The sequence below is a fragment of the Nycticebus coucang genome, chromosome 2 (genome assembly GCF_027406575.1).
Source record: "Nycticebus coucang isolate mNycCou1 chromosome 2, mNycCou1.pri, whole genome shotgun sequence".
Taxonomy (NCBI): domain Eukaryota; kingdom Metazoa; phylum Chordata; class Mammalia; order Primates; family Lorisidae; genus Nycticebus; species Nycticebus coucang.
This window is the reverse complement of record NC_069781.1, coordinates 23,105,250-23,177,338: the sequence shown is the minus strand read 5'-3', so window position 1 is coordinate 23,177,338 and position 72,089 is coordinate 23,105,250. Positions and strand designations below refer to the sequence as shown.

Below are 72,089 nucleotides of genomic sequence, written 5' to 3'. Positions count from 1 at the left end.
ACTCTACTACAAAACTCTTAGAAGTGATCAAGGAATACAGCAGCGTCTCAGGTTACAAAATCAACATTCATAAATTGGTAGCCTTTATATATACCAACAATAGTCAAGTTGAAAAAACAGTTAAGGACTCTATCCTCTGATCATTTCTTAAGATTTTATTTTTGATTTTCATCTTTAGCATTTTAACTATGATCTTCATAGATGCATTTAAAAATATTTATTTGTCTAAAATTAAATGAGCTTTGGGATCTGGGGGTTGATAGTTGCCAGTTTTAAAAAATTCTTAGTCATTATCTCTTCAAACATTACTGATACCCTTTTGTCTCTCTCTCCTCTCTCTGACTATGATTATACATATTTTATACATGTGGTCTGAATCCAACACTCTGTACATATTTATCTTATACTGTGTTCTCTTTTTCTTTTGTTTTGTTCTTATTCTCTATGCTTAGGTCAGGTATTTTCTATAATATGTTTTCTATTTTGCTATTTTTCCTGTCTTTGCTGTGTCTAGTTTGCTCTTAAACCATTCAATATATTCTTAATTTCAGAATATTTTTTAGTTATAGAATATTCATTTGATTCTCTTCCATAGAAAGCAATTCTCTGTTAATATCTTCCTCTTTTTAACTGCTTTGCATATCTGTCTTTATTTTTTTTCAACTGCTTTGTCTACCTCTATCTTTGTTTTCTTCAACTATCACTTACAGCCATTTCGAGTTCCTACCTGATATTATCAATATCTACTTCCATTGTTTTTGTCTTGATTATCAATCATCTTTTGCAGCATTTAGAAACTTTTGTAATTTTAATTGTGTGACATAGAGGTGTCCCATGGGGACTCCAGATGATATCTTTCTCCAGATGGGGTTTCCTATTTTCTCTGTTAGATAGTTAGGGGAAGGATCATACTTCAACCTCATCAATGGTTGGGCAGGGTTGGTGTAGGGTTTCAGTTTTAGTAAAACCCAATTAATCTATAATTCATTCCTGTTCCTTAGTTGTGGCTTTTTTTTTTTTTTTTTGAGAAAGAGTCTCACTATGTCACCCTGGGTAGAGTGCCGTGGCATCACAGCTCACAGCTACCTCAAACTCTTAGGCTTAAGTGATTTTCTTGCCTCAGACTGCCATGTAGCTGGGACTACAGGTTCCCGCCACAACTCCCAGATATTTTTCTGTTGCAGTTGTCATTGTTGCTTAGCTGACCCGGGCTGAGTTTGAATCCACCAGCCTTGTGGTGTATGTGGCCGGTGCTGTAACCACTGTCCTACAGGTGCCGTGCTGGCTGTTTTGTTTTTGATTGAAAGCTTGGTCAATCTCTCCTGTGAGACTGTGGGGGTTTCAGTATTGTAGTTTGTTGGTTTGGGTTTTAGTTCATTAGCTTCACATTACCCATAACTTCAAACATTGGCAAATATCTTGATGACTTGTGCCTGAGGCAGCCTCCTTCCTTCTAATGAAACTTCTGCATACTATGATATTATGAGAGCTTTTCTCTGCTCTTTGGAAACCCCAGCCTAACTCTTCTGTCTTCTGCACTGCCTCAGAACTTAACACATTTTTCTTAGGGAATTCTGGGTACATTAAGGGCTACTTAAGTTTCCTATATGTATGATATACATGGTATAGATATACCTAAAATCAAGCTATGCATTGTGTTCTGCAATTTGCTTTTCTCAGTTTCACAACATATTATAGATATCTTTCTAGATCAATATCTATGGCTCTATCATATTTAAAAGAATAACTGCTTATAGTCTCTCTCTTTCTCTCTTCACACATGTAATAATTTTTACATTGATGAAACATTAGAGAATTTCACATTATCCACCATTATAGTACCATAAAGTGTATAACTCTGTAAATTCTTGAATGTTTATTTTTAACATAAACAATTAAAAATTTTTTTGAAAGTATTTACTCAGCACTGGTCATTGTACTAAGAGGTTTTACACATGTTGGATCATTTAATCCTCACAACATATCTATACAATAGCTGCTACCATCATCTCATTTTACAGATGAGAAAGACAGTGTAAGATAGGCTGAACAACTTGTCACACCACACACTTAGTGGCTGGCAGAATCTTATTTGAATTCAGATTATGTCTGTCTCTGGAACCAGAAAGCGTAAATGTTCTGCAATTTAAAATATGACAGAAATTTGAAGTATTCAAGATATGCACATTCTTACATACTCACAAATTGCTTTTCCAGTTGGCTTTTGACATGAGTGAGATGGTTAATCTTCTAGTAAAAGCCACCCAAAAGGAACATGTATTTTATTCCCTTGGCTTCTTGGACTCCCCCATACTAGTCATTAGTGATGCTTGTCAATTTTTCCAGATTTTTGCTTTCTTGGTATATAGTAGAATTGTATTTCAGCCAACTTTGAGTTCAGGGTGATGATATTATTTTCTTTGGCCAAAAATAATAGAACTAGAGGTGATGTACGTCAAACCCTGGGGACTCACACTGAACATGTAGTGTGAACCAGAGATAAACTCTGGTTGTGTTAAGCCATTGGGGTTTTGGTTCTGTTTTGTTAATGCAATGCAGACTGCAATGCAGTCTACTTTATCCTCTTGAGTACAGCTCAGTCTACATTCTCAATATGTTGTCTTGTAATTCTTTTCACTACACTGTTACTGTATTCAGTTTCCATAAGAATAAATATTATATCCTCCATTTTCTGGTCTTTTTCATTGCCACACTTCTGTCTTTTACATTCTTACTTATTTGTTATTGTTATGGTAAAGTTTTACTTCCTTCAGGAAACCTCTCCAGACTACCCAAATCTAAAGGTAAAATGTGTAATACAGGAGCTTTGAATGAGGCAGATCTAAATTTAAATCTCTTCTCTGACACTAGTGGATTGACTCTGGCTTGATAATTCGATGTCTTTGAAGTCTGTTACAATTGTTCAAGAATGTTAGATAAAGGAATGAATAAACCCCTACATTTTGGTGGCTTATCACAATAGAATTTCATTTCTCACAATGTGGTGGTGGTGAACATTCTGCTCTCACAATGGGAATCAGACGTAAAGAGTTTCTGTCAACTTGAACATGTGGCTTCCAGGCATCTCCTGAGTATGTCATAGAGAGAAGAGGGAATAAAGAATCACATTGAGTTTTTATGGGCAAGGTCTGGAAGTGACCCATGCCAGCTTCTTTTGGGCAGGACTCATACCTATTGTTATACCTAATTGCAAAGAAGTTTGGGAAACATCTGCTTGTATGAGCAGGAAGAAGACAATATGAGTTTTTTGAAGGCTTGCTAGTCTTTGCTACATGAAATTTCTTCTCTCTGCATATACAATATGTGGAGCATAAGTTCTATCTTGTGGGTGGTTGTGAGGATTGAATGAGAAGGTACATGGAAAGTATTAATGCAGTGCCTGGGATAGAGTAGGTGTTCAAAAATATTTAGTTTCACTATATTTTTAAATTTGGGCCTTTAATTTGAGTCTGATACACCAACTGCCTTTGTTTATAATGTGACTTTATCATGAGTTTTTCATGGAGCAGGGTGTGATGGCACACAAATAGTAGGTGTTTGTTACCTACTATTTGGTGGTTGATTGTCTTTGCTGAAACAAACAAAGGGTGTGGCCCACACTTTCTCCAAAAGTGCAGAAGCAATAGACATCAGATAGCTTATGCTAGTCCCAGTTCTGAGTAGAGAGAAGTGGTTTATTCTGAGCAGAATAATTATGGTGACATGTTAATTCTTTTTTGTATGATTGCTTGAAAAGAGCAGTGGATATTGCTCAAACTCCAAGACCACAGCAGCTGAGGAACGATGGGTGTGTGAGTTGAGGCTAGGGAGTAGGTGGGGACAATTTTCCCACAAGAGGAAATGCTACTCTTTGTTTAATGTTACCTCCCTACACACAGGAACCATTTCAACCATGAGTGAAGGGCTGGCAATTTGTTCAGTGGAGATAAAGGAAGTCCAGGCCCCAGCTCTCTTTGGTGGGGAATTTGAGATGCACAGAAATGACTATGGGTGATATCTCTTGGATTTTCTTCCTTTGTTTTCTTAAACAGGAAGCGAGAGCTTCCAGGGTGATATCAATGATGGTCAGCCCCATATTGGTCTTGAAAATTTGACCTCTTGTTCCTAGGTGGTCTGTAGACAAAAGGGGTTCTCTCTCTGCTCCACTTATTCCTGACCCTTTACCTCATTTATAGGATGGGAAGAGTGTTATCTCTCTTATAGCATTGTTGTAAGAGGCACATAAATAACATATTATATTAAGGGTACTGGCTTTCTACCCCTTGGACCAAGCTTGCTTACTCCCCTAGGGTCCCCTAGCTTTGAGAATACCATTACCTTGCACTCAATTGCTCAAGCAAGGATGCAAAGGAGAAGGCTCCTGGGTCAGAGGGAGCCTGATTCATGGACTACCCACCCTTCCCCCTCTTGCCTTCTCCAGTGAGGGATATTTGGCTTGTCTTTCTCTTTCCTAAAAGCCCAACTCCTATCTTCTTCCCCTCACCAAAATGTTGGAGAGGGCTGACTATCTCATTTCTGAAGAACCTGAGACCCAGAGGTGGCCAGTCCTGGTTGTGGGACAAGGCCAGGTGAGAACAAGCAGAAGTGAGAGAGGAAGTGTGAGTAAGCTAGGCTCTCAGGGAATGGCAGGGGAATCTCCCGTGGGTGCAGTGGGCTCTGTGAAGGTTCCCAGGATGTAAAGCTTCTTGCTGAGTCCTCTAAATGGACCACTTACTTGGAGAAGGGGTTTGTGTAGGCAGAGGCTGCAGGATGGACAACCCGGGAATGAAAGGATTGACAGAAGAGGAAGAAGTCAAGCCTCAGCCAGGACTGGATAGAAGCAGAGTCCCCAGAGGCCACTCCAAAGAGCCCCAAAGTGCCTGCATGTGAGCATAATCTCTCTAGAGGGAAACAATCAGCCCTCCCAGAGGTAGATTGAGAAGCAGAAGGGGACTCAATATCACCCTAACACATCTCGGTGGGTTTGCTCACAGAAGGGAGCAGCCACACTCCTTACCAATAAGTGCCAACAAACATCAGTTCCTTCCCCCTTCCTTTCCACCCTAATATCACAGGAATGCAACCAGGGATGAACAAGGGGCCACTGGGTGGAGAGTGCACCACATTCAGCTCCCTCTACCCAAACCTGCTGCAGCCAGAAGCACAACCTGGGCTCAGAGGTGAGGGGACAGAACTTTATGAGATGAGAATTAAAAACTAGATTGACAAAGTTACATCAATAGAAATGAGACTGAGCATTTAAACTAACTGAGAGGTAGTAGAATTGGACTAAGCCATATTCAGGGGTCTCATTACCCAGCAGCAAAGAAAGGTGAGACTGAGCATTAAAGTACCATGAATTTGAACAACAGTCATTTGTGGTTTATATACCAAGTCCAGAATTTATTAATCCTCCCAACTGTCCTGCAGATAGGTTGGAAATTAGGAAATTATTTTCAATTCCAAATGAAGAAATTGAGTCATTTGAGTGACTAAAGATTTCCCAGTTAGTGTGATAGCAGCACAGGCTTGAAAAAGCATAGAAATAGTAAAAAGGAGGGTGAATTGCTTTTATTTTCACCTCAGTCAATGACAACAAGTCACCCAAGTGCTAAGGCCTCCCAGCGGATTGGGTGTTAATGTTAGACACTCTTCCCCTTGACCTCCACAGTTCAATCCAGTATTAAGTCACGTGGGATCTATTTGCAAAACATACTCCACAATAATCCTTTCTCTTCAATCTACGTATTTAGACCACATCCCCATTTTCTCTTGCTTTGGATCATCCAAACAATCCTCCAACTAGTTTCCTTCTTTTTTTGCATCTCTTTATTCTTTTCAGTTCCTTTTGAGATAAAGATAAGGAAAATGCTATTATAAAGGAAAAACACAAGTAAGCCTCCAGGGCAGGAAGCACACTAGAAGAAAGCAAAATCCCAGGAGTGCCATCTTGCTTAACAATGGACTCTTATTACCCTCATAATGAAGCCCTAACTCAGGGAGTCTACAACCCAGCTCCACCTGCTGCCCTAGTCTTGCCTGCCATTGCTGTTCTATGCAGTCTCTCTCCCCAGGAAACTCATCTTCTTCCCTAAATATCCAACTACTCTCCTCGTTCCTGCATTTTTCAGTGTTCCCACAACTGGAATGCCTTCTTTTTTGTCTCAATAAAGCCTTCAAAATTCACCCTACACCCACCTGCATAGGTTTGCACACCTGTGCTGAGTTCTTACTGTAAGTCAGGTTGGTATAGTCATGTGACCTCAAGCAGCCCTTTTGCAAGGTGGCAGGGCAGGCAGTCTACACACATCTTACAGATGGCCCTGAGCTTGATTTCTAGACAGGTGAAGAAAGTCAGGGGAGGCTGCACTAGGACAAGGGAAGCTCTTGAGAGTTTCTCCCACATCATTGAATACATCGGCTTTGTTTTTACATGGTGGAAGCCCACCCTAACCAGGATGAATTTTGAAAGTCAGCCTGAGAAAACCCCTTTGAAGGGCTCAGCTCAGAGAGAGACTCATGGGCAGTACAGCATAACTCAGGAGCTGCTGTTTCTTTAGGTGAGCAACTTTGTCCTCCACTGGCTAGGTGTGTTGTATGGACAATGCATATCTATGCCTTTAAATGATGGAACCAGCTTACTTTTCACATGGCATCTTGGATTTAAGGTCAACTCATACATTCCTGGCAATAATAATCAAATGGAAAAAAAAAAGCCTCTTTTTTCTCCCTCAGGTGGTCTGAATTTGTATCAGTGTGTGGTTGTAGAATTCCCAAGCCTCTATGCCTTGTAGATTTCATTTCCTTTAAGGGCTGAGGTATCTCCATCACCTCTAAGAGAAATTAAGGTATTCATCCAAAAGTCCTTTAAAATTTTTAGCTTCTGTAGTGCCACTTTTTAAACCTTTTCAGGAGGGAAGAAGTGGGGTGGCTGAGTTCCCAAAGCCACATACAACCCTGAAATAGAGTTTCACTCTTCTTCCTGAGTCTGCACCAGGTAAAGAACATCTTTTGCTTGGTTCTCAAAGTTGACATTGCTAACTGTGAGACTCTTCTCTTATGAGCTAAATAAACCAGGGGTTCAAAGCTGCTTGTCTAATAATGTTTCCTTGATTTTTAAATGTAGTCCCTTCTAGAGTCTTGGTTTTGTCTACATGAAAAATTCTACGGCTATTTAGCCAGGCTGGGCCGCTTGCTCCTTTTAGGTTACTTTCAAAGACCTGGCCCTGGAGGCTCATCTACTCATGGCCTCTAGGGCCTGCTGCCTGCCTCTCCGCTCCTGCTCTCTGTTCTTCCGTCCTTACTCCAGCCCCAGGCCTAGCCACACTGTCCTCTTTGCTGTTCCTGTAACTTGCTGAGCTTCTTACCCCTTCAGGGCATTTGTACTTGTTCCCTCTGATTGGAATGCTCTCCCCTGCTCTCCCTAGGGCTGACTCCTTCCTTTCATTCAGTTCACCTTTCCCAAATACCTCCCCTGCCCAGTGGATCCCAAAGATGTTGCTCTCCCAGTATTCTTTATCACATTATCTTACTTTTTGTTCTTCATGGATGTTAGTAGAATCTTCATAGTTGACCACCTGCCTACATTGACTACCTCCTTAAGTTGGCCAGATTTTCATAGACTGGACATGCACCATAGGTACATACCAGTATAGTAGGCCTAGTACCTTATGTTGACCACCTACATACATTGACCAGTTTGCTATAACCTTTTGTGTGGTCAACTGTTTTATTATCCAAAATTATTTTGATTATCTCTTGATGGTTTCCTTTTTTGAGCTAAGACTTAAGCTCCACGAGGGCTAGGATTTTGCCTTCCTTGTGTCCTGCTAATATCATCAATGCCTTGGACAGTGTTAGCCTCAGTAAATGGTTATTGAATAAATGAACTTAATCCATTTTTTCAGACTGTTTCCTGCCTCCCCAGGAGTGTAAACATGTTCCTTATCAAATATTAGACACAATGTCAAAATACAAAGTCAGAGCAAGTTGCCCCAACTGAGGCAGTGACAGAGCACTCTTTCTAGTTAGGGCAGTGTCCCGTCACTCCACAGAGGCTGAAAAAATATTCTGTGGCCACCCAGAGCCCTGTGTAACTCAGTCTGAGAACCATTGTTCTATTCCAACACTTTAATTATACAGCTAGGAAGGCTAAGACTCAGACTAGGATGGAACATGTCCAGATCCAAACAGTGAACCTGGGACACAGAGAAACCTGGAACCCCATTTCCCTTACTCCTGTAGGTTGGGGATTTCAGTAGGGCTTCTCACTTCCTAGCAGTGTTATTTCCTGCATTCATTCATATACCCTTTAAGTAACTACTTATTAAATACATTTCAGGTTCTAGGCATCAAAAAGGGGGTTAATTATTTAAGCTTTAACCCAAAGGGTTATCTTTAGACAATGCCACTTAGTGTTTCTGGGTTTCTAGCCTTGACTTCTCATGTCTTCAGTCTGAATGTATCAGAACATGACCATCAGAGAGTGGCCACACATCTTCCCATTTGTTGTCTATATCTGCGAGTAACAGAAGATGTATATTCCTAAGTGTGCAATGAGTGCCTGTCATGGGACAGACATAGGACCAGCTTAGCCCCTGTGCTCAGAGACCTCATGGTCCAGAGAGTGAGGCCCATGTAAATGGCTCAGAGTGGATCAGCAGGCCTGCTGGGGAGCCAGAAAGAGAGACCAACCTGGCTGGCACATGTGCAGTCAGAAAAAAAATAATGAAAGAGGGAGCATTTCATCTGAGTCCTAAACAATGAGTAGGTCAGGGAAGGCTAGGGAGGGGAGGGGGCTGAAGAATGGGAAGAGCTGTGTGGATCATTGGAACATCCCATGGAAAGGGACTAAGTTATGCAATGATATTTTGAGGAAGATTCAAGTGGTTCGGAGTGGTCAGATGTTCTGGGAATACAGTACGGGGTCTGTGGAAGGAGGGCTCATGTGCTCTCACTCTAGTGCTGGGTTTTATCATATGGGAATTGGGATAGTTGAGGACAAAGATTCTTAGATCCAGTTTCCAAGTCAGTTTTATTCCTCTACTTGATTAACATCATACCTTGAGCCCCCAAAGCAAGGGCAAAAGCAGTGAGACTGCTCCATCCCCAAATGTGTAGGACTATGAGGCCACTGTGTGTGGGAAGAGCAAAGGAGTCATCAGTTGCTCTGTGTGCGTGTGTGTGTGCATGTATGTGTGTGCATACATGAATGTGTGTGGGTGTGGGGGTGGATCCACATGTGTGTATATACCTGCCTGGAGGATGTTGTAGAGTGAATGTTTGTATCCTCCCAAAATTTACAAATTGAGCTTAACCCCAAAATGATCAGATTAAGACATGGGGGTCTTTGGGAGGTGATTAGGTCATGGGGATAAACTCCCCATGAATGGGTTTACTGCCCTTTTAAAAGAGACCCCAGGGATCTCCCTTGCCTCTTCCACCACATGAGGACAACAGGGGAAAGAGGGTTATCTGTGAGCTGGAAAGTAGGCCTTTGCTAGAAACCCAATCTGCTGGCATTTGAATCTTAGACTTCCCAGCCTTCAGAACTGTGAAGAATAAATTTCTGTTATTTTTAAGCCACCCAAGCTATGGATGTCTGTTACAACAGCCTGCAGGGACTCAGACTCTCTACTAGCCCCTGAGGTCCTGGAGAGCAAGGGTCTTGTCTGTCTGTCCACTGCTGGCTCCCAAGCACCTAGGATAGTGCTGGGTATACGACATGCATGCAAAAGATTGTTTGGATGAATGCCTCATATTTAGTTTCTATTTGGAATTAGTGATTAATCTTAACAAAAAGCACCTGGCATATCATTGATCCACAGCGACAAAAGAGCTGCTGGCAATGGGAACAGAGGTATAGGGATGTCCATAGACTTCTGGTAACTTTCCTTTCCATCAGCATCTCGGAAAGAGCACTAATTTTTTTTTTTTATTAAATCATAGCTGTGTACATTGATACAATCATGGGGCATCATTCACTAGCTTCACAGACCATTAAAAGCACTGATTTTGGATCAGACACATCTGACCTCAAAGTCTGCACCTTCCACTCACTTTCTGGGTAAATCTGAGCGAGTTGTTCCCCTTCCCTCAGCTTTGAGTTTCCATTTGTAGTTTGTTATTGCAGCCTGAACAGACTAAAGCAGGGGCGGATATGAGTTTGTGTCCGTGGAGAGTGAATGTGTGTGTTTAGAGTGATTGTGTGTGTGTCTCTGTGTGCATGTGTGTATTGTGAGTCTGCAGTTGAAATGAGACAAGAGGAGGGCTGGCAGCCAATCCAGTGATGCAAGGAACACCTTTTCTGAGGTCCCACTTTGTTCTAGGACCTAGGGGTTTAATACTGATTTCATAAAACTAGCATCTTTGGCTGGAGAAGCACCTGGCAGCTTATCTCACTCTTTCTCCAGGATTTTTGCTTCACCCTTGTAGTAAAGTTTAAATTAACTTGCTTTGATGATTTTGAGTCCACATTGCAGGCTACACAAGATAGAAAGTGTGCTCACCATTAGCAGAAAAGAAAAACAAAAAAGTATATATAGACTCACCGACAAGAGCTGACTCAACCCATTTGTGAGCTGATACTCCCTAACAGAACTTTGACTTTCCTTCAAGACTCAGGCTCTCAGCAGGTGCCCCTGGCCATGCAGGTGGTGGAGCTGGGAGGCCTTAAGTTGCTTTCTACAGTTACTCAGCAGGTAAAGAGAAGACTGAAGAGCAGAACCCCAGTAGTTTGACCTCATATCCTTTGTTGAACTTTCCTTAAGGTTTACCGTCATAGTGGGGCTTCATTTGGAAAGATGCTCACTGCTTTGCTTTTTAATGGATTAGAGTGAAAATCTTTCTCTAAAAAAAAAAAAAAAATCTCCAAGGTCCCACATTTTCCTGAGATTCAGGTTTTAAAATGGTGTATGAAATCAAGTACTTGGAATGGTTTCTGTGTTGGAACTGGAAGATTCTGGGATTCTTAGGAAATTCAAGGTGCTTGAGTTCCAGCTCCCACTTCAAGAGAAAGACCAGTTGGTCTTCACTGGTTCATTCATTCACCAACTCCTAATTCTGGTTATGCTTCTTGCACCTGGGACTCATTGGGAGGCTGAGCTCTGGCCTCCTCATTATAAGACTGGGTCTTCTTGAGTTACTGGCCCTATTCACCTTCTGATTGCCAGAGCACCCACTATGTGCCATTGTTGAGCTACAAATAAAGAAGAAAATGACAAATCGCCTGCCTTCCTGGAATTTACACTATAGTGGGGAGTGATAGTTATAGATACTAAACATTTGACCACAATATGGCTACATAAAACAATAGGGAGGTATTAGTATATGCTCAGAAAAGGCCTCTAACCTAGTGGGTGGGTGGGGGATGGGGGTATCAGAAAATGCTGTAAATATCTCATCTGAGAACTAAATTAAGAGGAGTTGGCTAGGTGAAGAGGGTGTGTGTGTATTTAAGCATTAAAAACAGGGAAATATATATAAAATCAGAGCTAAGTGACTCTAGTGGACTGCAGGACAGTTGGCAAAGGGAGAATGGTGGGAGGTGAGGCCTGGGTGGGGAGGTGAGGCATAGGTGTGCATGAGCTGAATCACTCAGGGCCACACCTGGGAAGAGATGGAATTTATCCTAAGGGCAATGGGAGGTGTGCTACTGGAATAGTTCTGTTTCAGCCCAATCCCTAACTGCAGTGTGGGGGCCTCCTCAGAGGGGTCAGACTGCAGGGTAGAGATCTCTTTAAGAGGCCATTGTGGAGGCCGAACCTCAACTAGTATGGAGGCCACGGTGTTGCACTTGAAGCAGAATGGAGAGATAGTAAGAAGGGATTCCATTCAGACTCTGAAAAAATTTGCAGATTAGACTGCGAGTCTCTCCATGACAATGTCAAAGTCTTTTTCTTTTGTTAAACTGAAGCATAAATTATACAGATTTTAAGAAGTGCACTTGGTGAGTTTTGATAAATACATACATCTATGTGAGACATATCCCTATCAAGATAGAGAATATTTCTCTCATTCCAGAAAGGTCCCTAGAATTCCCCCCATCTCTTCAGCCACCCTCTGGCTCTCCCCTGCCCAGAGGAGACCACTATTCAAATTTTTATCATTGTGATGTCTGTCACTGTAGATTAGTTTAGCCTATTTTACAGCTTCACATATGGGGGATAATACAGTGTGCATTCTTTTGTGTCTTGCTTTTTCAGTCAACATTATGTTTTCCAGATTCATACATGTGATTGCATGCTATGTGGTCACCTGCTATGTGAATATACTGCAGTTTGTTTATCTGTTCTCTTGTTGATGGACATTTGGGTTGTTTCCAGCTTTCGGCTATTATGAATGTCTTTTCTATACGTTCTTTTTAGGGATACATATTTCAATTTCTCTTGAATACCCAGGAGTGGAATTACTGAGTCATAGGTAGATACATAAGGATAATTATAAGATACTAGCAACAGTTCTTTAATATGAATGTACCATATTACATTCCCTCTAGCAGTGTCTGAGAGTTCCAAATGCTCCTTGTCTTGGCCAACATTTGGTATTGTCAAGGCTTTTAATATTAGACACTCTAGTGGGTGTGCTGCGGTTTCTCATTGTGGTTTTATTTGCATTATCCTAATGACTAATGACCTTAAGTACTTTTTAGTGCGCTTGTCGGACATTTATATATCATGCTTGGTGACACATAGGTTTTGAGTCTCTGCCCATGTGTGTATTGGTTTGTCTGACTTTGCAGCTGAGTTGTAGGGGTTCTTTATATATTCTGCTGTCTAACTTAGTATTTTTTCTTTTATGGTTAGTGTTTCCTGTGTCCTGTCCAAAAGATCTTTGCCTATCTCAAGGTTGGGAAGATATGTTCTTTTACTTTTAGTTTTTATATTTGTGTCTATAATCCATTTCATATATCTATATATATATATATGATGTGACTTAGTGTTTTTGATATATATATCCAGTTACTCTTGTCCCATTTGTAGAAAGACCTTCCTTTCCCCTTTGAATTATTTATCCTTTTATCAAAAATCAATAGAAGATATAAATATAGGCGTATTCTTGGACTCTCTGTTTTATTCCACTGAAATATTTATCTATCCTGTGTCACTACCAAACTATCTCAATTGCCATAACTTTACCAAAGTCTTGAAATCAGGCAAAGTAAATTCTCCAACTATATTTTTCTTTCACAAGATTGTGTTGGCTATTCTAACTTCTTTGCAATTCATTACGCAGTCTGGAATCAACCCATTGATTTCTTTTAAAAAATTCTACAGGGATTTAGATGGTAATATACTTACTAATCAATAATAGGGAGAAATGACATTTTTTCTTACTTTAATTTTTTATTTTATTTTTTTCTTTTTTTATTGTTAAATCATAGCTGTGTACATTAGTGCAATCAAGGGGTACAATGTGCTGGTTTCATATACAATCTGATATATTCTCATCAAACTGTTCAATGTAGCCTTCATGGCAATTTCTTAGTTTTTGTATGTAGACATTTGTATTCTGCCTTTAGTAAGTTTCGCCTGTACCCATTCTAAGATGCACCGTAGGTGTGGTCCCACCCATTACTCTCCCTCCACCTGACCTCCCCACTCCCTTCCCCTTCCTTGCCTCTTTCCTCATAGTCTTGTGCTATAGTTGGGTTATAGTCTTCATGTGAAAGCTATAATTTAGCTTCATAGTAGGGCTGAGTACATTGGATACTTTTTCTTCCATTCCTGAGATACTTTGCTAAGAAGAATATGTTCCAGCTCCATCCATGTAAACATGAAAGAGGTAAAGTCTCCATCTTTCTTTAAGGCTGCATAATATTCCATGGTGTACACGTTCCATCATTTGCTAGTCCATTCGTGGGTCGATGGGCACTGAGGCTTCTTCCATGACTTAGCGATTATGAATTGGGCTGCAATAAACATTCTGGTACAGATGTCTTTGTTATATTGTGATTTTTGGTCTTCTGGGTATAAACCTAGTAAAGGAATTATAGGATCAAATGGCAGGTCTATTTTTAGGTCCCTAAGTATTCTCCAAACATCCTTCCAAGAGGAACATATTAGTGTGCATTCCCACCAGCAGTGTAGAAGTGTGCCCTTTCCTCCACATCCACGCCAACATCTCTGGTTTTGGGATTTTGTTATGTGGGCTACTCTTACTGGGGTTAGGTGATATCTCAAAGTAGTTTTGATTTGCATTTCTCTGATCATTAAGGATGATGAGCTTTTTTTCACGTGTTTGTAGATCATGTGTCTGTCTTCTTTAGAGAAGTTTCTCTTCAAGTCCCTTGCCCACCCTGAGATGGGATCACGTGTTCTTTTCTTGCTAATACGTTTGAGTTCTCTGTGATTCTGGTTATTAGACTTTTATCAGAGGTATAACCTGCAAATATTTTCTCCCATTCTGAGGGCTGTCTGCTTGTTTTACTTACTATGTTCTTGGCTATGCAGAGGCTTTTTAGTTTGATCAGGTCCCAGTAGTGTATTTTTGATACTGCTTCAATTGCCTGAGGAGTCGTCCTCATAAAATATTCACCCAGGCCGATTCCTTCAAGAGTTTTCCCAGCACTTTCTTGAAGTATTTTTATAGTTTCATGTCTTAATTTTAAATCTTTTATCCAGTGAGAGTCTATCTTAGTTAATGGTGAAAGGTGTGGGTCTAGTTTCAATCTTCTACAGGTTGCCAGCCAGTTCACCCAGCACCATTTGTTAAATGGGGAATCTTTTCCCCACTGAATGTTTTTTATTGGATTGTCAAAGATCAAATAATGGTAAGTAGCTGGATTCATATCTTGGTTCTCTATTCTGTTCCAGACATCTACTTCTCTGTTTTTGTGCCAATACCATGCTGTTTTGATCACTATCAATTTATAGTACAGTCTCAGGTCTGGTAGTGTGATTCCTCCTACTGTGTTTTTATTTCTGAGTAATGTTTTGGCTATTCGAGGTTTTTTCTGATTCCATATAAAATGAAGTATTATTTTTTTCAAGATCTTTAAAATATGACAATGGAGCTTTAATAGGGATTGCATTAAAATTATATATTGCTTTGGGTAGTATAGACATTTTAACAATGTTGATTCTTTCCAGCCATGAGCATGGTATATTTTTCCATTTGTTAACATCTTCAGCTATTTCTTTTCTTAAAGTTTCATAGTTCTCTTTGTAGAGATCTTTCACGTCCTTTGTTAGGTATACTCCCAAATAGTTCATCTTCTTTGGCACTACTGTGAAAGGAATAGAGTCCTTGACTGTTTTTTCGGCTTGGCTGTTGTTGGTATATATAAAGGGTAGAGATTTATTGGTGTTGATTTTGTAACCTAGACATTGCTGTATTCCTTGATCACTTCCAAAAGTTTTGTAGTAGAATCCCTAGTGTTTTCCAGATATACGATCATATCATCTGCAAAGAGTGAAAGTTTGATCTCTTCTGACCCTATGTGGACTTGGTCGCCTTTTCTTCCCTAATTGCAATGGCTAAAACTTCCATTACAATGTTAAAGAGCAGTGGCGACAATGGGCACTGGTTCCTGATCTAAGTGGAAATGATTTCAATTTAACTCCATTCAATACAATATTGGCTGTGGGTTTGCCATAGATGGACTCTATTAGTTTAAGAAATGTCCCTTCTATACCAATTTTCTTAAGTGTTCTGATCATGAAGGGATGCTGAATATTATCAAAAGCTTTTTCTGCATCAATTGAAAGAATCATATGGTCCTTATTTATTAGTTTGTTTATGTGCTGAATTACATTTATAGATTTATGTATGTTGAACCAGCCTTGGGACTGGGATAAATCCCACTTGGTTGTGTTGTATAATTTTCTTGATGTATTGTTGGATTCTGTTTCTTAGGATCTTGTTGAGTATTTTAGCATCAATATTCATTAGTGATATTAGTCTATAATTTCCTTTTCTTGTTGAGTCATTCCCTGGTTTGGGGATCAAGGTGATGTTTGTTTTGGAGAATGTGTTGGGTAATATTCCTTCTTTTCCTATATTTTGGAAGAGGTTTAGTAATATAAGTACTAGTTCTTCTTTAAAGGTTTGGTAGAATTCTGACATAAAGCCATCTGGTCCTGGGCTTTTCTATCTAGGGAGGTTTTGAATAGTTGATGCTATTTCAGAACTTGATATAGGCCAGTCCAACATTTCCACTTCATTCTGGCTAAGTCTTGGTAGGTGGCATACTTCCAGGTATTGGTGGATTTCTTTCAAATTTTCGTGTTTCTGAGAGTAGAGTTTCTTGTAGTATTCGTTAAGGATTTTTTGAATTTCTGAGGCGTCTGTTCTTATTTCATCATTACCATTTCTGATTGATGAAATTAGAGATTTTACTCTTTTTTTCCTGGTTAGGTTGGCCAAAGGTTTAGCTATTTTATTGATCTTTCGAAAAAACCAACTTTTGGATTTATTGATCTATTGTGTAATTCTTTTGTTTTCAATTTAATTTAATTCTGCTCTGATTTTGGTTATTTCTTTTCTTCTGCTGGGTTTGGGGTTGAGTGTTCTTCCTTTTCCAGTTGCTTGAGATGTCCCATTAAGTTATTAACTCCCTCTCTTTTCATTTTCTTGAGGAAGGCTTGCAGTGCTATAAATTTCCCTCTTAGGACTTCCTTTGCAATATTCCAGAGGTTCTTCTAATTCATGTCTTGATTGTTGTTTTGTTCCAAAAATTTGGTGATTTCCTTCTTAATCTTGTCTATAACCCATCTATCCTTCAGCATGAGGTTGTTTAGCTTCCATGTTTTTGTATGGGCATGCAGGTTCCTGTTGTCATTCAGTTCAACTTTTACTCTATGATGGTCTGAGAAGATGCAAGGAATAAGTTCTATTTTTTAAAATTTGCTGAGGTTAGATTTGTGGCCTAGGATGTGGTCAATTTTGGAGTGTGTTCTGTGGGTTGATGAGAAGAATGTGTATTCAGTTTTGTTGGGATGAAATGTTCTGTAGCTGTCTGTTAAATCCAGATGTTGAATGGTTAAGTTTAAATCTAAAATTTATTTGCTTAGCTTCTTTTTGGAGGATCTATACAGCACTGCTAAAGGGGTGTTAAAATCTCTAACTATCATGGTACTGGAGGAAATCAAGTTCTCATGTCTGTTAGAGTTTCTCTTATAAATTGAGGTGCATTCTGGTTGGGTGCATAAATATTAATAATTGAAATCTTATCATATTGAGTATTACCTTTACCAAATATGAAGTGTCCATTCTTATCCTTCCTTATTTTGGTTCATTTAAAGCCTATTGCATCTGTGAATAGGATTGCAATGCCTGCTTTTTTCTGCTTTCCATTTGCCTGGAGTATAGATGACCATCTCTTTACCTTGAGTCTATATTTGTCTTTTAATGTAAGATGCGGTTCTTGTGTGCAGCAGATATCTGGCTTGAGTTTTTGTATCCAGTCTGCCAACCTGTGCCTCTTTAGAGGACAATTTAAACCATTCACATTAATTGAGAATATTGATAGGCCTTTCAAGAGTCCGGTGGACATTTTTAATCCTTTTGTGACTGTGGAAGTTGGAATTTGATCAAAATTTTCTGGGTGGGTTTACTTCTGTGGTAGGGGATTACGCTGGTCTTTATGGAGGATAGGTCTGAGAATATCCTGGAGAGTGGTTTAGTTATGGCAAATTTGTTCAACATGTGAATGTCATTGAAGTATTTAATTTCTCCGTCATAAATGAAACTCAGTTTAGCTGGGTACAGGATCCTGGGTTGAAAGTTATTTTGTTTTAGGAGATTAAAAGTTGATGACCATCCTCCTTTAGCTTGAAAGGTTTCAGCAGAGAGATCTGCAGTTATTCTAATATTCTTTCCCTTGTAGGTGATGGTGTTCTTTCATCTGGCTGCTTTCAGAATTTTCTCCTTCATATTAACTTTAGTGAAATTGATTATGATGTGTCTGGGGGATGTCTTATTTGGGTTGAGTTGTGCTGGAGTTCTGAAACTGTCTGCTATCTGAATTTCAGAATCTCTTGGCATGTCTGGAAAGTTCTCCTTCATAATCTCATGGAGAAGAGACTCTGTTCCTTGTGAAGCCACTTCATCACTTTTGCGGATCCCTATAAGGTGAATATTAGTTTTCTTTGAATTATCCCAGAGCTCTCTGAGAGAGTGATATGTTTTTGTCCTCCATTTGTCTTCCTCTTTGAGAGTTTGAGAGTATTCAAAAGCTTTGTTTTCAATGTCATAAATCCTTTCTTCTGCTTGCTCCATTCTGTTACTGAGGGATTCTACTGTGTTTCTCAGATCTTTGAGGGCTGCAACTTCTTGTCTCAATGGATCAAAATCTTTGGTCATTTGGTCTTTGAATTTGTTGAGTTCTTGAAATATCTTTTGGGTTACTGGTTGGAATTCTAATTCGATCTTATTTGCTATCCAGATTCTGAATTCGATTTCTGACCTCTCAGCTATTTGTTTATGCATGGAATCTTGTGCTGTGTCTGCCCCATTGATCCTTGGTGGAGTAGATCTACTCTGATTATTCATATTGCCAGAGTTTTTCTGTTGATTTTGCCTCATGATTGTTTTTCACCTTTGCCTCTGGCTGTCCTCAGAGTTGGGGAGGTGTCTCTCCAAGATTAGACACCAGCGGGATCACTCTATTGTTGCTGGATGTTTGTAGGGAGTGACCCTGTGTAGTTCCTGTGGGGCTGCCCCAGCCAGGGAGTTCTGGTTGTGGAAGCAGCTCCGGAGTATGACACATCCAGATACAGCAACAGGGCGGGAGGTGATGCGTATGGTTCTGTGACTTTGGCACAGAGAGCCCAATGCTCCAGCAGTCTCTGGCCAGAGAAGGGCTCTGTGCAGAGGCAGGGAGGGCTCCAGAGTGCATGCGGCTACCAGAGTCCCTTGCTAGACTAGCAGGCTGGTGTGGAGGCAGGGAGGCTACAGGAGATAGGATGCAGGGTTGCACGGCTCCCACAGTTCCTGGTCAGGGCATGAGGAGGCCCGGCAGGCATGGGTCATGGGTCGCGGGTAAGGGGTCATGACGCAGCTCTTATGGAGGTCTGGGCAGCCCCAAGCCCAGGCGTTTGAGGTTGCTATGAGATGTCACGCCATGGCACTCTACCCAGGACAACAGCCCGAGGCTCCAGTATGCCAAAACTGGTCTCACTCTGTCCCTGAGGGTTAAGGCTGTAAGGAAGCTCAGTTCCCACCTTTAGGCTGCTCAGTCAGTAGGTTACTAGCTCCTGCCCTATCCTTGCTCTGCTACCCTAAGGGCAGATCTTGATGGGGCAGTTCTCTCAGAATGGATCCCTGCAGCCCACAGCTGAACACTATTAGCTCTGCTGGCTCAGAGGCTCAGTCTGGGGCCCTAGATAATACCCAAAGTTCTCCACACTCCTGCTCAAGCTCTCCCCAAGGCAGTTCAACTGAGTGCCAAGTCCACAAACACAGAAACAGTTCACAGGTAAGGGCTTTTAGGTTTGCAGTCTCACTGCTGCTTGTACTTACAGCTGCCAGCGGGATCAGGTGGATTGAACATATGCAACCACTTGCCAGTTTTCCAGTGTTTTTGTCCTCCTCTTGGGGTCCAGAAGTCCCTTGCTGACTCCCTGTATCCTCAGAGGGATGATTATAGGCAGATATCACCAGCCAGAGATGCCTGGAGTCTTATCTCCCCAGACTCACTGTGCCCTGTTGCAGGGAAGCTGTTGATCTGCCACCATGTTGGATTGTTCTGCTCGAGAAATGACATCTTAATAATATTGTGTTTATGGCAACCTAACCAAAAATAGAAAATTAAAGTCCCTAATATCATCAATCAGAAATGACAAAAGCAAAATAACAATAGACACCTCAGAAATGCAAAGAATCCTTAGTGAATACTACAAAAAACTTTATTCTCAGAAATATGAAAATCTGAAAGAATGACCGATACTTGGAAGCATGCCAACTTCCTAGACTTAATCAGAAAGAATTCGAAATGCTGAATAGACCTATATCAAGTCCTGAAATAGAATCAAGTATATGAAATCTCCCCCCCCAAAAAAGAGTCTGGGACCAGATGGCTTCTCATCAGAATTCTACCAAATCTTTAAAGAGGAACTAGTACCTACATTACTTAATATTTTCCAAAACATCAAAAAGGAAGGAATACTTCCAGTACATTCTATGAAGCATATATCACCCTGATCCCCAAACCAGGAAAACACCCAGTAAGAAAAGAAAATTATAGACAAATATCTTTAATGAACATAGATTCAAAAATATTCAATAAGATCCTAGCAAACAGAATCCAGCAACACATCAAATGAATTATACCTCATGACCAAGTGGGTTTCATCCCAGAGTCTCAAGGTTGGTTCAATATATGTAACTCTATAAATATAGTACATTGCATAAACAAACTAAAAAACAAAGACCATATGATTCTCTCAATTGATGTAGAAAAAGCTTTTGACAATGTCCAGCATCCTTTCATGATCAGAACACTTAAGAATAGAAGGGACTTTTCTTAAACTAATAGATATTACGGACTTTTCTTAAACTAATCTACAACAAACCCACAGCCAATATCATATTGAATGGAGTAAAATTGAAAACATTTCCACTCAAATCAGGAACCAGGCAAGGTTGCCCATTGTCTCCACTGCTTTTTAACATTGTAATGGAAGTCTTAGCCATTGCAATCAGGCAAGAGAAGGCGATCAAGGGCATACAAATAGGGTCAGAGGTGGTCAAACTTTCACTCTTCACAGATGATTTGATTTTATACCTGGAAAAGTCCAGGGATTCAACCACAAAACTCTTACACGTGATCAAGGTATACAGTAGCGTCTCAGGATACAAAATCAATACCCATAAATCAGTAGCTTTTATATATACCAATAATAGTCAAGCTGAAAAAACAGTCAAGGACTCAATTCCCTTTACAGTTGTGCCAAAGAAGATGAAATATTTGGGAATTTACCTAAATTTACCTAATGATGCGAAAGATCTCTATAAAAAGAATTATGAAACTCTGAGAAAGGAAATAGCTGAAGATGTTAACAAATGGAAAAACATACCATACTCATGGCTGGGAAGAATCAACGTTATTAAAATGTCTGTATTACTCAAAGCAATTTACAAATTTAATGCAATCCCTATCAAAGCACCACTGTCATACTTTAAAGATCTGGAAAAAATAGTACTTCGTTTTATATAGAACCAGAAAAAACCTTGAATAACCAAGAAATTACTCAGAAATAAAAACAAATCAGGAGGAATCATGCTACCAGACTTTAAACTATACTGTAAATCTATAGTGATCAAAACATCATGGTACTGGCACAAACATAGAGAGGTAGATGTATGAAACAGAATTGAGAACCAAGAGATGAACCCAGACACTTGTCATTTGATCTTTGATAAGCCCATCAAAAATACTAATTGGGGGAAGATTCCCTATTTAACAAATGGTGCTGGGAGAACTGGCTGGCGACTTGTAGAAGACTAAAACTGGACCCACACCTTTCACCATTAACAAAAATTGACTCTCACAGGATAAAAAATTTAAACTTAAGACATGAAACTATAATGATTCTTGGAGAGAGTGCAGGAGAAACACTTGAAGAAATTGGCCTGGGAGAATACTTTATGAGCAGGACCCCCCCAGGCAATTGAAGCAACACCAAAACTACATTACTGGGATCTGATCAAACTAAAAAGCTTCTGCACAGCCAAGAACACAGTGAGTAAAGCAAGCAGACAGCCCTCAGAATGGGAGAGGATATTTGCAGGTTATGTTTCTGACAAAGGTTTGATAACCAGAATCCACAGAGAACTCAAACTTATTAATAAGAAAAGAACAAGTAATCTCATTTCATTGTGGACAAGGGAACAGAAGCCTCTCTGAAGAAGATAGGTGCATGGCCTACAGACACATGAAAAAATGGTCATCATCTTTAAACATCAGAGAAATGCAAATCAAAACCACTTTGAGATATCATTTAACTCCAGTGAGAGTGGCTCACATAACAAAATCTTCAAATTACAGATGTTGGTGTGGATGTGGAGACAAGGGAACACTTCTGCACTGCTGATGGGAGTGTAAGCTAATACATCCTTTTTGGAAAGAAGTATGGAGAATACTCAGGGATCTAAAAGTAGACCTGCTGTTTGATCCTGCAATTCCTCTACTAAGTGTATATCCAAAACACCAAAAATCACGTTATAACAAAGATATTTGCACCAGATTGTTCACTGCAGCTCAATTCATAATAGCCAAGTCGTGGAAGAATCCCAAGTGCCCATTGACCCCTGAATGGATTAAAAAATTGTGGTATATGTATACCATGGAATATTATGCATCCTTAAAAAAGATGGAGACTTTACCTCTTTTACATTTACATGGATGGAGCTGGAACATGTTTCTGACATGTTCTACTTAGAAAAGTATCTCAGGAATGGAAGAAAAAATATCCAATGTACTCAGTACTATTATGAAACCAATTTACAATCACTCACACTTTCATATGAACAATAGATCATAACTATGGCCCAGGAAGAAGGAGGGAGGAGGGGAGGATGGGAGGTGAGGGGAGAGGTCAGATTGAGGGTGAACAGTGAGATCACACCTCAATCACACCTATGGTGTGTAATGCAAGGGTACATGTTGGATCTATTAAGTATAGAGTATAAATGTCTTAACCCAATAATTAAGTAAACAAGATGAGGTATATATTAACTGGTGTGATGTAAGTGTTCCTAATTCTATATGAAATCAGCCCATTATACCCCATAAATGCATTAATGTATACATGAATATGTATTTATGTTTTAATAAAAAAAAGAAAAAAATTATATTGAGTTTAGCAATCCAAGAAGCAGTAGATTGATTTATTCTTTTATGTTTTCTTTAAGTTCTTCAAACATGGTTTAGTAAGTGTCAGTGTAGAGCAGCAGTTGGAAAACATTTTTTGGTAAAGGTCTAGTTAGTAAATATTTTAGGCTTCATGGCCAAGAAACAAAATCAAAGTTATTAGATTCTCATGTAACAAAAGAGAAAAAATTTTTCCACAATTTTTTATTGACAAATTTCAAAATATTGAGAACATTTTTTGGGTCTCCTTCTATTATCCTCTCTCTCAGTTCTCCACATCTTCACTAAATCTTTATTAAAGCTAAGGTTTACTTTCATCCCCAATCATTGTAACCCTCTGCTCTCAATTTAACTCTTTTTTCTAAGTATCACCCAATTGAAATTACTGAGTTAGAAGATAATTAAAATTCTTAAGTTCACCAAAATAAAAAATACACATGTATAGAGGAAGAAAAACTGTCGATGTACTTGGCTTTAAAAACATTGTTATTTTGAAATGGGCTGTAAGATACAATATATTTTAACATATTTTATTGCTTTAGTATATCTCAGGAACAGAATTAACATCTTTCACACAATATTTTTATTTATAGGTTTCAATTTTAACTTAAAATTTAAGACATTAATTTTTTTTCAAAGACTCACTATAGTCAAAAACTGTCAAGCAACTCAATGCACACAGTTACAGATGTATAATATCTGAATTTCTTCCTTTCAGGAGGCTGTTTTCTGATTGAGTATTCCTTCACTAAGCACATTTTCATTGTGTGCCTACACTATGCAAGACCTTAGGCAAAGGTGCTGGGATTCTGCAGTTAGAAGGCAAATGCAGTCCCTGCCTTATAAACACATTTAAAGAAACCCAAACTGATTCAAGGTAATATGAAAGAAGCAAAAAGAGACGCAGGGTTCAATGTAGCCAGGTCTGGGAAAGTCACCCTATGGAGATAATTAAGGAATTGGCTGACTTTGAATAACTATTGGGAACAGCATGGATAAGAGGGATGGTCTCAATAAGACATCTGAGACAGCAACATTTGTCATTTCAGGTAGTTTTGTGGCAATATGGGATCGAATTTCCTTTCATTCAATCTTAGAAGAGCTTCTGTATGTACCTGCTGAGCTGGAACTAATGCACATTGTGGCTGTTGAGCTGCATTAACTGCTGAACTGTCAGAACTGCTGCCTGAAATTGCGGGCAGAAGGGCCTGCGGTAAGTAGCTTTTGAAGATCTCCTGGGACCCAAATACTGTGACAGCCACACTGTAAGGAATTCAGACCAACTTGTTCTAAGGAGTTCAGATTCAGAGTTTCAGGACCCTAAACTTCTCTAACTAGAGGCTCATACATGAGCTGTAGAATTAGGAAGAGACCCCAGTTCATCTGGGGGATTGGTACTGGCCCTCAGCTCTCAACTACTTCATTTGGAGAGGCATGACACTCCAAATTCTAGGAGTACAGTGAAATCTTTCCAATCAATCTCCATTTCGGTTAATAGTCCTTTTTTTCATTTATTTTGGAATCATCATCCTCTCCCCGTTTAAGACCGCCATTATTTTTCATTCCTCAAATAAAGAAATCTTGCTTTTTTGATCTCTTTTCTCCTTTCCATTTGTTTCAGCATCTATTATGCCAAAAGTTCCCTTCTAAGATTGAGAATCCAGTTTATCAGAAAGGGAATATACACTCACACCAAGCCCTCTACTTTCTGTATCACGTTTACTTCACTCTTTCCATGAAAATCCTGCCCCGATTTTCTCTGTTCACAATAGACTGGGACGTAGCATGATGAGAACCTTCCCATGCAGTCTTTCCCCATTCGTCATCCCTCGAACTAGGCCTTTTTGTCTAATGTTTCTTAAAATTCTAAAACTTGTTGGTAGGCAAAACCCGTTTCTGACTGAACAGCTAGAAGAGATTGCCCTTTTGATGGTGGGTCAGTAAGATCATCAAGAGCTCTCATTTGCCGAGATTTTAATGTGAGATCATTAAAGTCCTCTTTTATTTCATCTACAGACAAATTTAGACTAATGCAAACCTCTCATGTCTCCATTCTGACACCTAGCATCTATTTCGCCTTCATTTTTGAAGAATAGTCTTACTCAAAAAAGAATTCTGTGTTGGTTTATTCTTTTCCTTTAGCAGTTTCAAGATGTTATTCTATTGTCTTTCTGTTGTGAAGGTAAAAGTTATTCCTATCACTCTTTTCCTGAATGTCACTATTTTTTTCTCTGTTGGCTTTTAAGATTTTACTCTTCATTCATTTGAGTAGGATGTGCTTTTGTTTAGTTTTCTTTCTTTTAAAAAGGTGAAAGATTTATACGATCTGCAGAGAAACCAGAGTATTGGTTTTCTTTGTTGACATGTGAAACTCAGTAAATGTAGAATATAACTGTCTTAACACAATAACTAAGAAAATGCCAGGAAGGCTATATTAACCAGTGTGATGAAAATGTGTCAGACTGTTTATAAAACCAATGTATGGTGCCCCATGATCACATTCATCTACACAGCTATGATTTAAAATTAATTAAAAAAATTTTATTCTCCTTGTAGCTTACTGTGTTTCATTTTTTTTTTTTTTAAATCAGAATTGAAAAATTTTGGCCATTATTTCTTTACATAATTATTTTCTGCTTTAATTTCTTTTTTGTCTCTTTCTGGAACCTTTTTAAACATTATGTTGAACTTGACATTGCCTCAGTTCACTGAGGCCCTTTCTGTTTCTTTCTTTTTGCCTTAGTCCAAGTAGTTTCTGTTAATCTGTTTCAAGGTTACCAATCATATTTTTGTCTGCATTGTACATTATGCTGTTTTGCCTGTCCAGTTTATTTTAAAAGTTTTCATATGGTATTTTTCATTGCTAGATTTTCTTTTGATAGTCTTTAGAGTTTCCAGGTATTTGCTAGGAGCCCCCAGATGTTCGCTTCTATCCATCTTTTATTTAAAACTGTAGACTTATTTAAAATAGCTACTGAAAAGTTTTTGTTTTCTAATTCCAACAGCTCTTCCATCTTTGGCTATGTTTCTGTTGATTTTTTTCTTCCTGTTATGTGTCCGATTTCTTGATTCTTTCTATGTGAATTCTTTCTAGTGATTTTTCTTTTTTTTCATTTTTTTCCTACTAAATCATAGCTGTGTACATTAATGCAATCATGGGGTACAATGTGCTGGTTTTACATACACTTTGAAATGCTTTCATCAAACTGGTCAGCATAGCCTTCACGGCATTTTCTTAGTTGTTGTGTTAAGACATTTATATTCTACACCTAGTAAATTGCACATGTACCCATGTAAGATGCACCATAGGTGTGCTCTAGTGATTTTTTTTTTTTTGTAGAGACAGAGTCTCACTTTATGGCCCTCGGCAGAGTGCCGTGGCCTCACGCAGCTCACAGCAACCTCCAACTCCTGGGCTTAAGCGATTCTCCTGCCTCAGCCTCCCGAGCAGCTGGGACCACAGGCGCCCGCCACAACGCCCGGCTATTTTTTGGTTGCAGTCTGGCCGGGGCCGGGTTTGAACCCGCCACCCTTGGCATATGGGGCCGGCGCCTTACCGACTGAGCCACAGGGGCCGCCCAACTGCTCTAGTGATTTTTTAATCACGTGTTGGATATTGTGGAAGCTGTGCTGTTGAGAGACTTGAATTTTTGTTGTTTTCTTTTGGAAAATATTGTTGTTGTTTTTTTTCCCCTGGAAGGCTTAATTCTATGAAGGCTTGTTTTTAGGTGCTAGTTGAGATGGGACTAATGCAGTGTAGTTCAGCCTACTCCTAAACATGAGTCCCCTGTTTCTAGCTTCTTAGCTAGATGCTTGGGGTTACAATGCTCTGGTTGTATTTTGGATAGTCATAATTCTGTCTTATCCCAGCAGTATATGACATCTGTTTTCTCCATTCTTAGCCCTCCTGAAGCTGTTTTCCTTAATGTCCTGCACATGTTTAGCATTCAACCAATGGGACCTGCAGAAGACTTCTGCAGCTTCTCTGCACAGCATCCTTCTTTCCTGTATCCTTTTCCATGAATTGTAGATATCTCAACAGTCCCCCAAGCCTGATACATGTTCCTTCTACTTTGTAAGTCTGCTGCTGTATCTTTGGGCTCCACTTTCCTGGGCCACAGTCTGGTAATTGTACAGGCAGAAAACTGAGGCAATATGGAATACATCATATCCATTCCTCTCCTCTGACAGTTCATAACCCTATGTTGTCTGTTTTCAATGACCAAACCAGTTGAATCATATATTTTGTCCAGTTTTATAGCTCTTACAACAGTTCTTTAGCAGTTGCTCTGTCATGACTATAATGGGCAGTCTCAATGCCTTCTTTTCCTTTTTTCTCAGAAGTTAGCCTAGAACCATGCATCTGAGATTAGTTGAATGAATCCACAATAATTTTGTTTTATGTTAGAGCAAAACATAGTTCCGGGGTTTCTGGCCACTTGGCATGGACTTTTCTCTACTGTCTCATGTGGAGCTTTATTTTCTTTTTCTTGTGCTTCTGAATTCAAGAGAAATTCATGCAACATACGCCTTTGCAGAAAGAAGTCTTAAATTTCCCATGAATGACTTTTTCTTCCCTCCTTTATGAAATTTACACCCACACTTGCAATGCAACCACATTTAACCTTTTGGAATTCACTTGGGGGTACTGTGGGGGAAGCACAGGGAAATGTCCACAGTTTTTCAGTATTATCTTCTTAGCTTCCTTCTTCCTTTAACAAATCCACAGAATACTTTCCAGAGCATCTATCTGGTAAAGTCAGGAGTTACTTTCCTGTTTTCTTGACTAATCCTAATGATTAGCCTGGTCCTCTTGGAGCAACTGTTGAGTGGCCTACATTCTGTTAAACTGATGATGAAATAATGATTTCTATTTAAGCCACTTCCTGGGAGTTGCTGCAAGGGGAAGTGGGGCTAGAAGATTGTGTTGAGGTCAGAAATATGAACCATGACAGGAAGGAGGACTCTGAAAGCTGAAATCTATTGCATGTGATATGTGCAGCATCAGTGAATTTCCTCAAGCTCCCTGAGCCTCACTTTCTTTATGTGTAAAATGGGAATAATAATACCTATCTTCTAGGTAGTTAAATGAATCCACAAGGGTAGAGTAACTGGCATTGTACTTGACCCCAGGGAAGTTTTCAATAATGATGAATATCCTTTCCTTTTCTTTTCTCTTCATTTTGCCTTTTCCCGTTCCCCCTTCTCACTCTCCTTTTTCTCCAGTGGAGAAAGAATTAGTGCAAGGTGTCCCAACATTGCCTTCCATAAGGAAAATGGGAAATTGCAGCCAAATGTACCTTTATTTACAAAATGTTCATTACAAAATTTTTTAAAGAGGTGACAAATTTTGTAAATTTGAGAATATTTTGTGAAATCTCATAATGAATATTTTGTAAATAAAGGTACACTTGGCAACAGTTTCCCGTTTTCCCTATGGATGGTGACTTTGTGACACTGTATATTTTATCATAGTGGTTAAGAGCACAGCTTTTGCAATCAGTCAAACCTTGGTTCAAATCTTGGCTCCACCTCTTTACCTTTGGGACTTTGGTGGAGTCACAGCACCCTTGCAGGCCCCTGTTTATTCATCTGTAAAAGGGAGGTGTCAGTTACTGACTGATGACATCACTGTGAGAATTGAATACAGGAAGAACAGCCCCCTAAGCCTGTTCGGTGCAGACCCTCAGGGCTCTCTGTCTCAGGGTCTCTGGAGGCATCCCAGACACGCTCCAGCAATGGCCACTTGGTCAGTCTGGTTTCCTTCCTCCCACTCCAAGCTCCTCTCTTCCTTCTTGTTGGGGAGGGTTGGTCTGGGGTGGAGATGTAGTGGAATCTGGATTTGTATGTTTCTGCAAAGACATAAATGATTAGAATGTGCTTTAGGGATTCAGGTTGGAGCTTCTCCTTCCGGTTTCCCCAACCTGTTTCCAGCCCCCACTAGAAGCCCATTTTGGCTCTGGGAGAGATCCCCAGGGGTAGGTAGGATTGGGAACTGGAAGACACACAGGGAGAGCATCCAGATATGGAACTCTGTTCCATAGTGTGTCCCACCACATTTATCAGAGTCAGCTTGATGCCCATTCCCAAGAGTGACTAAGACACTGTCTAAGGGAGGAAAGGCAGACAAAGAAAACAAGCCTGCTATGAGCAGTGGGGGGGTCTATGGGACCCATGCACGGGGCATTCAGGGAAGGGATCCTACACCAAAGACAAAAGAATAGCAGCTCACCCAGAGTGAAAAGTAGGCCTGTAAGTGTGAAATAATCATGGCTTGAATCAGCAATGCTGAGTGCAGTGTTTACTGGCTTTCAAGAAGGGAATGTTAGTTTGCAGTCCGACCAGTAGTGTAGAAGTGTTCCCTTCTCTCCACCTCCATGCCAGCATCTGCAGTAATGGGACTTTGTGATATGGGCTAATCTTATTGGAGTTAGGTGATATCATGAAGGGGTTTTGATTTGCATTTCTCTGATGATTAAAGACACATTCTTCTCAGTAAGGTATCTCAAAAATGGAAAAAGAAGTATCCAATGTACTCAGTACCATTATGAAACCAATATATAAACACTTCCCCACTTAATACAAATGATAAAACACAAATATAGTCTAGCATGGGTGGGGAGAGGACGGAGAGAGGTGGGAAGGCGGGGAGGGTGATTGGTGGGAGGACGGAGGATATTTGGTGGGGTCTCACCTAATGTAGACAATGCAAGGGTATATTTCAAAATTACTAAGAGAAACTTTTAAATGTTTTACTACAGAAAATAAGTGCGGTAATGGCTATATTAATCATTTTGATTTAAGCATTCCATACTGTATATCAAATAATTACATTTATTATTTTAATTAAAAATTACTAAAAAATAAAAAAAATTTTAAAAAAGAAGGGAATGCTAACAGCTTAAGAATTTTGTGAGCTGGTCAGTAAACACAGCCACAATAAAAATTAAATTACATAAATGTACATTTCTATAAATTATATTAAAACAGGTAGTGAATATTCAAAACTTACAACTTCCTAATTATCACTACATTTTACTATTATCTGTCCTCTTGAAGTTGTAAATTTCTCTTATGTCCACATGGCAGAAATACTATTTAATGGTGTGCTGCCACACATCTCTTAACTCCCCATTTAGTGACAACACATTGGTTCCTTGCAATTGGTTCATGGTAGAAATATTTACACCACAGGTATTGGCAAATGGTACAAATCTTTTGAGCTTGTTGTTAAACATTTATTAACATCTCACTGCCTATAGTGTGAGGGGTTGGGACACAGGACACCAGATGTAGCAGAGAGGTGGGTAGGGGCCGAATCAAGAAGGGATTGGGATGCTACATGCAAGGATTGATAGGTGATAGGAAGCACCTCTGGAATTTGAAAGCAAAAGACTATAATACCTTTCTTCTTCTTCTTCTTCTTATTTTTTTTTTTTAATAGAAACACCCTCTGGCTGCTGTCTAGCAGATAGACTGGGTTGGGCTTCACTGGAGGAAGGGAGATCAGTGAGGAGGCTATTGTCATAAAGAAGAAAAGAAGGGGTCTGATTTGAGACTCAGGAGTTGGCCTTAGTGATTAAATGTGAGGGAGGAGGGAGAGTAGCCAGTCTAAGATGACCCTGGGTTCTGTCTTGGAACACTTGGTGGAAGATGGTGATGCCTCTGAAGTGTGAATACCTATTAGCAGACGGATGGGCATGAGGGTGTCCTGCAGATCCCAAAGCATTAGGACCTTATTCCCTAATTCTTGCCTTGCATTAAATCCACAAACACATTTATTTTTTCTGCATATAATCCCAGGTTGGGGTCTCTTTGATCCTTTTGCCCATGGACTATACCTCTCAAGAAAGGTGTGGTGGGTCTGCAAACATAGTACTGGGATTGGACAGATCTGGCTGAGTACCTTATGATGGTTTCCTGCCTGAGCCTCAGTTTATCTTTCTGTAAAATGGGCATTCTCATTCAGATCCTGTTCTCTTCTCCAGGGAGTTCTTGGAAGAAGGGACACATGCTGGTGATTTTCCGTATCCTTTATGATGTGAGATTGTATTTACTAGTTCAAGGGCAACAACCAAGAGAGCTTCCTGGCACACAGGAAAGCAAAGTCTAGTTGGGTGTCATTCTTGAAAAATAAGAGGGAGTGCCAAGGGGAATGTTGGGTCTCCATGCAGTGGCTGCAGGAGGAAGGTTTCCGGGCTGAGAGCCTGGATGGAGCTGCAGGGACTAGGGGAGTAGTCATCAGCTCTGCCCACAGGGCCCCAGTCACCTCTTTGCTTTGGCTCAGAATCAGCTGGCAGGTGGCCAGTGCTCAGCCACCTTGTTCTTTGACCCTGAAGGTCCTTGTAATTAGCAATACCTGCTGAGTGAGTCACACCTGCTATCAGCCAGTAATTGTGCTGTGGAGTCACAAGTACATTTGTTAACTAAATCAAACACACCATGCAGAGTGGCCTCAGAGAGACCCTCCCTGAATCACTCATTTAGAAAGCAGCTCTTGTTTTTGTTCTCTATCTTCTCACCATGTTTGTTTCCTTTAGATCGCTTATCACAACATGTTATCGCATAGTAATGCCTTGATTGTACCACATAAGCCCTGGCCCCCAACTTCAATCCAGCATCCTAAAGGCTCAGCAAAACCAAAAGCCATGTTTATTTCACTCACAGCGCCCAGCATTGAAGGTGCTTACTAAGTATCCGTTGGGTGAATGAATAACCACATCTCCCGCCTATCATTTACTATTGCTTTAGCGTTGCTTCCTTAAATGTAGAAGAGAAGAAATACAGAAAAATCTTCAGGCCATTTTCTGACATAATGACAGCTGCTGTGTGCTGAGCCCTGCCCTGAGGACAGGCAGGTTCATGGGCACCTTCTCATTTTACCTTCAAGGGTGCCATGAGGAATGTAGTGCTATTCTTCCCATTTTGCAGATGAGAAAACTGAAGCTCACATAGTGTAATTCAGAGGTCTGAGGTCTGATAGCTGGAAAGTGGCAGGGCTGAGAATGAGCCTGGTTCCTTCTCTCATGTGCTTTGAAAACTGTGGTTTTCCACTCTGGCTGCACACTGGAATTACTTGGGAGCTATGCAAAATTACTGTTGTCCAGCTTCTGTGATTGGTGATTCTGATTTAATTGGTCTGGGGTATGGTTGAGATGCAGGGCTTTTTAATCTATCCCCACCCCACTTCCACCAATGGGTAGCCACATCAGGAACTATTGTTCTGCAAAGCACTGTGGTGACCATGGAGCCAGTCCAACATCTTTCCTGAGGGGGAAGCTCCAGGGGTACCTTGTAGTCCCCTGGGATGAATGCACAGCCTTAGGAGGGGAAGGTTCCTGATACAATGTCCCCTTACTCATTGGGCATGAGGATAATTCTGGCACTTCTTAGCTGGAATCCTAGACTTTTCAGGCTGGAAGTGAACTTAGAAATGCTCATAGAGGCCAAATTGCAATGATTTGCCCAAGACTGTAATGGGTAAGAGGCAGGGATGTGGGTAAAGTTGAAAGGCAGAACAAGACAGTGGTAGAGAGGCTGATGGGTCCAAATCCAGGTTTATCAGTCTGGCTGTGTGGCTTTGGGTGAGTCACTGTGCCTCACTGAGCCTCATCTGCAAAATAGTCATGATGATTATGGCACCTACTCTCTAGGGTTCTGTGATGATAAAAGGAAATTGTGCTTGCTAAGTGCTTGGCATAGGGCAAGTGCTCAGATCTTTCTATGGTTGATAAAAGCAGAATAGAAAACATTGACAAAGTCAACATGGGTCTCTAGAAGGCAGCCTGGGTGGATGATGACAGGATCCTGGGGCTGGGGAAAGGGAAGGATCCCACATGATCCTGTGGTTTGTAGCTGGGGCTGAGGGCTAGGTGTGTCCAGTGGTGAGGCTCCCCAGTGTGGGCCTGGATGGGTTGACAGGATAATGGTAGCACCAGTATTTCTATTCCAGGAATCAGGAATGGGGCACGAAGCAGGACCAGGCATTCAAGAAAGGAGGACATCCCTGAAATCCTGTGGGGGTCAGAGTGTGCAATCAGTGGTCACCGCTTTGAATGGAAGACCCAGTCATACTATGAGGATTTGGTGGTCCATTCCTGGAATGCCCACCTCTGTAGGAAAAGATGTGGCTTATTGACGTGGAGCCAGGAAATCAGCCTTTGATTGAAGATTAAATGAGATGAGGCAGGAAAAGTGCTTACCACTATAAATGCCCCCCAAGTGGTAGCTCTTGTTACTCACTGTTGATAATAAACTGAGAGGTGGGTGCCTTTGTCCTCATTGAGTTGGAATCTTGGTTTAATGGAGTCATTTTGTGAGTGGACTTAATCTCCCAGGCCTATTGTATTGTGAAATAAGATGTATTGTGCAAAGAGTTGAGTTCAATGCCTGACACAGGCTAAGGACACAGGCAACACTAGCTGTAAGTGCTAATGTGAAGGCCCAGCATCAATCAGTCCGTGAGGGTGATGTATGTGGAATGAAGAGGGGGCTGCCAAGCCCCACCAAAGGGCATAGGGGCCGAGGGGGAACACAGATGCTGTCATGGAGGAATAGCTTGGTTCTGGTTATCTTTCCATTCCCTGTGCTGATGAGGCAAAATGTCTGCGTGCACTTATTTGAAACTTACATGCTACTAACATGTAATTATTGAGACCAGTTTCTAAACCGCAAATGGGAGGGACTTCATTAATCTTTCTTCTAGAGTCTCAGAAGGGGGAGCTGAGGGGAGCTGAGGCCTATAGACGTGTTTGGCCTGTGGCCTCACAATTTTCCAGCTTGGCCTACCTGGGCCTGAAACAGAGATCAGCCCGCTCGTGATCCACTGCACCTTCTACAGCTCCACCCTGGGATGTTGATACTGTGGTTTATGATGAGGATGGTAATGATGATGATGTGTGTGGGGTCAGGGGGTTGGAAGCAATGTAAACAGAGAGAGTTGTCAAAATATCTAACAACCAGTACAGTCTGAGCTTCAGTCGATCAGAATAAAACCTGTCCAACAAATCAGAACAGACAGCACCCCCGATGAGCTGGCCTCTGACTAAACACCGCATACCCCCTGCAGACGACTGGACAAACACGAGGTGAGTGCACTGGGTAGTTTTGTCTCTGTGCTCTGGCATTCCTAGGGATGGAGAATCCTTTTGAGAATTGATTGACGAAATTATCTTGGGTGACCTAGATTAGAAGATGATCAATATTTTTCTCTGGAGAACTAGCATGATCACTTTTGCTGATACTTGATTTTTTAAATATTTAGGGCAAATAATTCATTTCTCTCCACAAGTATAAAAAATGTTTTGTTCTATCACTCCCAGATCTAAATTTCAAGGTAATGTGAGAACTGCATTTCATAAGGACATCAATACCTTCCCCCGTTCCCCACTATTAGGAAAACTTTTGGCACCCACCCCCCGCCTTAATGTTTGATTTTGGCTACAACCAGAAGGTGCAAACAAATGACATATCTGACGTGTACCCCCTTTTGCCTCTCAGAAATGGCAATTTCATATCATACAGCCTAACACTGACTGAACACCAACGGGAACCCCGGCTACTGCTCTGGGAAATGGAATGGAAGGAGTTGAGCCCTTTTGAGTTTGGCTGATTGTTGTTTTTATGAAAGGCAGCAGGGTGTAGTGTCAGAGACTGACCTAGATCTAAATTCTGTCTCCATCAAGCAGTGCCACGGGTCTTTCTGGCCTCCCTATTTCAGGGTTGTTTGGTAGAGATTAAGCCACTGAACTATAGAGCCTTCTAATTCATAAAAGGAACCCTATAGTTTCTGTGTTTCCCTCCCTTTCCCTCATCTGATCTGAGTGGCACCGTCTGTGTGGTGTTTCAGTCAATTTGCTGTGAGACATATTATAACCTATGAAAATCAGCTATCATTTTGCGTTCAAGTATATAGGGAACTAAATGTATTTTTTTAAGTGCCCAAGAGCTTACCCTTGGACCATAATCAAGAAAGAAACATAATTGAACAGATTAACAAAAGAATTGACAAGGAGCCTTCAAATTCAATGCTAGTTTATTAAGTTACATGTGTTAAATTCATGAACACATACAAGGCTTCATTTACAGAGATTAGAATTCATACGGTCGTGCCCCGAAGACGTGGGAAGCATACCGTTAAGTACATATCTAACAACATACAATATGCATTTTACTTTGGGGTTGATGTTTTAACATAAAACATAAAATCAATAAAAGCACATGGGGCTTATTACTAAAACCACACAAACACCTACATTGGTTCATTCTGTACACCCCTGAAACTGAAAAGGGGGACAGTTACATGTTTTAATGACTTTAAGAATAAAATCACTTGATTAAGTTCAGCTGCTTTATTTACTCGAGGTTGTGTCTTTTCTATCTCCACATGCACACACATGAGAATAGCACTTGCCTGTCATGTTCCCTCTGCACTCTCTAGCATCTAGGTAAAGGCTATCACGTGACAGATGCTCACAGAAAGATGTGACTCACGGTTAAGTCTGCTGCCTCCTAACCCCGTGCTTGTTGTCAAGGGATACAGATTCTAGTCTAGACACTGCACCCAGCTACTGTTTGGCCTTGGGCCATTATTTATGTCACCTCTCTGAGCCTGGGTTTCTTCATCCTTGAAATGATGTAACTCAGAATAGATAGACGCAGATCCCATCATCTCTAAAGCCCCAGGACATTTCTCCATTGGCCAAGATCACAGAGTCATTTTGTGGTGGATCCTCTCTGAACAAGTGGGGAAATGATGGCTCCTCCAAGGATGGAAGCCACTGAAGTCTTGACAAGGATTTATTAAGGATAACATAGAATAATGATTATGATTAAGTAGAATTAATGATTAAATAGAATCCAGGGAAGTCAATTTAAAAATGGCCACATAATTGGGCGGCGCCTGTGGCTCAGTTGGTAAGGCGCCGGCCCCATATACCGAGGGTGGCAGGTTCAAACCCGGCCCCGGCTGAACTGCAACCAAAAAAAAAAAAATAGCCAGGCGTTGTGGCGGGCGCCTGTAGTCCTAGCTACTCTGGAGGCTGAGGTAAGAGAATCGCTTAAGCCCAGGAGTAGGAGTTTGCTGTGAGCTGTGTGATGCCATGGCACTCTACCGAGGGCCATAAAGTGAGACTCTGTCTCTACAAAAAAAAAAAAAAAAAAAAATGGCCACATAATCATAGATTTGGAAAAGACCTCAGAATTCCTTTGGCTCAATCCCTCCCACAAGTTCAACGAAGAAACCCTGGTGATAAGCTTGAATATCTTTACGGATTGAAAAATCACTAGCTGGAAAAATTCTGGTTTGGAGTAGAAAGTTCCTTCAGGTATCAAGCCAGAGAGATGTGACTCTGTAACTGCAGCTCTCTCCTCTGGGGAGGCATGGAAGAATCTCTTCCCTCCTTCCATGCTGCCCCATAGTTATGTGAAGATTCTCTCTCCAATTTCTCCTCCAGTCATTTAAATGAATGTTACTTGTTAAGAGTAGACAGAATTGGATGAGTCTGGGACCATGATTCAAGAAGACAGCATCTTAGCTGTAGGATGCCTTTAGTTCATTGTGTGGTCCTGGACAAGTAACTTCTCCTATCCAGGCTGGTGGTGATATTTCATCTTAAAATGGGGAGATAAATAGAGTGGGAGGCAAATGTACTACGGGGCTTGGGAAGTTGAAAATAAGTTGGTACAGTGTGGCAAGCATGGATATAGCTGCTGTCACCCACACTCCCATACTACTGGTGCAGAAGGATTCAAGGGGTTAACAGTTCACTGAATTATTTCTAGACCCAGCTGCCAATATGATGCAATGATGTTAGTGTCCAGGGTAATAATGTGTACTTAACAAAATTCTGCCAAAAATGACAAAACACTTCCAGGACTCTGTGCCTTAGGAGAGTAAAACAAAATCTTGAGGCAAGTGACTTCTTTCTGCATGTTTTTTTTTTTTTTTTAAGGTACAGAATATAAACAGTCTAGTCCTACAGAATTAATCCCCAATGTCACAATCATGGAAACAGGATTGAGTAAGGGCTTGGGAAAATACCTTGTAAGAGAATGTTGGCAGGGGCCATGCCTTGTTCATAGTGAGTTAGCTGTACTTTTATAACCCAGAGAGATTATTGACAAACAGAGAGGTGGAATTTTCTCTGGGGTGATATAGCTCAGATTGAAATGGAGCCCCGGTGTCTGGCGTGCTATTGAACCAAACCTGACACATTTCAGGAAGTGAAAAGGTATACGTTTCCCTTTTCCTTCTAGAAATTTTCGTAATTTAAGGAATCCTTCTCTGCCAAATAGATCTAAACCATGCTGGGGTCAAAATGTTAGTGACGATAGCATTTTGATCATGGTTTCCGTATTTGCTGAGAAACACAGACTTTTCAGAGCAGATCTGGGTCATTCATAAAATTCTAATATTTTTAAGGGTGCTGATGATCAACTGAGTCCAGAAAATAAAAACCTCTCTCTGCATGTGGCTTAAATAATGCATTCCACCCTAGAAATTGGTGTCTTTGTCTTTTTCTTCTTTTATTTATGGAAAGACTGTCCTTGAACAGTTATTTGAAAAAACCACTTAGAGTAAACACAACTCATTTTGTTAGTAATCATCCTTCATCAAATGGCATCCATTTTCATATGAGAAAATATCCTAAAATGTGCCTAAAGTTAGCTAATCAATTAGCTAATACAACAAAGTTAAATTAAAGATCTATAAACAATGGAGGGCTGAGTAGTTAAAATGAGCTCGTCTGAGCCTAAGTTAATTTATCTCTGTGTCTCCGGGGCAAGTAGGTACTCAGTAAATGTTTGTGGAATTGATTTGAATTCAGCCTTTTGAAAGACATTTAACCAGTCAAGCATTTCACTCCTAAATTAACTATTTTCTGGAGCAAGTGCCTTTTTACCTAAACCCTTGAATGTTCCCCCTCATTAGCCCCTTTTAAGGGATCATAACATGTTCTTCTAAAGCATTCTTCCACCTCATTTTAAAAAATAGTATACTAATTTTTGCCATGGCAATAATGCCTTGGAGAAATAGAAGTTTTCACTTGAGTCCTATGAGGAAATCTTGGCTGTGCCCTCTGTGTAATAAAAGACATACTATCCTGTTTTCCCGAAAATAAGACAGTGTCTTATTTTAAGGTGTGCTCCCAAAGATGCGCTAAGTCTTATTTTCAGGGGATGTCTTATCTTTCCTGTAAGTAGGTCTCATTTTCGGAGGATGTCTTATTTTCGGGGAAACAGGGTATGTTGTACAGAATTTAACAAAATCAGCAGTGTAAACTTGGGCTACAGTACATTGTTTGATAAACAAACTTGTGACAGGAACAAAAAATATATAGGGCAGGGATTTTTCCAAAGTTTCAAATGTCTTAGGATGTTAGACAATTCCTGTCTTGCATAAAATTCTAAATCCAGCAGGTCTCCCTCCTATGGCGCACTGGGCAAGTTTGAAGAGGCCACTCTGGGCCCTTCTGTACTGATCTTTTCCCTCACATCTAGGTGGCTTGGTGCTCTCATACACCGGGGACAGATGCAGATAGAGCATTTTATTTTCTTAGTGGAATTTAGTTCTGATGATGGAACCCACTACAGTCATTGAGGAAAGATTTTTGAGCTAATAATAAATGTCCTAGAAGTTGGTTGAAGGAACATTCTCTTGTCAAGTTTTAGAGTTACTCTAAAAACACTCTTCACAGTAGAGTTACTAAGAAATCTTTCTTTTCTACTTTAAGCCAAGGGTAATTCCTCCATCTGAGATGCCCTTTCCCTGTGGCCATCTGGGGCCCACCCACCTTCTTTCAGGCTTCACTTCCTCTATGAAGACTCTCGTGAACCAGGTGGAGGGGACCACACCCTTCCTTGTGTTCCCACTGTGTCCCATACTGACTGCCTGGAGATGCTTAGGGTGAGAAACAGGTACAAGTTAGCCTCAGAGAAGATAACATACTAAACCTTAACTTTCCAACTGAGAAACTGGAAATTAGTTTTTATTTAATTATAACTTAACAAATACTTAGGGAGTAATACTACTGCACTGGTCATTGTGCTCAGGATGCTCTCATGGATCTTTCTGCCTCTGCTGCCTCTTGGCAACCAGACTAAGAGTGATTTTGGCACCAAGTTTGCTCTGAGATCCATCTACGAAGTCTCCCAGGGTAGGGAGCATTTGTATAATAGAAGGCCAACGTGCTAGAAGTCACTGGCCATGCCACACCCAAATACTCAGATTATATAGAATGCATGAAGTTCACACATTTCATTCCCAAGAACTCATTTGATCCTGGGAAACAAACTGGTGAATTCTCACTTTACAGACAAGTCAACAAAGGCTAAGAGAGCAGAGCTACCCCTCCCACACTTGACATATCAGTGCAAGAAAATCATACAGACCATACGATAGGAACCGATTGAAAAACAGAAGAGACCTTCTCAATATCCAGCCTCTTCTCCAAAGAAAGTAGCCTTGGCAAGGCTGATTAGATAATCCCATATTTAAAACCCTTGAGTATTTTATGGGAAAAATACTCACATAACACTCTACATATAAAGTTGTAAATCAAACCTCAGAGCAGATCTAGGTTTACTTCTCCAGATTTGGTGATTGACTTTTTTCCTCTGACCTTCAGGGAGTAAGTCCACTGTCTCTTAGCATGAAGCAAGGATGTTGTACCGTTGGTCTAGTTAGCTACAAATTGGTCTTCAGGTTTCTTGAGCAACCTAATCAGTTGGATAGCTTACACAGTCAAGAAAGAGCCAGAAATCTTATATAACAGTTTCAGATGATTATTTTTTTCTTTTAGGACTTAGTTATTCTTTAGTGTATGATGACTGATAATTTGGCCAGGAAGTGTTAAGTGGCATTCATATACATTTTGAGTCGAGTCTGTCTTGTTATTCATAGTGTTGTCTGGGTTAAGGTAGTGCCCGGAACATAATAGGTACTCAAGAAAACTACTGACTAAATGTTATTGCCGTAATTTTGACATGTATATAAAACTCATACTTGGTTATTTTGATATCTGTGCACATAATCAATGGAAAAGTTGCTTTTTTCATATGCCATAGTTGGTATGCAAATCAATTCCTTTTTAGAGAACATTTATGAGACTAACTCTCTTTTCATTATTTTTAGGCAAGGCATGAAGGTATGTGGAGAAACTGAAGAAAGATTTTGCTTCCAAAGGCTTTATACTGTTTTCTAGAACTTTCTTTGCCATTTCTTTAGAGCTCCTGAACTGAAGCAAATTTATGATCAAATTAAACAATAATTGAGCCACTGGTGACAAATGTATATAGCAGGAGGGTGTGGAGATATCCTTCTTTAAATCCCGATGCAAGTAGATCATCCATTCCTTCAGTTGGTGACTTTTCCAATTAGTATTCTCATCAGTAAGACATGTGAAGTGTAAACTTTGGGGCCTTAAATTTCCATGCTAAATCACTGCTTCCAAGGAATGCACCCTTCATCTGACCCCCACCCCCTAAATCCCTGGTTATGATTACATATGTCTGGAGAAACTTAGTAATGAGATGATACAGGACTATCACATAATGACTCTGCTTTGTCCCTATAGCAAGAAGGCTCCAAAGAAGGTTTTATCTTCTTTTGTGTAATCTACCAAAGAGATGTCACTGACGTTCACCACCAGCTTGTCCCCTTCTTGCAAGGAGAACATGGCTGCTAGGTAGATGGGCTGGAACCAGTTGCTGCCTACTTCACACACTGACTTCGTCCCCATCAAGAGCTGGGTAGGCTCCGGGTACCTGTCTGTTACTTTGGTGATGAGCACAGTGATGGAGTCTGGCTTCTTTCTTTGGCTACCTTGGCTGATCTCACCACACTCGGAGGTGAGCCCTCGGAATGTAATCTGGGAGTAGACGAAGTATTGTCCTGCTTCTGGGATCATCAGGAATTTATTGGTGTAGTTCATCCTATTCTTGGTGAAGGCCAGGCCAAGTTCATGCTCCCAGTGCAGAGCTGGAAACTGATTTTTTAAGGACTTTGTGGGAGTTTGTTTCATAACTGCAAGGACAAGAGAAAAGTTTAATTTGCTCCTGTTGGAACCTGTGGACTTTGATTTTAAAAAAAGTCTGATATCATGTTCAAAGGAGAGAAAAATGGTTGAATATAATCAACAGCTGATGAGTGCCTTGGGGAGGACCGAGGAAAGGACATATGAGTTGAGGTACACAGTTGTTCAAAGAAAGGAGCATCTTGGGCTTGTGAACTGGGGCAAACTACTTTGCCTCTCTGAGCTTGAGCTGGCTGACCCGACAATTTTGAATTTTACCTGAGCCTTATGATCCTGGAAAACAGTGAATGCTAAGAAATCCTCCCACTCTTTTATGTTCAGGAAAATGGCTTATAAATATCCAAAAAGCCAATTATTTGGCTTATAAATGCAAATAAATATCCTTCCTCAAATGACATAGATAAGACTCCTTACAGTTGCCCCTCTTGTGGACCTATGACAAGGCCAGACACCAGACCTTCCAAATGCCCATCCTTTGCCTCATAAATTATTAGGTGAACCATTTTATCCCCACTGGTCCATCAGAACACAATGCTTGTCTTATAGGCAAGTGATGACAACTTGGCACCTCCTTGATTCTAATCCTCACTCAGGACTGACCACAAACTATTTCTTCTTAGAAATAGAAATGTCTTAGATCACAAGGGTATCCCCCTGAAGTCTGTAAACTTTCTTATAGGTCAGAATACGCTTGCTTTTCCTGCTCTAGGTTTCCAACAGGTTTTTACCTATCTTTCTGCACAGTCTTGCTCCTTCCCCTGGAGTCTCAGATGTATATGAACTCTAGGTGGGAGTGCCTAGAATTTCCACATGAGCCTTGGGAAACTGGCCAACTGGTGATAGTATGAGATTCCTCTCCATAGCTTCATGTCAATGAAAATTCTTTGGAAACACCTTCACTAATGTAAATATTCAGTGATGTCATCATCTCGAATAGGGGACAGATGGACCGGATAGATTGGCAACTCTGAGGAAATCCATTTCTGAATGACCGTGTGTGAATGAAAGAGAGAGACAGGAGAGAAAGGAAGAGAGCTGATAGAATCTGTAAGAAAGTGCCCACAAAAGAAAAGAGCATAATTGTCTTACCGTAACAAATAAGTAAGCGAGGTGATGGATGTGTTAATCAGTTCGATGTAAGCATTTCACATTGTATATTAAATCAGTACACTGAACCCCATAAATGCATCAATGTACACAGTTATCATTTAATAAATAAATATAAAAAAGATGAAAGTGCCCACAAGGCAGGGATGCCACCCCCCGACCAGCTGCCAAGGAGAAAGACATTCAAAAACCCTCCAATGAGAGGAGGAATCTGTTACCAAGGGGTGTAGTTTCCAGTTTTAAGCTTCTGGAGTGAGTTTTGGTAAATATGCTGAATGATATCTTAGGAGCATGGCCCGTGGTCTCCTGGAGGACATACGAGGGAGGCTTACCTGTGAGGTGTGCCCTTGGCTTATCTCCATCATCTCTGAAAGATGTGTCTGTAACGAAAGGAGAAATGTGCTTGGGATGATTCAAAACATGACCAAAGAGGGAACTTTGGGAGTTGCAGGGTATCTGGGACAGGAGAGGAAAATCTCCTTCAGCTTGATCTGGTCCACTTTTTGTGGGTTTGAAATTGGAATGTGATGCCCACAGCAAGCACCATCGAGGACAGGAGAGACTCAGAGCAAAGAGTGAATGCCAGTGAATTGTCTCACAGCTTTGGGCAAGTTATCTAGCCTTTCTGAGACTCTGTTTTCTCATCTCTAAGATGGGCATAGTCACCCATCCCTGCCACAGATGGAGACTGTTCAGCATGATTCTTGGCACGTGGTCAGGCTCAGTGAAACCCAATTTGCTGCTCCTTTGCTCAAGCTGCTTCCTTGGGAGCTAATTGGATTTTCGGTTTCTTCATGGGCACTTTAACTACATCACTGAGTGTATGGCTGCCCCAACAGAAATGGGATGGGGAGTGGGTGGGGGAAGTGCTCTGCAGTTACATGACCTTGGTGGGTCCTTTTCCTCTCTGGACTTCTGTTTCTCCATTAGTGCTCAGGAAGACCTCAGAATTTCCCTTTGGTTCTCAGAGATGATTATATTGGATTAAGTATGTTCTATCTTTAGCGATAATAATGATGTTGATGATGGTAAAAAGCAAAAATCTGCACACTTTTGATGTACTACCCATTGTTTTAACCCCTTTATAGGAATTCATTGATTTAGTTCACACTAACACTGTTGGGTAGGTACTATTATAACCATTTTTATAGGTAAGTTAGAGACAGAGACAGGTGAAATCATTTGCCCAAAGGTCATACTGCTAGTAAATCCCAGAGCTTGGGTTTGAATTCAGGCTGTTGTCTCCAAAGGCCAAGCACTTGGCCATGACCATTTTGCCTTCTTAGTGCCTAGGGTCGGGACTCCCTTCTCCTCTGAGTTTGCATCTCTTGGCTTAGCGACTTGGTAATTAAAGACCAACCGGAACTACTAGAAAGTTTTTTGTTTCCCACAAGAAAAGGCATCAAAGATGATCACACTTACAAGCTCGCTGGTGCGAAAGTCCAAACTCCTGGTCTTTTAGAGCCTGTTGGGGAGGAAATAGATATAGTTCAGACTGACCGTCTGTAGTTCTTGTGACCCCAACACTCCATACTGCTGTGGCCACAGCACCAGTATGATTAAGGTGCCCCTGTCCCCCAGCCAGGGTACTCTGCAATGAGGAAAGTGGGAATGAAAATAGTTTTGTTGATGGGAACCTCGTACCTTAATTAGCTCTCCATTTTCCTTCTCTAATGTTCCCAGTGACCTTTCTCTCTCTTATGCTTGTCTCTGAAGCTTTAAAATTCTTTCCTACAAGCTTTTCTGGGTTCTATTCTAGGGGACCTCAGCATCTTGCTATCGTTTCCATTATTTGAACAAATAATAGCACATGCTTTCTTCTCTTTTTTCTCCACAATTTAAAAATTGGAACTGTTCTTGAAAAATGATACAGAAAAAGAAATAATGGCTGTGGTGTCCTTCTCATCAGCTTCAACAATTCTTCCTTGTTTCTCTGCAATAAAGACTTAAAAAAAAAAAATCATTGCAACCGTAAGCTTGTGAGTCATTTCCAATACCACATGACAGTGGAAGAGTAACTGCCTTGGAGGCAGAAAGATATGAATTTGAATACTGGCTCCTCCATTTATTAACAATGTGGTCTTGAGCAAGACAGTTTTCCTGTATGAGATTCGGTGTTCTCATTTGTGTGGCAGGAATAATACTATCCACAGCCCTACATTTTTCTCAGGGTTGAGATAATGATCAAATCAGAAAATGTATGAGTTTTTGCATAAATGCATAAAGAACATACAGAAAATGAAGAAACCGCTCACCTGCCTGCACATAAACCTTGAAGCTCTTAGCTTAGGAATAATACCATTATCATACTTTTGCAATGTTTTCATAAAACCTTCTCTAATACAACTTTGACACAACGTACTCTTCTGATTTGGTTCTTATAACAGCTACACAGCTTCCACTAACAAAGCAATCCTCCTGTAGCCATGAACACTTGATCTATTTTACATCTTAAAAATCTATGTGTGACCTTTACATTCCACATTTACTAGGATTCACATATACCCTTGTAAGATGCACTGCAGGTGTAAAGGTCTCAGCAAAATAACTAAGAAAATGCTATGAAAGCTATGTTAACTAGTGTGATGAAAATGTGTCAAACGATCTATGAACCAAGTGTATGGTGCCCCATGATCATATTAATGTACACAGCTATGATTTAATAAAAATAAAAAAAAGGAAAAAAAAATAAAATAAAATTGTCAAACCAGAAAAAAAAAATCTATGTGTGTGCGCATGTGTTATGAGTGTATAGTCAGGTTCTATGGGTTCCACATGTACGGATTCAGCCAATTAAGGATCAAAAGTATTTGGGAAAAACCATGAGGAAAATAATACAACAATGAAAAATAAAGCAAATAAAACCCAATACAATATAAGAACTATTCATATAGCAATGACGTTGTTTTGGGTACTATAAATAATCTAGAGACAGTGTAAAGTACACGGGAGGGACCGGGTAGGTTACGGCCAAATACTGTGCTATTGTATATAAAGGACTGGACCATATACATATCTGGGCATCTATTGGGGTTCCAGAATCAATCCCTATAGATACTAAGGAAAGACTGTCTTGTGAATGAGGGACGTGTGTCTGTGTGAGTGTGAGAGGACCCAGCTTCCCCAGTGGGAGAGAGTGTGGATTGATGTGTTTGGTGTCTGTACATTTGCAGACACCAAATGCATGTGGGGTGGTGTTGGGTGGCTGGATTTCTCTCCATCTTTCTGTGTGGTCATGTGGCTGTAACTGTGTCACCGGTGAGTCTAGATCTGTGAGCGGTTGTGTGACATTAGTAATCTGGTTAGAGCTCAGACCAGAATATTATCTCTTCCAAGCCATGCTACCCAACCTCTACCGGAAGCTCTCTTGAAGGAAGCAATCTTGTCTTTGAATGATTAACAGACTTCATGGTCCCTCCAGCCCCTTTCCCTCCACTTCCTAATTCTACTAATGGTGCCTCTGCTTCCCCTTGATTATGAGACCTGAAATTTGCTCCTTTCTTCTTCCACAAACCCAAGAGCTGTCATTTCTGCTTTGCAGTTTTTCTCATCAGGCTCACACTCCAGGCTTTGGCATGCTGCTCTCCTGGATTCTTCTGATAGGTCTCCCTTCCTGATAAGGTCTTTGTGCCTTGGGTTTCTCCATTTCCCTGGTCTAATTCCTTGCCTGTCTTCAGGGGGCTTTTCTTAAAGAATCACTTCATTGAGACACAACTCTGTTCATAAACCTTCAATGGCTCCCCACGGCCCTCAAGACCCAGTCCTAACTCAATGTGGCATTCAAAGTCCCAAACTGACCATCCCAGTCTTGTTATCCACTATCTACTCCTGTCTAAGCCCTCTGACTTCCCAGCCCTCTGTGTGCTGGGAACGATTTAAGGGAGCTGAGAAATGCAGCAAGTGTATCTACATTTATGGGATAAGTAGGGACACTGGTCTACTAACCCCATCATGGGCACATTCTCCTTCAGCTTCACAACAACACCCTAAGGAGGGTGCTATTCATATCCTCATGTTGAAAATGTGACTGAGCTCATGGAAGAAGCCCAAGTGCCCATTGACCCACGAATGGACTAGCAAATTGTGGTACATGTAAACCATGAAATACTATACAGCCTTAAAGAAAGATGGAGACTTTACCTCTTTCATGTTTACATGGATGGAGCTGGAACATATTCTTCTTAGCAAAGTATCTCAGGAATGGAAGACAAAGTGTCCAATGTACTCAGCCCTACTATGAAGCTAAATTATAGCTTTCACATGAAGACTATAACCCAACTATAGCACAAGACTATGGGAAAAGGGCCAAGGAAGGGGATGGGAGGGGGGAGGTTTTGGTAGAGGGAGGGTAATGGGTCAGGCCACATCTATGGTGCATCTTAGAATGGGTACAGGCGATTGCACTAATGTACACAGCTATGATTTAACAATAAAAAAAGAAAAGAAAAAAGAAAATGTGACTGAGGGGGGATAAAGAACTCTCCCAACATCCCTTACCTGCAAATTACAGGAGTAATTTGGTTACTCAGGCCTTTAACTCAGGCCATGCCAGTCCAGAACCCCAAATGCCAAACCTACTGCACTGGACAAGTTCCTTCTCTGGTGAGGTAGATGAATAAGTAACAGCAGTTTCATGCAGTGGGGCAAGTTCAGAGTTCAGGAAAGAGAGATCTGGCCCAGAAGTGGGAGAATCATGGAAAATTATTCCTCAATTGAGTCTCACAGGTTCTTCGGGTATTAGCCAGGTGATAAAAGAGGTAATGGGCATTCTAGACAAGGCCAACAGCTTGTGCAAGAGTAAGGTGGCCCAACAGAACATGGAGGCAGTTGGAAAATGGCAAGGCTTTCTTCTGCCAAATGGATACAGCATATATACTGAGCACAGGGTCCTGTCTACAATGGTTTTTAAAAACCTAAACCCAATTTCTGTGACCAGTCATTCAGCATTAATAATTCTGGATGGGCTCAGGGAGTGGAGAAGCTTATTCTATAGCCTATCACCTTACTTTGTATTTACCAAGCAGATAAAGGAATTGATCCTTTGGCAAGGCAGAAAACTGAAGATGGGGTTCTCAAAGAGAGTCAGGGTCTCTCTTGGTCTTGATTGCATCCTCTTGTGTAGGAAAGGATACCTGTCTTGGGTGGTCTTCTTTGGATTCATTTCATTCTCTGCTGAGAAATCTTCTCGAATATATGTTTATCCTTGCCTAAGCAGATACTCAGCTAAAAATTTGGAGCATTCTTTTTTTGACTCAGAATCCCACTGTCATTAGCATGTGTTTGGGATATGGACACATTTCCATGTTTGCTGTGCTCTATTACTTGGCCACACATTTTATTTTCATGTATGGATGGATGTGTTTGGATTTTAGTGGTGCAGAATGCCTTGAAACATCTGGGGGTGGTGACAGTGCCAGTTGCCAGGTTTTGGGATACAAACATTCCAAGAGTCCCCAAGAACATCAGTTGAAACTTTCTCTTTAAAAAAAATGTCTAAGCCTATTGTTTCTGCTTCTCTTAATAATGACTATCTATCATGGGAGGAAGATTATTTTAACAGGAAGCAGGAATGAATGAGGAGATTTGAGAGGATGAAATAGTAGCTCATTTGGGAAAAGGTGTATGCATTGAAGCTGTCCCAATGTTTGCTCTCAAGATGGTTGCTGGCAACACCAGGCCGATACACTGTCTACCTGAGTTCTATCCTTCCCTCAACGCCATCACTTCTGGGTTATTCTGGGGTACTAACAAGACAGTGACTCCTGAGGGTGCTGGTTACTGCAACATTAGCCTCTAATTCTGAATAGATGTGGGGCCCTAGACCACATCTAAAGAATGAGATTTACTCCAATTTCAAACCACTGGCTGAGAACCAGGATCTAATTTTATTATTTGTGTACTTAACAATTATCTCTCTCTAGTGGAATTCAAGCTCCCTACAGGTGGGAACCTAGTCTGCCTGTCTTGCTCACCACTGTATTCTCAGTGCCTTGGACATGCCAGGCACTTCTGCCGAATTATCTCATTGGGAGAATGTGCACACTTTTAGGCACCAGGAAGACAGAGGTAAAAAAGAAAGCAGAAGATGGGGTCAAGTTCAGCTGCTACAAATTCAGCCAGAGTTTTGCAATCTAAACATCTAGGAAAGAGATCATTTTGCTCATGGTTTTTAAACTTTGAATTACATAGAGGTAGGTAGTCATAATCTTTTAGTACAAGGGCCTCTAAAATTCTTCATCCGGCTCTGCATGGATCATAGTTATGGCTCTAGAAATATTTGTCAAAAGTTGCAAGACTTAGCCAGGAGCCAGAGTCTGAAAAGACAAATGTTCATGAGCATTATCTCAGTGGGAGAGTGAGATGCCTGCCGCTGTCCTAATTAAACAAGCTGGGGTTCTCCTACTTCCCTTAGTTCCTGTGGGTCAGAGAATTTTCACTCTTATTTTGTTTTATTTTATTTTATTTTGTATGTTGATTGGTAATCCTGGACTTGAACTGACCATGACCTGTTATCATAGGCATTTTGGGAATTATTCTAATTCTAATTAGGCAGAAGAAAGAATGGTGAGAAAGAGGAGACTGAGATTTAGTTGAAATCCCCTCCCCACCCCCCCGCGCCCAGGTGCCAGGCCCTCTATTGGGCATTTATGTGTGTTCCTTATCTATAATAATACTCCAGCTACTTTCAAAGAAGGGGTCAGGATCACTTTTTAAAATCATCTATGTGAGCCTTACAGCGGAGTCCTTAAGAGGTTAAGCAATTGTCCAAGGTCAAAGAGTGAACAGAGGACTTGGGATCTGAATCTTTAGACTAAGTTCAGACCCTGGTGCACATTAGGAGCTCCATAAACATTAGCTGAGATGCTAGACAAACAAGTCTGGAGTAAGATAATCTTTGAGATTTCCTGGCATTTCCCCAGTAAAATCCCTTGAGTGTATTTTAACTAATGATCCACTTAGCCTTTCCTCCCCTGTGCTATAGTCACTCTCTCTATCGATTCATAAACAGGAAGAGATAGATACTCATTTCTTGCTGTCATTAATGCTGCAACTGCAAAGGCATAAATGTTTTATGACCCATAACATCCTCCCAGCACTTTCAAAATATGCAGACTTTTGCTTTTCTGTGCCATCTCCCTGTTTATACTCACACACGAGTATAAATCCAGTCTGCTAATTTTTATTCTGAAGTCATTTCATTTCATCATCCCCCAAGGTGCTCCAGACAGGACTGTGTATACGCAACATTCAGTGCAGTACAGAGCAAAGATGCTGGTGTTTTTAGCTGAGCAAATTTGGAAATCCCAGCTCTACCATTTCCTGGTGCTCTGATTGATTTTCTTATGTCACCTAACCTTGGTGAGACTTGGTTTCCTTATCAATTACAAGTAGACAATGATTCTTTCCTCCCAGGACTACTGTGATGGCTCAGAAAGACCACACACACAGAGTGGGTATCCATCTCATCTATCTCTTTCTTTGGGATCAATAAATGCTTGTGGGCTGAATCATTGTTTCTGCACACCCTCCTTTTGGTCTTATGACTTCAGTTGTACATAGAAGCCACTTTTGTATGTATTAATGACAAGTGGCAGACTCAGATCCTTTAAGAACTCTGGTGGCTTCTTCCTTTTTCTTGGGACAGACATTCAATAAGCTTCCTCTTGCTGGAGTTTGGTTCTGGACCTCCTGTTTTTTCAGAACACAAAGTGGGTTGAAGTGGAATGGAATTTTTGCCCCTCATGTTTCAATCTCAAGCTTGTTGCTGCTGTCATGAAGGCCGTCAGGCTGGGAGATGATCTCTTATAGCCAGTGTGTGGCTGCAGCCAGTGGTGTGAGCTCTGTCCAATAGAACAAAGGAGCTCCCTGAGGCGACCTGGGATTCAGTGATGAGTGAGCGAGGAGATCCTGAAATTACCAGCGGCAAGCTGCCCCCTTGTCTGGGATTTGCACCCACTGCACCTGCCCTTCGGGCCTCTGCCTTTCTTCACTCCCTCTGGCTTCCCTGCCCTTTGCCCCACAGCCTAACCTTTGGAGTGAATATTTTCAAGGTGCGCTGGGGTTTCCTGGGGCTACAGCAGGGGCGTTACCACTGAGGGAGTAGGTGTTTTGCAATTTACAGAGTACCTTTATCTTAACTGTTTGTTTCCTCTAGACAGGGCTAAAATGGACAATCAGGGTTATCCTCCTCCCCAAAGAGAGGAACAATGGGAGTGAGGAAACTTGGGGTAGGTTGGGAGTAGCACGATGACAGTAGCTTTCTGGACAACTTGCAGAATTCTCCTACAGTGCATGGAAGAAAGAGTATTAACCTCCTCATTAGCTCGGGGGTTTGTACCTTGCCCATCCCTTCACCCCTCTCCATCCTGAGGATACTTAGTGAATGCCTCCTCTGTGCCAGCTGCAGCTAGGTGCCCCAGGGTGGAAGGGTGCTGGCATTTGTTGAGCACTTACTCTGTGCCAGATGCTTCTCCTGCTGAGATCCTCCCGACCACCCCAGGAGGTGAACACTTTATTGGACTTATGCCCAGAACAGGTGGTTAGGAGAGATAAGATAGAGCAGGTTTGAGTCCCAGTGTCACACTCTTTAACTGTGGGTACATTGCTTAACTTCTCTAAGCCTCAGTTTCATCATCTCAAAGTGGGGATAGTAATAGGACTTTCCTCATTGTGTGGTTTTCGTTATTAACTGAGATGATGCATGTAGCGATAACAGCAAACACACCAGACACCCCATGTTAAACACTTTCTAGGTATGATCTCATTTGCTCTTCTTAAAAACCTTCCTATGAAGAAATGTAGTATGGTGTCTAGTAGTATAAAAGAAGCTACTAAGAGGTCATGGCTGGGATGGGGTGGCACTACGGCTTGCTCTTAATCTGTGTGCAGTCCCAGCTAGGTGGCATCATATAATGGGCTCCTGCTGGTCAGGGTAAGTCTCAGGGGCATGTGTTGGGGGTTGAAGAGTGCAAGGAGCAAAGGCTAGGAGTCTTGCAGGGATTTTCAGGAATGGGTAGAAGTGAGATCAGAGGGAACTAAGGAGAATGTGGGGGAGAATGTGCAGGTGATTCTAGAAGTAAGACTGGGAGGGGAAGGACAGATAGGGTAGTTGTTCTACCTGGCAGAAATGCCTCCTGTGGGATCGCTGATAACTCATTGCCCGGCACTGACTACCCACTCTGCTGTGCTTGGGCTGAGCCACCTTGGTGCGTTCTGCTTTGCCTAGAGCACAGACTGGGCACCAGAGCTGTGCTGGGGAAGACAGAGGCCTGGCCTTGGGGCACCTGGGAAGCCACAGAAAGGCCCAAAGAATGCCCAGGCTGTGGTCAAGTGCAGCTAGATAAAAAATGGATGGGAAGATATGATGGGGGGTTGGAGGACAGAGGAAGTGGGGAAGAAAGTCTGGAGGGACAGTGAATGGACATGAGAGAGAGAGACCAAGAAAAGTCTCCAGCATCACCAGCGATGGCAGATTCCAGGGCAGGTGGAGAAGTTGTCCTCTATGATGTAATTGCCTTGAGCAGGGACATTCCCTGGTTATTATAATAATAATTGATGCCATTTACTAATCCCTCACTTTCTGGAAGACACTTTAAATATTCTAATTAGCACTACTTCATACATAAAGAAGATGAGGCTTAGGAAGAAGTAAACATGGCTAAGAAGTAATCAGGTCTGAATTCAAACTGAATTTGAAGCTACGATTTAAGATTTTTCTGAGATGCTAATCTGCCTGATATCCCACAGAAGTCTAAAGGTCCTAAAACATTTTACTATGCCTATTTTTTCTGCATAGGTAAAATACACATCTTGTGCCAAAGAGTGTGGGTTTATCAATGTCTCCCTCCTTCCCTGTTGACAAGCTTCCCAGCTCCCCTCCCTGGATGCTAGTATAGTTGACATTTCTCTTGTGCTCTTCCTGAGATATTTTACGTATTTGTAAACACATTCATATTATGTGAAGTTTTTCATTAAGTGAAGTGGACCATATTATATGTGCTGTTACGCACTCTGCTTTTCTCGTTTAACTTGTACGTAATGGGTTGCACATACTTGGCTATATTAAAGGGAGAGGCTTGTTTCTACCTTCGCAATGTCTCAGGAGATTGCCTGCGTTATGTATCACATTCAATAATAAAACTGTTTTCTTTCTCTTCCACCTTTGTGGACAGGACTTGGGGTTGGGAGAAGATTTTGTTTTAATTATATTTCCACAACATGAGCCTGCCATACTCCTGCTCTGATCCTTACTTTTCTCTTTGGAAAAACACTCAAAGCCCTATTCCCACCCACCCCAGCCCAGGAGTCCTGGGAGGGTGATTCTGAGGGTAATAAGACTTGGTGTGTGAATTTCTTCTCGGGAAGTCTGGCACAGGTGAGGCTCAGTGACTGGCAATTGTTGTCACTGCTGTCACTGAATTCCTTCTTCCTTTGGCCCATGGTATGGCCGCCTGGCGCTTGGCACAGAACACTGCTGCCTGGGTTCGAAGCAGGAGGTTAGATGGGTCAGTTTCAAAAAAGATCTTGGCTCTGCCGCTGACTAGAGGTACAGGCATGGGCAAATCTCTTTGGCCCTCTTAGACTCAGTTTCCCTATCTGCAAAAACAAAGGGCTTTTGGCTGGCTACCCTTCAGGGCTTTGTTGCCTCCAATGACCAGTGCTCATCGACTGGCTCTTCTCTGTAATGGGGACCTCGTGCACAGCATTCTAGTCACAGAAACTTTCCCTGAACCACCCCTATCTTGATGTGTGGACTAAGAGAATATCTGGAATTCCACAGCACCTCTATGTTAAAGGAGCCTATTTCTTGAGGCCAAGACCAAGTTTTTCTCATTATTTGCCTGGTGCTTGGCGTAGAATAATGACCACATTGCAGTAACTGTGTACCTGCAGCTCTCCCCACATGCTCAGCACACAAAATGCCCCTGCACAGGCCTATTGATACTGGTGGAGTACTGATTTCAGTACCCCTTTTCAAAGAAGAAGAAACAGGCTCAAATAAATGAAACCACCAGCCTATTTGCCTGGGGTCAGAAGTTGCTTAGCTGGGTTTCAAATCCAGGTATCTGCCTAAGAGTCGTATTTCATTGCATGTCCACCTAAGTCCTCCTTGGTGACCCTGTTTTCCCTCTGAATGCCACCCTCTGCATCTCCTGTGAGCGCGTCTTCTCTGACAGTCCCTCCATATCCACTCTCCACCCTGTTCAGTGAGGCTGCTCCTGGCTCCTTGGAGCCCTGTTGTCCTGCTGAGTCTGGTCAGTGGCACTGGAGGCCAGGGGGAGAGAGGGGTCAGCCTCCCTTCCCCCTGCTCGTTCCCTGCTGTTCTGGCCATGGCCACCTCTCTATCCCGGGCCCTCCTGTCCTCCAGGCAGGCCTCTCTCAGAGTTTGGTTCTCCCTGGGTTTCTCTAACACTCCTCCCTCCACAGCCCTTTCACCCGAGGCCTGGTCACTGCTTCCCACCAGCACCAACCCTTGAGTATTAAAACATAATATTTCAGCGCCAATATTTCCAGCCCTATCTCAGCAAATAGGCCTAGCCTTAAACCCCTTCAAACGCCTCTTTACGTGTCCTCCTTTAAACTCTTGTCTTTGAGTGGGCCAGCTGTTTCTTCTCAGGACCCCGATTGCTACATGTGCCTCGGGTGCGCCGCCGTTTCCCTTTTCATTTTCTCTTCTGACGCACTAAGAAGTCACACAGCCTGGCCAAGCTGCGGCTCTGCACGTCCACTCTCCGGGGAGAATGGTTGATTTATGATGGAATGGATGGTGGGAGCCTGTTCATTTCTCCAGCACCTGCATTGAGGCGGGCACGGACACAGCCTCGGGGTACAGGGGTGAGTAAGACGCACCTTCCTTCACGGGGCATCCTAGTGACAGCTCATGCCTGCAACTCGCCTGCTGTGGGAGCAAGTCACTGGCCCTCCCTTGGGCCGTGGCCTTCCACACGATAGTCTTCTAGATAAACAAAGACGTTCTCTGCCTTCTGGTGACCTTGGGGATCTCAGACATCGTCCTGGGTGGTAGGAACCCGTCATACTGCTGGGTTCCCCTCAGATTCCCCGGATAGTGCAGGTTACTAGAGGCCACTCTCTAAAAAACCACTGTCTCCTTTAGGCGAAAGAGGGACAGAGTACCAGAGTGACGACCGGTGCTGCCACATGGCTTCTCGTAGGGACCTGCCTCACAGTGGCCAAGGGGTCACAGCCTGTCCTCCGGTGCCCTGCCATTCTGGTCTGCTCGAACAGCACTTCCGGTCGTCTGCATATGTCTACATTTTACAAGTGATGGCCTGCGGCCATGGATGCTGCTGCCTGAATCACAGTCTGTGGACTCTGGCGGGGTAGTTAAAAATTAGCCATGGCTTATGAACTGTGTCTCTGCTTTGAAGCTGGCTGGGATTGCTTAGATTCCAGGCTTTTGGCTAAACCAATTGAAAAAGCCTGTTTTCTCCTTTGGAATTTAATACTTCGGACTGAAATGAAATCAGCCATCATAGATAATGAAGGAGATTTCTATTACTGGAATGATACATTCTTGAAGCTTTGAGGTACATTTTTGATGTTCCTAGTTCAGAATTATGTTTTTCTCCTTGACACCTGAACTCCACCCCCACCATTATTCTCCCTGGAGTCTGTATTTTTTTCTTGACTAAATTTCTCCCCAGCTTCCAACAAGACCTTAGAGCTAGACAATCGATCTTGAGTATTAAAACATAATATTTCTATGTGGTATATATACAAGCATAACATGGAATGCTACTTAGCCATAAAAAAGAATGACTAAGCTTCTCCCAAGCTTATACCAAGACCTTAGAGATAATCAATCTTGAATATTAAAAAATAACATTTCTATGTAGCTTATACAAATACACACACCACGGAATACTACTCAGCCATAAAAAAGAATAAAATAAGTATCTCTTGCAGTGACTTGGATGCAACCGGAGGCCAGTATTCTAAGCAAAGCATGTCAAGAACAGAAAATAAATGCAGTGTGTTCTCACTTGTAAGTGGGAGCTAAAGCCATGGTGATGCGTGGCCGTACAGAGTGACTTGATGTACTTTGGATAGGCAGAAGTGGGGAGGGGGAAGGAGTTGAAGGGATGAAAAAAATGACCTATTAGGTACAATGTCCACTACTCAGCTAATGAGTACACTAAAAGCTCAGACTTCACCATTATATAATTCATCCATGTAACAAAAAACCATTTGCAGCCCCTAAGTCTGTTGGAAATTAAAAAAAGTAATAATATTTTCAACCATGAAAGGGAATTAGATAAATAAACTGTAGCATACACATTTAGGAATATGGCTCTATATCATCATGCTGATGTGAATTTATTAATATATAAATAAAATCATGCTAGGAGATTCGGTGTAATCCCATTTTATTAAAAATAATATGGGATTATATAATCCGAACTGTTAACAGTGGTCATCTCTAAAGGGTTATGGGTAATGATGATTTTCTTCCTTCTCTTAACTATGTTTTCTAACTGTTAAAAATTACCATTTGTTACTTATGTAATTTTAAAAGACAATTTTTTAAAATAAGAAGGAATGTTCCCAAATCATCAGTACTATATACTAGGATTATACTTATCTAAAAACATAGGGCTTGAGGTTATTCCCATTTAAACATAAGAAACATTTCATCTCCTGGAAATAACTGAGAATAAAAACCAGATTGAGCTTCTCCACCTCTCCCATTCTGCATTTTCCTTGCATGTGGAAACAAGGAGTATGATGCATCTTGGAGCTGCCTGTCCTTCATCCAGCTTCCAATGCTGAAATAGCTGCCTCTGCCGGAGACTCTGCTGACAACCCCTTCGCCCCCCAGGTCACAGTGGAGTCTTGCTTACCTGGAACTGTACACAGGCCTCTTCATGGGCCCGGAGCTGGCTGATGAGCAGATAGGTGATGAGCACTGCCACGAAAGGAAGAGACACCAGGTAGCAGGTGAGAGCCCAGCGTCCGCTGCTCTTGGCCTTGGGCCTGTAACCACCATCCTCGGGCAGCATTTCCATGCTGGCTGTTTCCCTAAAGCCCAGACTCAGAGCCTCTGCCATACTCCTCCTGCTGGTCTGGAGGCGCCTCTGACTCCTGGCCAGAGACCCCCCCATTAAATAAGCCTTGACAGGGGTTGAATTAACCACTGCCTACTCCTCCCCTTTTTTCTTTCCCCCTCCCTGCCTTGAGCACACTGTGGCCCTGCCCTGCAAGAGAATGTACCGCCCACAACAGAAACCAAGTTTGGTTTAAGAAAAAAAAAAAAAGAAGAAGAAGAAGAAGACAGCTTTCCCAAGCATATTTATATACAGTATACTCATGTGCTCCCTCTTTCATTTACAGAAGGAAGTTAGGAAAGTCCCCGCAGGAGGAGAGAAAGAATTCATCTGTCAGTGGGTGGAGCCAATTAAGATCTACCTGGTCCCCACACTCTGGAGGCCAGCCAGCCTGGCCGGCTGGGAGTGCTGCTGCTTCTGGAAGTGAAAGTGAGAGACGGAGGGTGTGTGGCTTGCATACTGGGAAGTGGAAATCACGTTTGCATCAGCCCTTTGCAAAGCTCTGCCCAGCCCTCTGTCTTTTTGAACCTCGCAGAGCTCATTCCCATTGTACAGATGGCAATATCAAAGTTCTGAAAGATGAGGACACTTGCTTTAAGTCACTCAAGGATTAAGACAGAGGAGCTATGAAGATGACCTAGTTCTAAATCATGGCTTGGGATTCTGGCCTCTACTACACTACTGCCAATGACAGGAAAGTGTGTTTTTAGCCCGCACTGAGCATCGTCTAAGCAGAGTGTATGAAGTCGTAAATAGAAGTGACTGTCTGTGAGGAGAGGACATTGACTCCTATTGCCTGATTAGTCCCAAGTTAATTGATCACCAGTGATATGACTTTCTGCACAGTTGGGAGTGCAACTGTGATCACCTGTTGGGGCCACAACAGGTGATAAAAATTTACATTTATTAAGTGCTTACTTTGTGCCAGTGTTCAAAGTTAAACGTGCCAATAAAATTATTTAGTCTTGAGATAACTTGTGGAGTAATAAAGTCATTATTCCCATTTTCCAGATAAGAAAATGAAGCCTAGAGCTTAAGTGGTAAAGCCAGTATTGGGACTCAGGGAGGCAGAGCTTCTTCCCCACTGTGCTCTACACAGCACACACTATTGCATTGTGTAGGACGCAGACACCTGCGCCCACCCTGCCCAGGAGGAGGGGTTAGGGGAGGCTTCCAGGAGAAAGAGGTGGTGTTGGAACTGGGTTTTGGAGATCAGGGAGGAGTGATCTCAGAAGAGAGTGGAAGACCCCGCAAAAAGAAGGGTTCTAGAAATAGAAAAGCTTATGGGATGGCTGTGGAGTATGACAACAGTTTGACTACAGCATCCATTTAATTATTACTTCAGCTTATGTCATGGCCAAAGCCCTTCAAGCTACTTGGAAAGGCCTTTCATGTCCTGATTCCTGCTCGCTCTCACCCATCCCCAATGTTCAACCTCACCTCTTACTACTTTCCCAAGCTGCAGTCCCCAGACAGACTATAGGCTGGCTGTCCTGTCACACAAGCTGTTCTCTTTGCTGTGGGAGCTATCAGTCCTGTGTCTTCCCTCCCACCTTGCTCCCCTATTCATTAATTCTGAAGGAGTCTTTTTCACATCACCCTGTCTCCAAGACTGGGTGAGATGCTCACACTCTATGCTCATATGGCTTCCCACACTTCCCTGTCATTGAACACTTTAAGCTTGTCTGTGTTTGGCTATTTTTCTTTCTCCCCACAAGACCATCAGATCTGGGAGGGAAGGTACCAAGTTACATCTTTTTTCCATGGCTGTTGCTCCTAACATATGAACTGTCCCATAGGGGAGGACATCTGACACATTTGCAAAGAACTCTAGCAAAGAACGATTCTCAGGTTCCATGGTTACTAATTTTTGGTTTAACACATTGTGAAACTTATTCGAGACTAACCTAAAGCTTTGCTATTGTAACTTCATCTTTCATTTGACTGAGTAGCATTCCATGATATGAATGAACCACAGTTTGACTCTTCACTTACTGAAGGACATTTGGTTTATTTCCAGTGTTGAGATATTATGAATAAAGGCTGTTGTGAATATTCATGCTCAGGTTTTTGTGTGAACGTGCTTTTATTTTTCTGGTATAAATGTCCATGACTGAAATTGTTGGAACATATGGTAAACATAGGTTTAATTTTGTAGGTAACTGTTGTTCTGTTTTCCTGAATGGTTGTATCATTTTACTTCTTACCAGCAAATGTGTGAAAGATCCAACATCCTTCTTGCATTCTCTCTCCAGCATTTGATGTTATTACCATTTTTTTTGGATAGTCATTCTGATAGGTGTATAGCAATATCTCACTGTGGTCTTAATTTACATTTCCCTAATGGCTAATAATGTTGAACATATTTTCACGTACATATCTGCCATCTATTTTTCTTCTTTGCTGATACAGGCATCTATTTTTGGCTGCTACAAAGTTCTTCTTTCTTTCTTTTTTTTTTTTTATCAAATCATCCTGTGTACATTAATGCAATTATAGAGTACAATGTGCTGGTTTTATATACAATTTAGAATACTTTCATGAAACTGGTTAACATAGCCTTCACTGCATTTTCTTAGTTATTGTGTTAAGACATTTATATTCTACACTTAGCGAAGTTCTTCTTGCTTCCTTCTTGATTCTCAGTGGATTCAACAGCAAAAGGTAAAACCACTTACAGATAAGTGATAAGTCACTGCACTTGAGTGCCTACTGCGTGCAAGATCATGTTCTAGGTACTGAGGATAAAACATCGAAGAGAACAGACAAAAATAGCTGCTTTCATGAAGCTTTTATTCTATTCTAGTAGGAGAGATGGCTAGTGAATACAATAAATTATAGTATATTTGACGGTGGTAAGTTGTTCAAGAAAAAAACACAGATAAAGGAGCTAGGCCATTATCTTCATTGCAATAAATAGGGTGAGAGGCCTGAGAGGAGACATTTGTGTGATGACCTGAGGCCACATGGGTGTCTGAGGGAGAGAGCTGGCCTCGAAGAAGGTGTGCGTGGCATGTATGGCCAGGTCAGCTGGGACAGTGGGTACCGAGCAGGGCAGGAGCTGTGAGGGCAGCAGTGACAGAGGAGGCTTACCATGTAGGACCTCTTGGAACTAGGAAGGACACAGCTGCTTCTTTGGCAAGTGGGGTCTTTGGAAAATGTGGCACGGAGGGGTGGCAGGTTCTGGTCTCACTTTTAAAGGGTCATCCTGGTTGCTATGTTGAGAGTAGCCTGAAAGGAGGCCAGTTTGGACACCTGTGCAGACATCCAAACAAGCTGTGATGGTGGCTTGGTTAGGATAGTGGCAGTGAGGTTCACAGAAATAGTGGGTTCTGGATATATTTTGAAATATACAAGACATAATTTCTTACCAAGATGGATGTGGAGTGAGAGAAAAAGGGAAGAGAAAAGTCCAAGTTTGAGGTTTGAACACAGGGTAGCTAAAGATGTCTTTAATGGAGATAGGAAAGCTTGTGGTGGAAGTTTGAAATATTGGATTGAGACTAGTGCCACTTAAAGGGACTTTTAGATGACCAGGCAGAATCTGGGGCAGTTGCATGGGAAGTGTGGACTCCCAAGGAGAGCTTGTATGGAGGTGGTAATTTGAGAGTCGTGCTCAAAGTGGAGGTGCTCCATAAGGGTCCCTCAGTCCTGTACCTACAATCCCTGGGGCCATGTTTTAGAAAAGCATTAGGTTGAACCATCTGAAGTTGCCAACATCTGTTCACCTTTGACTTACAGTAATAACCTATGAAATGGTTCTCAGATGACCTAAAAAGAAACTCAAGAAATCATCAATCTCATAATGACACAAAATCCAGAAGCAATTTTAAAAGACTGATAAATTCAACTACATTAAAGGAAAACCAAAAACAAAGAAAATTTTCGTATGACTCCCAAAAAACTACAACCACACTTCCAAATGAGGAAGTGGGAAAAGATGTTTGCAACTTTTATCACAAACAATGAGCCACTATTTTAATATACAAACTGGAAATATTTCTGTAGCCCAACAATCTGCTTATACTGAATGTGGTAGATGAGGATTCCAAACAACAAACACATGCCTTTGCTGCCAAATGAGTTATAAAAGCATTCAGTTTTTAGAGCTTTTTGGGTTTTAGATTATGGACTTGTATTATCATGGTGGTGGTGGTTGTTATTGTTACCATTCTATGTGGCATCAGGGAGGCGGGGGGCTGAACTGGGCCAGTAAGTGGGAGTTACTGAGAGGGAAATTTCAGCTTCATTTTAATACTTTATAAATCATGCTGCTCTCTGTTTCAAGGTTAAACATAGGACTCGAACAATCACTAACGGGGGATATTTTAGAATAAATTCAATAATTGAAGAGGGGATTGGAGTTGTATTTTATAGCTTTTGATCCTACTGAGACAGAATGACTCTAAATCATTTCTTCTTTTCAGGTCTTATTCTCTCCGTCTGTGAAATGGGGCCTGGGAATTGAACTTGGTGATTGCTAAGGATACTTCTGGAATTAATATCTTCAAGTTTCTGTGTCTTCTCTTTGCTCACAGCTTATCTATCACTCCACATCCTTGCTTACATCCTTGTTTGCTGAGTAACCCTTATCTCAGAGTGTACCATAGCAATTTCTCTAAGATACGCAGAGAGAGGTCAGCATGAGCAGCTGGGATAGGTCAGCAGATATTTTTCTGGTTGCTTCTTGACTGAGAAAATCTTAAGAAAAAAGATCATTTTTAAGTAAATACTTCTTGATATCTAAGCATGTCTCTGCAAGAGTGCTAATCCGGGGCACAGCTCTACTTCCCTGGACGGGCACTGATGGATGCAGGGCCTGCCCTTCCTGGTTTTCTTGGGAAATTTGGTCAAAGAGAATTTTTCTGTGGCTTGACCCACACCCATCTAAAGGACAGCAGAAAAAGGTCAACTAAATCTTTTTAAAATGCAGTTTAAACTTTTAAAAACATTTTAGGGTTTTTTTTAGGGTTATAAAAGTCACATATTTTACTTTTGAAAACTAGAAAAGAAAAAAGAAAAGGAAGACATTGAGTTCCATGAACCACAAAGAGCAATGTTGTTCCTATGCTGAATATGTCCTAAAAATTAGGCTTTTAGAATTTTTCTTCTTTTTCTTTCTCCTTAATCACTGTCTTTCTTCCCGCTTTGCTTAAATCTAGCTTCTCTTTAGATAGATCAAAATTCTCAAGAGGATGAGAGCCAACTCTTCCACTCATAGGCATGTACATGTATCCATGAGAAACCCTTACATGTGTTGAACAGGAGATAGGTACAAGGAACAAGGATCTTCACTGTAGCAGTCATCACAGTAGTACAAACTTGGATGCACACCAAGTACCTGTCACCAGAGAAGCCAGTGAATAAATTGTGGTGAACCACACAATGGGGCATTGTACAGCCCAAATGAAAGAGCAATAGCAACACCTCGATGTGGATGAAATCTTAACATGCTAATATTAAGTAAAGAAGTAAGTTCCCAAAGACTATATATCACAAAGCTCACATAAAGTTGAAACTGATGTATGTGTGTGTGCCTATAAGTGGATACATACAAGTTCACAAACAGCTAGTTGAAAAAGAGACAAAATGATGATGAATATTGGACTCAGGAGGATGGATGCTCTGAGCGGGGGAAGTTAGAAGGTACATTAGAGAGGGATTTTGTATGATATTGTATGTTACCTCTCAGTATCTTGGCTTTCATTTATGTGATGAGTTAATAGGCACTTATACCACTGTAATTCATTAATTAACTGACTAAATAAAAGGCAGCTCAAGCATGAACCTCGATGACAGTGGGACATGATCCAGTGGTTATGGTGATTCCAACTCTGTGTATCTGAGATTCTAAAAGTAGAAAGGAACTAGGAAGTCAATGGGTGCTATATGTGGTCCTATCCTATCAGACTTTCTGTAAACCATGTGGATGAATGTTAGTACACAGATTCCAGGGTATCTATTTTGGCTTCCCAAAGGAATATATATATATATATTTTTTTTTGTAGAGACAGAGTCTCACGGTACCGCCCTGGGGTAGAGTGCTGTGGCGTCACACGGCTCACAGCAACCTCTAACTCTTGGGCTTACGCGATTCTCTTGCCTCAGCCTCCCAAGCAGCTGGGACTACAGGCGCCCGCCACAACGCCCGGCTATTTTTCTGTTGCAGTTTGGCCGGGGCTGGGTCCGAACCCACCACCCTCGGCATATGGGGCCAGTGCCCTACTCACTGAGCCACAGGCGCCGCCCCCAAAGGAATATTTTTTACTTTTTTCTGAGTTCTTGGCTCTGGACCAGGCAGCTGATGTTGCCAGAGACATGACATCTTGCTGAACCTGGTCCCATTGTGAAAGTTAATACACATTTCCTTAAAAGAGCCTAGGGTTAGGAATTTGCATCTGTTGGCCATTTGCTTCAAGCTGGACTGTAGGAGAAGATCTGCCTCTGGATAGGTGACAAGCTCTGGCTGAGAAAAGAGTGCCCGTGTGGACAGTGGACTGGCAGAGTTTCAGAAAGGAAGAGGGGGTAGCACAGAGCTGGAGAGATGCACCAGGTAGTGGCCAAGCATCTGCACATTCTTACCTAGCAAAGAGAAGTCCAAAGGGTCTTGGCCAATCTCACTGACGCTCTCTCTTTTCTAGCTTGACACTATCACTCAGTTTTAATCAATAATGCTGCCAAGTTATGAGGCCTGGCTTTGGGTGAGGGCCTTCTCTCTTTCTTGGGGTATCTAGTCAGTGGCCCAGACTCTATCAGAACCTAGAGATACACAGACAACCCAGTCCTAAAGTTGGAGGTCATTATCACTTTGTGATTGTAGCCCTGCTTCTCAGGACGACAGTAGTGGCTTGAGTTGAGTTGAGCAGGCCTTGCTGTTAAGCAGCAGAAGGCTAAGCCATATGTTGCATTCATGGTGGCAGCCCTGGGCAACTTCAGATCTCCCTCTTCTGAGTGTGTCCAGCCCACACCTCAATGACTGAAGTTTTAATTACACTGCATTGTCATGATTTATTTATCCAGCATTCCCTCCTACTAGTCTGTGAGCATCTCAAGGGTAGAGACTCTGTCTTTGTCATTGTCAAGTCTCCGAAGTTCAGGGCATTGTAGATGCAAAATAAATGTTTGAGGGGACACCATGTATTATACCTTGTGGTCAGTGCCTCGTGAGTGGGACCTCAAAGTGGGCACAGATTATTACCAGTTGGGAGGCATCCAAGGGGAGTTTAAAGAGTGGCATATGATATCTTAGATGGGCTTGGATGTCATGGATGGAGATGGGGGAGGAGGATGAGGATGGAGATGAGGGAGTTTGGTGGTGGCGGTGGTGGTGTGGGGATATTCAAAGTAAATAACAATGAGAACTGAGTCTGCTGACTCCACTAGGTAGACTGGCTGTAAATCATCAGTAGGGCCATTCCTGTGTGTACAAGCTTCAGGTCAGCCCAGAAGATGGGCGGGGCATGGGGTTAGGGTTATGCAGAAGTGGAATGGGGATAAATGTTTCAGCATTTTCATCTTTATTCTTCCTCTGCATCTGGAGCTTTCTGTTCATAACCTTTCTTGATTTTCTCTCAACCTTCACAAATAGGCACTATCAACTCCAAATTTGGGGAGTAGGAAACAGTCCCATAAGGACAATGCCAGTAGAAGGGCTGGTGCTGATGTTGAAACCAGGTGCCAAGTTCCTGGGGCTGTTCTCTGTTTTCCTCTATGGGGTCAGGGTGGGAGCCAGGATGTGAAGGGAAACCCTTCAACACATCCAGGAGAGAGTTGGTGGGTAGGGAGCAGGAGATGAGGCTTCAGCAGAAGGCTGGGAGGATAAAGGACCCTATTTGGTCATCTGTACTTAGGGACATTCTGTTTCTTCATAGGCAAGAAAGTTCATGGTGGCCACACCCTTGACTTGGCCTTTTTGGGGAATGTTTCTGGAACTGGACACAGAGCTCATGCTCTATGGAAAGAAAAATGCTGTCCTGGAATCAGGGCCAGAGATAACAATTTCAGGATTTCAAGGGGAGAGGCTGAGCATGGCCTTTTGGGGCTGGAGATGAGTAATGCCTGGTTGGGGCAGGAGCACTACTATAGGGATGAAAAGAATGTGAGTAACAAAAGGAAAAGTTGGAAAGAGAACTGACAGACTGGTTTGTCCCTCCAGAAACTGAAGATATAGTTGGATAAGTAAATAGTTTTAGTAGCAGCTATGATAAGGGAGAAACCCAAGGACCAGTTTCCTAGGGCAGGAGGCAGCATTTTTTTTTTTTTTTTTTGGCAATGAGGTAAAGATCTTATGTATACCATGGAATACTATTCAGCTATTAAAAAAAATGGAGACTTTACATCCTTTGTATTAACCTGGATAGAAGTGGAAGACATTATTCTTAGGAGGCAGCATTTTTAAACAAAATATTTCTGAGCAATATATTGATGGAGGCAATGTGATGGAGAGAGGGACAATGGAGAAAGAAGTGGGAAAATGTATGGAAACAGAGATAGACCAAGGTGAAGGCAGAAAAACCCAAAGACAAAAGAAATCCAAATCCAATGACACAGCAACACAGAGAGAGACAACAAGCCACAAGCCAGAGATCCAGGGGCAAATATGGAAACCAGGACAGAGCAAACCAGAGACAGAGAGATGAGGACAGAAATGAACAGAGGAAGGGGAACAATGACAGAAACACCCAAAGTATATCTGTGTTTAATGGAGGAAACACAGTTGGACTTCCTGAGGAGGACAGCATGCTGGGCCTTTGGGCCTCCCTGGCAGAATGGGCTGAAGTACTGGATGGACCTAAGTTTCTGTCCTTTTATCTCAGCCATAGCCCATTCTGGCTGCTATAGCAAAAATACCTTATAAACAACAAAAGTTTGTTATTTATGCTTCTGGAGGCTGTGAAGTCCAAGATCAAGGTACGAGCAAATTCAGTGTCTGGTGAGTTTTCTGGGGAGCATTCTTGCTGAATGCTCATATAGAGGAAGAGATAAGCCAGTCTTTCCCTTCTCTTTTACTGAGCAAAGAACACTAATCCCATTCATCTTGAAGACCTAACTACATTTCAAAGGCTCTACCTTTTAATACTAAAGCATTTGAAATTAGACCTCAACAAATTCATTTTATTTTTTTGAAGGGAAGGCACAAACATTTCTCATTGACAGGTGGACACTGCTGGTTAGAGGCCACATTTAATGTAGACCTTCCATGTAATCACAGCACATTAGCACTGGAAGTGGCCATAGGGCCAGCTGCTATTCCCATCGCCCATCCCAGATCTCTGCTTCCACCTCTGATCAGTCCTCATTCTCAGAACGTCTTTCCATAGGCTGAGCTGCCCCTCTGTGACTTTAACATTCTGGGAGCAACACAGGAGCAGATCTAGTGTTGCTTTCCCTCTCGTCTCTTCTGGTTTGTCAATGACAGGATCTTGTTCCCACTATGTTCTTCTTCAGGACAATCTTCTGCAATTCCTGCATGGTTCTATCCATCAGGACAGGCTGGGTTTTGCTGTAGTAGCAAATGATCCCAAGATCGCATATGCTCCCAGAAACAAAGGTTTATTTGTTGTTCATACTATACACTCATTGTGGGCCAGAACAACTCTGCCCCAACTCATATTCACTCCAGGACCCAGGCCAATCAATTAGATGCTAACTATCATTGTGGATCATGGTGGGTGCAGAAAAAGAGTCTCCATACTCTATTTCTGATAGTTTCTACCAGAAGTGACACATGTCACCTTCATTCATGTTGCATTGGACTGAGTCCATGACAATGAAGTAGGGAAAAGAAATTTACAGTCAGGGAAGGACAGCAAATATTTGTGAACAATAATAGTCTACTACAGTAGTAATTTCCAGCTTTCTACTGAAGATATTCCCCTATTGACAGAGGCTTTCAGGTTTATTGATGTTTCTCCTGACACTTGGGAGCGAGAATTGAACAAGAAACATGCATGGAGGCGATGCTTTTGGGACACTAGGTGATTATACCCATGAAAAGTCCTCCTCCCTTTTAGAACTACCCCAAGTATGATACGTACCTACTGAGTTTGCTGAGATCATATAGGGGCAGGATGCAGCCTCTGATCTGATCTCTTTACTTTATTCTTTATTCTTAAGTCCTTTTAAGCAATCTCATTTTTTATTGGTTGGGATTTGGAAACAATTCATTCTTTCTGTAGCCCCAAGATGGAAAAGGGCTTGCCTACTTTCATTGGATTTTGAATGAGTGAGAAAATTCATTGTGTCAATGTGCTGAAATTGTTAGGATTTGTCTGTTTTAGCAGCCTGTCAATTAGTCTAATGGAGAAATGGATATCAGGAATGAGTTGCTTCCTAACAGAAACATAAAATATGTGATGTTAGCTTAGTGACTAAGTGATTGGTGATGGGAAACTGAAATGGAGATCAGAAGATTGCAGGTCAAGTTGGGCAGGGAAAAGTATCTGGAAAATTGTCACCTGTGACAAGTACCTGTGTCACCTCTGAACTCATTATTCCAGGAAAATAGAATGATGGTAACATGATTACATTTAGAAAGGCATTATGAGTGTTACATGAGCTCAAGAAATTGTTAGAAGAGTTGCAAGCAGAAATTGAGAAGAATAGAGAGTCCAGAAATATAGGGCCTTGAGCTGAAACAGCAGACTTCTAGATAACATACAATAGGAGAAAAGGTTTAAAAACCATCTTAGTTGCAAAGCCCAAGTAAAATCTGTAACCTGGAAAAAAGACTCAGGGCAATGATCATATAAGAAGTTTGGCCTTATTGATTTTCCATATATTCTTAGGTACCTGCTATTAGGTAACGAGAGAGAGAGTGAGAGAGAGAGACATGGTGATGAAAAAGTAAGGGAAAAGGCCAATGTGAGAACTATCTTTTAATGAGAACATGGCCTGTAGTCGCTGGCAAATAAATCAGAGGCCTATTAAGTTATTGAGTGAAATGCAAAGCCAAAGAAACTATGAGTCTGGCCTAGACAAATTGGAGATTTAAAATAATCCTTGGGATGCCAACCCAAGGGAATAGGAAGTGGATTAAGAAAACTATGCAGCCTCCAATTCTCACTTCATACATGTTCAAGGAATATCATGGGAGTGAGACCTCTGACTCCCAAAGGAGTCATAAGAATAATAGACAAGGCTGAGCTATCTTTTTTTTTTGAGAGACAGAGTCTCACTTTGTCGCCCTCAGTAGAGTGCTGTGGCATCACAGCTCACAGCAACTTCCAGCTCTGGGGCTTAGGTGATTCTCTTGCCTCAGCCTCCCAAGTAGCTGGGACTACAGGTGCCCTCCACAACACCCGGCTATTTTATTTTGTTGCAGTTTGGCCGGGGCTGGGTTTGAACCTGTACCCTCGGTATATGGGGTTGGTACCCTACTCACTGAGCCACAGGTGCCGCCTGAGGCTGAGCTGTCTTTACCCAGTCAAGGCTGACCTACCTTTCACCATCTTTATCCAGTAGCATTTTGAAACTACACTGAATCTGTGGCTCCTGTGTGTGTCCCATTCTTTCTAGCAGGTGTGTTCATCGTGGCTCTCCTGTCCCTGTTCCACCTTTGTATCGTAGATGTGTGGTGTGTGTGGTGGGGGAGGAGGTTACTGGGAGAGAGGGATATATATGAAACATCCTTATAGATTATAGGTAAAGGGCAGTGATTCTCAACTGAGGATTCTGAAGACCTCAGGGGCATTTGGCATTAGCTGGGGCATTTTTGATTGTCCCAACTGGAGGTTGTGGTGTCATCAACACCTAATGTGCAGAGGCCAGGGACGCTGCAAAGCATCCTGCAATGCACAGGACAGCCTCCTCACAACAAATAATTATTCAGTCTACAATGTCAACATGTCCAAAGCTTTTATTTTCTGGTTTAGGGGATCAGAAACCTCAGGGTGGAATTGGTGCTCACTCCTTCATTCAACATACACAGAGTGTCAGTGGGAGGTTGGAGAGAGGTGGAGGGGTGGGAATGGTCAGGGTAATTAACGTTAGTTAATTACTAATTAATTGCAGTTATAATAATAATTGCACTTATAATATTACTAATTATTTGCACTTCATGCAAATAAATGTCCTTGTCTCAGAAGGAAACTGCTGCAAGTTCAGTCCTCTGCCCACTCCCGAGAAGGCTACATGCAGAGTTCGTGTTTTTACTTTTGCTGTAAATGGGCAACGCCCCAGAATCTCAGTGTCTTAAACAATAAAAGTTTATTTTTCACATCATGTTTGGGAAAAAACTGTTTTTCTCCTGATCAACAGATACATTTTTTTCCCATATGGACAATGTAAGCCTGGTAATGGATGGATTTTCCTCACTAATTTGGCTACTAGGCAACTCATTATAACAACAGTGTTAGCTGATGTTCCCCAGCTTGCCTTAGTATTTAACACTCATTCACACATTAGTCTGATTTCTTCTCCCACCCGCCCCTCTGTTCGGTTGCTTCAAAATACCTTTGCAATGAGATGAGCTATAAACCAAACTGAATGAAACAAGATTTAGTCCTGGCAGATGGCCACTGTGAAAGAGAAATTAGGGAAACTGTAAGTGCCTCTTTCCTTTCTTAAAAAAGGAAAGTGGAGCTTTGGGTCCCGGCTTAAGTTGTGTTTTCCCATTTGCTTTTGCTGGGACAGGGAGGAGGTGAGAAAACCTTTTCTCCTCGGTCTTTTGGGGAATCACTTCATGCAAATAAATGTCTTCCTCTCAGAAGGAAACTGCTTCAAGCTCAGCCCTCTGCCCATCCTGAGCAGGCTACATGCAGAGTTGGTGTTTTTTTACTTTTGCCTTTCTGTTTCCAAATATGAAACAGAAGAGGGGTCAGGAGACCAGTCACAAACTAGCTGTGTGACTTCAGGCTATTTAATGCCACCCTCAGCCCTCCCTGCCCCCTGGTGTCCAGAAGAACAAGTGGGCTGAGAACCCATCCAGATCTGTGGTTCTCATCTGTGTACCAAGGAGGGGCTATTCCTTTGACATGTACTTTTTGATACTCTTTTATGAGTGGGACTTTATTTATTTATTTAAGACAGAGTTTCACTCTTTTGCCCTGGGTAGAGTGCTGTGTTATCAGAGCTCACAGCAATCTCAAACTCTTGGGCTCAAACAATCCTCTTGCCTCAGCCTCCCAAGTAGCTGGGACTACAGGTGCTTGCCACAATGTCAAGCCAGTTTTTCTATTTTTAGTAGAGACAGGGTCTCACTTTACTCCAGCTGGTCTTGAACTCTGGAGCTCAGGGGATCCACACATCTTGGCCTCCCAGATTGCTAGGATTACAGCTGTGAGGCACCACACCTGGCTGATACGAGTGGGATTTTAGTGATATCCAAACCCTTTATTCAGAAGAAGCCTGCTCTGCTCCTGGGTGTGGAGAAAATGAGGGGCTTGAAGGCCCAGGCTGAGGTCCCACTAGTGACAGTCTTAAGAGGTCGGTCAAGGTGTGAACCCTGGGGCCCCTTTGCTTTCCACACAACCCATAGTTGTGTAACATGGGGCAAACCATGCGGCCTCTTTAGGCCTTGGTGTCCTTATGGGCCACAACAAGGTGACAATCAGAGAACCATATGATGTGAAGAGTAAATGACATCATGCTCACTAAGTGCTGGGTACATGCTGCAGTACACATCTCTGGTTACTACCCGTCAGCGGGTCAGACGCAGCTGGATTAGGATGTAATCACCAGTGGGACTAAGCCAGGGTGCCTCACCCAGGGTCCTGCTGACTGTCCTCCTTCCCCTTGGAAGAAATCAGAAAATAACTGTCCCATCCACTTTCCCTAAATGGCAGGAAGGGTACAGAAACTTTCTCGTGGCCATGCTTCCAGACAGCCAGCCTGCTAATCTCAACCAATCCTTAGGACATCCTAGTGAAGTGGCTATTATATGTATTATCCTCTGCTTTGCACAGGGAGGTAATAAGTGAGCTGCTAATACATGAGGAAGCTGGGATTTGAACTCATGTTTTCCTGACTTCACAGCCTGTGTGTTCACCACTTTGAAAAATTCAAAATATGGGATGGTCTTTTGAAGAGCAAGGCAGTATGGTTTATTTAGTACATGCATAAGATTAGGGACCCGGGATCCTGAATTGGAGTTTCACCTTCATCTGATGAACTCATTACAGTCTCCATGCTGAGCTCCATTTCTGGCATTGTTAAATCGTGGGTAACACTGTCTCTGAGGGCTGTTGGAGGATAGAATGACACCGAGAGACATCTGCCCCATCTGGTCCTTCTCAGCTAAATTGTATGTTTGACAGCAGTGGAGACACCGTGGACGAGGCTTGTGTTCCCTCCCTGCAGCACTGAGTGTGGTGTCCATGTTCTTGGGGAGGATGAAAACCTCATGCCACAGTGTACAATCTGATCCCCATCCCTTGGGTATCCAGGCCTTTCTTTTGAACAGTAGACCAGCACAGAAAGTAGGCTTCTGGAAAACTCATAATATAACAGGACTGAAATTGTCATGTTGTCCTTAATGTACAACCCCCCTGAGTCCCCAGAGTGGTCCCAAGGCAGGACTCTGCATCCTGCTTGACTTCTCCCAACATCTCACTTCCATGGCCAAGCAGTAACAAGGTACCGCCCATGGTTCTTGGATTTGCTTTCTTCTATCACGCCTGCTACCTCTTTTCTGGGCTAGGCTGCCACACCTCTCAGCTGGACTCTGCCTCCACTCTTGTCCTCCCCATCTCTCCCAACACGGAGGCCAGAATGACCCTTCTCCTGGTGACTCTCACCAGGTCTCCATTTCCTTGTCTTGGGAGATAGCCCAGCTCCTTACCTGGCACGTAAAGCTCTTCTCATTCTGGCTCCTCCATCTTTCCATCATCCTTTGGCCTCTTGCCCCTTATTTTTCTAAGTTTCAGCCATACAGGACCATTTACAATTTCTTTGCTCTGAGTTGAGTATCCTGGTGCTATGGCTCACAGCAATCTCAAACTCTTGGGCTCAAGTGATCCTCTTTCCTCAGCCTGCTGAGTAGCTGGGACTATAGGCGGTTGCCATAAATCCTGGCTAGATTTTTTTTTAAATTTTTTATTTTTCAGAGAGACAGGATCTCACTCTTACTCAGGCTGGTCATGAACTCCTGAGCTCAAGTGCCATTCCTCTCGGCCTCCCAGAGCACTAGGCCACAACTTCTTGAAGACACCACGCTTTCTCTTCTTTTTAACCACTTGAATCTGCTTTCGCTTAGTCTAGAACACTTCTCTACCACTTTTGCTTTGACCTACTTGGTTGCTTCAAGCCTCTCATTAGGGTTCACTTCCCCTTGGGAGCCTTCTCTGATCCCTAAACCTGGGTTAAGTATTGTCACTCATTGCCTAACCGCGTGACATGTTCTGAGAAACACACCCTTGGATGATTTTATCCTTGTGTAAACAACAGAGAGTACGCACATCCAATTCTGATGGTGTATACACACTCAGGCCAAAAGGTCTAGCCTACTGCTCCTAGGCTGCAAATCTGCCCAGTATGTTACCGTATGAATATTGACAACTATTGTAACACAGTAGCAAGTATTTGTGTGTCTAAGAATATCTAAACATAGAGAAGGCACAGTAAAAATGTGGTTTAAAAGATAAAAAATGGAGCACCTGTATCAGGCACTTACCACAAAGGGAGCTTGCAGGACTGGAAGTTGTTCTGGGTAAGTCAGTGGATGAGTGGCGAGTGAACGTGAAGGCCGAGGGCGCTACTGCGCACTACTATAGACTGCAAGACCAATGTACACTTGGTCTACACTAAATTAATAGAAACGTTTTCTTTCTTCAATAATAAACTAACCTTAGCCTTCCATAACTTATTACTTTACAACTTTTTACATTTTAAAAAACTTTTTGAGTATTTTGTAATAACATTTACCTTTAAGCAGACAGGCTTGGTACAGCTGTACAAAAGTATTTTCCATCTTTCTATCCTGATTCTATAAGCCTATTTCTATTTTTTATTTTTTTCTTTTACTTTTTAAACTTTCTTGTTAAAAATGAAGATACAGGCCGGGCGTGGTGGCTCAGGCCTATATTCCCAGCACTCTGGGAGGTTGATTGCCTGAGTTCAGGAGTTGGAAAC

The 72,089-nt window shown here is 41.8% G+C and overlaps 1 protein-coding gene across 1 annotated transcript; it reads right to left on the bottom strand.

The window, feature by feature from the left end:
- Positions 1–34,835: 34,835 nt before the first annotated feature.
- Positions 34,836–56,124, bottom strand: TNFSF15 (TNF superfamily member 15). The gene is made up of 4 exons (XM_053576464.1): positions 55,818–56,124; positions 43,378–43,420; positions 42,288–42,335; positions 34,836–40,838 (listed from the first exon to the last, which is right to left on the bottom strand). Exons 1-4 carry the CDS (start codon positions 56,076–56,078, stop codon positions 40,384–40,386), a joined length of 807 nt encoding a protein of 268 aa, XP_053432439.1. The 5' UTR covers positions 56,079–56,124; the 3' UTR covers positions 34,836–40,383.
- Positions 56,125–72,089: the final 15,965 nt, after the last annotated feature.

What these genes read in the sequence shown, in the direction of transcription:
- TNFSF15 (XM_053576464.1), bottom strand. Translation starts at nt 56,078, where the DNA reads ATGGGGGGGTCTCTGGCCAGGAGTCAGAGGCGCCTCCAGACCAGCAGG. An exon ending in AGGCCTGTGTACAGTTCCAG is followed by an intron (nt 43,421 to 55,817) that starts GTAAGCAAGACT and finishes CCTCCCCAACAG; the next exon opens with GCTCTAAAAGACCAGGAGTT. An exon ending in GCCAAGGGCACACCTCACAG is followed by an intron (nt 40,839 to 42,287) that starts GTAAGCCTCCCT and finishes TTGTCCTTGCAG; the next exon opens with TTATGAAACAAACTCCCACA.